Source organism: Homalodisca vitripennis, chromosome 2 (assembly GCF_021130785.1).
Source record: "Homalodisca vitripennis isolate AUS2020 chromosome 2, UT_GWSS_2.1, whole genome shotgun sequence".
NCBI classification, from domain to species: Eukaryota; Metazoa; Arthropoda; class Insecta; order Hemiptera; family Cicadellidae; genus Homalodisca; species Homalodisca vitripennis.
The window spans coordinates 224563296-224624243 of NC_060208.1; the positions used below are offsets into that span (position 1 = coordinate 224563296).

Here is a 60948-nt window from a genome sequence, read left to right on the forward strand (position 1 = left end):
TCTAACACTATGGTTTATTTTGCTTAGTTTAATGTCTGTCTGTATTTTAAACTGTACAGAACTTAACGCAGGAATGTTTTAAGTTACGTCATCGTAACATAACAAGTTTATGTCTAAATTTTTTTTTTTTTTCAGAAAAATATACTCATTCAATTTATTCTGTTTAGTTATCATTCATTCACAAACAAGGTGTTTAAAATTTGTTACTTTAATACGTGCTTTTTTATGTGTCTTCAATTGTTTCTCTTCTCATTGGTTTATATGGAATTTTGATAAAAATTTTTTACAAATAGTAGTGACAATTGATTTTTGTCTTTCAACAGAAAGTAACATCCTAATGAGACAAATATTACAATTTCTACACCTTAACTTAAAGAGTTTCTGAATTGTTGTAATTTACTCAAAAGTACAAACAAATTCACAGACGCTAAAAGAAATAAAATAGACGTCAATGATAGAGGAACATGTTTGTTTATTTTCACCAATTTAAACATATCTCAAAATTCCACAATTTGTAAATACACTACTAAATTATCAGCAGTCTATTTAGCTCATTTGTGCCTGGTGAAGTCAGCTTGGCTAGCTAGAATTCTGTGCTATCAACATATCAGGCATATACTGTATGATGTTATCTATAGCCTCTTATATGGTGTCACTATCGATATATTATCAGTTGTTAAACTGTAAGATTGGAATGTTACTGATGAGTGTGTAAATTAGGAGTAAACAAAAACCGTGTTGAATCAATTTTAAATAGACTACAATGATTTAGAAATTACAATATCTTTTGATCTTTGTAATAAAAAATGTTTACTCTTCGTGTACCCTGTTATTGAAAAGTTCAGTGTAAATTAAAAAAATAAAACACAGATAGTGAGTAGCAAAATCAAACTGTCCCTTTCCAGTAACCGACCGACAATCCCTACAATCCCCTGAGGGGCATGTCACTTTCTCCTGTGACAGTAACTTTATCCCATCGCCCGTCCTTGTTACATTGATCAAAGTAACCCTGGAAGTTCTTGGAAGTTTTATTGTTTCTTGTTCAAACAATCAATTGTTTCCACATTGTTCTTGTGCTGCTTCCAGGTAACCATTTATTACGATTGGAAGTTAGGGAGAGATATATTATTCGCCTGAAGCTCGTGGAACGTGAGTTTGTTGTTTTTATTAAAAAAATCAATCGCTTTAACCTAATTAAGGTTTTAAAATCCGTTTTTATTTGGGTTGAATTTTTTAGTTTCAATTTCATTTTTTTAAGATAACTTCCCTAAAACAAAAGAAATAGAAAATATTTTTGTATCACTCCATGGGTTAAATTTTGGACAATTTTGAAACTAGGCTAAACAAAAGTGGCTAAAGACAAAAGTAAACACTTTTTTACATGAGGTATTTTTTGTGAGTAACATGTTTATAGTGATTTATTACATAAGAAAATAACACTTTTTAGCGTAAAAAACTGTCGTGTTTTTTAAAGTAAACTTATTCGTTGTGGAATACGTAAAAGTGGTTACCCACCAACTTTCATATACATAGTGTAACATCTTTCAGACGCGTTTTTTCGTCATGATTACAAAATGCTTTTAAATGTCTACTACTCTCTACGAGGCCTATCCCAAAACCGAACATACACACAAGATCTCTCTAGTTTTCGCCACCAGACAGAACAAACTACCACACATTAACAATCTATCGTCTTTAATCTATGTTGTATCACTTTTCTGGTTAATTTGTTTCCCAATCAAAACCCTGGTTTTGCGATTCTAGCTCAAGATTTGTACCTATAAACCATGGTACATAGTGATCGCCCTTGTAATCCACCTTGTATAGAGCTTTTCTGCTAGACAGTCCATTCAGGGCTTGTTGTTTCCTCTGGTCCCAGAAAATGTTGGTAATAATCTTGCAAAAAATCTTCCATCCATAGATGTTCCCTTAGGGAGAGTATTTACATCAAACTTTTCTTCACCATATGATCGACGCTTGGCCCTCAACTTTGATAGTTTCTTGGGAAATTTCTCCGAGTTTCGCCAAAACATTGTAGACTTAGCTCAGTAGTTTTATAAATTTCCATGTGGAAAATGGAGTGGAAAATCAATCAAGCACACTCCACTTACTTCACAACTACGGTGCGTCATTGATTTATATACAAGAAAACTGGGCACATTGTACATCTCTTTACAACTATTGGTGAATCCAGAGGGGGGGGGTTGTTAGGGGTTGCAACCGCTTCCCCATTTATACAAATATTCAAGGAGCATTTTAACTTGCGTTAAACTGAAAGTGTACTTGTAGTCGATCTATGTCTCGTAGTTACAGTTTCGTTTTTATTTTATCTATAACAGCTGACAGATAGTACAACACAAAATCCGGGTTGATAATGTTTTCAGAGTGATGAGTCCACTGTTCAACTTACACGGGTTGACAAACACGATTTAGCCACCGTCGCTTTTCCACGAGTAATCGCTATGAACGCCTTCCCATTATCTCTTGGAACGGCTAATTTTAATCGTCTTAAACATCATTCTAATCGCGTTCGTTGTTGACCCTAGCCGTGTATTAGTGACAATTACAGTTAATGATGACTACCGTTGAAAAACATTTAAATACAACACCTTTAGTGTACTGTTTGTATGTACTATTTTAAAATCTTACATTTCACTCTCTGTTACACTTCCCGGCTTGTGTGTTTCTACAAAAATCGCCTAACTATTGTAAACAATTCTAACAAAACATTAAGAGCAAGATATAAATGAAAAATCAGATGTTTATCAAAACTTATTGTTATAGTTGACCTACTTTCAGAAATAAAAAAACTTGATAAATCGGAAGTTACGTAATGATGTGTTTAATTGATTTACAACATAATCAAATATTGAAAAAACTGTGTGTACACAACCAAAGCAAGGGAACGTCTTGGCATTTTAAATAATATTTGACTTGTCACGATCGCACCCAACCGTGAAACTGTGAATTAGCCGTGAATTTTGTTCACCGTGAATTTGATTTACAAACCGTGAAATTCTCCACAAATTGCGATTCAATGAATCAACATACGTCGTTGCCACGACCATGTCGTAAGACCCGGCTCATACGCGAACGAGATTTGCACAAACCTATTCACGGTGATCGGATCTGGCGCGATTTAGTAGTGTACCTGGAGCATGTGTGATGGAGCAGTTCACACGAGCGAGCGCGAGTTGGCCGATCGCAGGCAACTCCAGCGTGCAGGAAACACGGAGATCGCAGGCAACTCCAGCGTGCAGGAACACGGAGATCGCAGGCAACTCCAGCGTGCAGGACACACGGAGATCGCAGGCAACTCCAGCGAGCAGGAACACGGAGATCGCAGGCAACTCCAGCGTGCAGGAACACGGAGATCGCAGGCAACTCCAGCGAGCAGGCGGAGATCGCAGGCAACTCCAGCGTGCAGGAACACGGAGATCGCAGGCAACTCCAGCGAGCAGGCACGACGATCGCAAACAATCACCACCACTACAGATCGCAGACCCGGCCAAGAACTTAGTCAGGAAAAAACTTGGGGGTCCAGATACCTTGTATTTTTCCGTAGTGGACAGAGAGTAAGGCCCCATTCTCTTTTCAGCAGTACATGTAAGTAATACTGAATCATTTAAATAATAATAATCGTTTACTAAAAAATAATTAAAAATTTATTTAGGGGGGTCCCGGACCTCTTAGACCCCCTTGCTGGTTACGTCCTTGGACCCGGTGGCAGTAGTGTTTGGGATGCATTGGATAATTCATATACGGGTTCTCTCGCAGTCGATCGTCGAACTTCGTGGGCCAGTCTTTTCCGGGTAGAGAGGAGTCCATAAATGTATTTATGACTCATTACGTATGAACATTACTTTTTGCACTCTATGATGTTAGTATTGTTTCGTGTTTTTCTTTGCAATATTTTCATATGATATCTGTGGACTACAAAATCAAAACTTTGATTTATTTGTATTCGTTTGTTTTTGTCACTTATAGTCAGATAGATCTCCTCAGAAAAATATACCTATATTTATGAATAATTACACATAACAGTTGACTATAGTGTTTTGCTGTACAATTATAGTACTTTATAAGAAAGTACTTTATTCACCAGAGCTAGTATTTTTTACAACACGAGAGAAATGAATTAATAATGATTTGGTTATTTTACTAAGGGGAACGTGTCAACATTTTATTGTGCTTGCTGTAAAAAATACAGTGCTGAAATATAAACGTCTTGCTTTATTTATAGCTTAACATGTAAATAAGTAAATTATTTAAAATTTGTTTTAGTATTTTTTTAATTTGGCTAAAAGAGGGAATTGATTTTTCTTACATTCAATCCACTTCATAAGCGCATTTAAAATAAAATCTTCTAAAAATTTGTAAATATAAATTTTATTAATAAAAATCCAAAATATACTAATTTTCGTTGAGTTATATATACTTTCATTATTACAAAATCTATTTACCAATCGTTAACACGTGTTTGTGTCGTATTTCGTGTATGAAAGCCCGAAATTACAGAACTATTTTTAGGCCACAAAACATTTATTATTTAAGTAAATATTTTTTTTCAAGTAAAAGCCATGTATACTGGAAGCCCATGTTATAATCTATAAATTCAAGGTAAAAGGTATAGGGCGTGAATTGTAGTTCTTAAGATACGGCCATTTTACAAAGGGTATATGAATCCATTTAAATAGCGTCGTCGTTTTCTTATATTTATGTGTTATTGGGTGGTCTTCGAAAAATTCCGTTTTGACTTAAGTTATAACCGTTTTTATGGAGCATAAAATAAAAAGTAATATGCTTTCAGAAGGCTTTCAAATTTTTAATATTATCAGCATTTGATTGCCCTCGGGACTTTAGCCTGACTGGGAGGTACGGAAATTCCCAGATTCTTCGTTAGTAGTAACTTCTAGTTTGGTCTTCCTAGATACGCCTACAGTTATTGTTATTGCTACCATGTTTATTTAGTAGCAAAAAATACTAATCAAATATTTGTCTGGATTAATTCTGATAACCACACCCGACTAACCTAATTCAATATTCGTTCAGAAACCTAATAAGTTCTCTGGAGTATCCACCACAATAGCGTCTTTACCAGAACTCTTACATAACACATGTAGGATACATAATACATAAGCATGTCTGTTATGCTTAGCTCCCAGTCAGACCAGAATAGATTTTTATATAACAACATTCACGTGGACCTGAGATTGTGATCAAATGAAATCACTTCAATTTCAACACCAATCTAAATTAAAATGAGATAGTCTCAGTTGAGATAGGCAAGTAGGTAATTCTGAGTTATCCTATCTTATCGTTAATTGATAACAGTTTTCAATACCACGTCGCTTTCCCTCCTACCTTCCAGTTAGTGTTCGATTGGTCTTGGCATTAACTTCGCCAAATAAGGTAACTGTTTACTTTTTCTCTTCCGTTAGAAAAATTTTAAGCAGTTTTTTTTTTTTTTTTTTTTTTTAGAAATAAAATATGTTGTATTATTCCAGTTGTGATTTGAGAATATCGCAAGCAAAACTGTTATAGACTTATATAACATGTAATATAAACTTCTTATGTAACATGCATCCTACATCAGTATACATATAAACGTTATTTGAAATCATTAGCAAGAAAACAAAAGTATAACACGTTTAAAATCTCATTTTCTTACCGAGCTTAAAAGGTTTTCATAAATCTGGTATTTACATTTTTGAAAGGCGTGAAGTTTATTGTTTATTCTTTGGTTTTATTTTACTATATATTATTCATAATATAATATAATTATTCGACGAATTGTTTTCCTACTGTACATCAACCTGTGCGTGGTGGGAAAACAGTTCATCAGTCTGCCCTAGAATTCGCTAAAAATATTAAATAATGAAAATAAATAAATTCCTGAAACTGAACCTAATATAACAAAATAAGATACAAAAGAGCAGGGTATACGTATATCCACTTTAGGCAATACTGGAATATTTGAAGACTAGCTGTTTCCCACGGCTTCGCACGCTTTTCGCAAGATTTTCCCGTGTATGAGCACTTTTGGTTCAAGTGAATTATATTTCCGATGCCGATTTAGAGTTTGCCTTGTTGCCATGATCAAGAAAATCTGTCATAAGTGTATGTTTATAGCCATTGTACACGAACATGTACTTTATTATAAGTAAATATAAGTCTGGGTCTTCATGTAACAAAATTAAGACAGTTTTGTCTTTGTAGTTGCATTACACTTCTGATCAAGCACTGCATACTTAATTTTTGCTCAAATTTAGTTAGTAGTATATTTTTACTGAGACTTCCAGTTTTATTATCTGGATAACCTATGAGCTCAGAAGTGATACCAGAAAAGGTTTAAATAAGAAGTTTTGTTACTTCTAATGCTACTTTATGCTTTTAAGCTATAAACGTAAATAAATGATGAATTGTGTGTTGTGTTGTCACAATGTTTACAGAGAACAATTGATTACAAACGTACTGTTGCCATCTGTTGATTAAGCCAAACAGGGAGTTTTCAAAACCCGTATTAAGGCATAGCCCGGAGGGATTTTTGAAATAGGGATTGGAATATATGTTAACAAGGGACCCTAATGAAGAATATCCACGTAAAATGTCAATACAATTCTTATCCAGTATATTTACGTGATTGAGTAATTTTTACACAACACCAGTAGATTTTTTTTATATAACAGTGTAGATAATATTGTTAGGTATTTTATTTGTTATCTAATTTTGAAAGCCATGTTAGCAAGATAGTGGATGATGTTGAATTGAAAGTTGTTACGAGTCCGGAAACAATAATTCTGTTATGAAACGAAAAACGTGTAAAATAAGTGTGATTGCTGTGAATTTCGATTATTTAAAATATAGAAAATTAAAGTTCTGATATATCACTACAAGACATAAAAAAGCTTTAAATTCTTAAAAAACAAATTGGTTAGAAAAGTGCGATTCCGATCCAGAGCTATTTTTGTAATACTTCTAAAGAAGAAGGATATCTTAACGCCCACCCCATATTACCTTGCCGCATTGAAATTCACGTAAGCATAACATACAATTTTGAATATATTATCATCTGTGGTAAGTATATTATGAAGAAAACAAAAAATAAAAATTGTTGAAGTGTGTTCCTCATGTATGATATACAATTACTCTTTTTCATAAGAAAAACCGGGGATACTTTAATAAGCGGCCTAAACTCGTTTTTCGGTTGTTTTTATCGAACAATTCGATATATTATCCAACTTCTATATGTAAAACTCGTACACAATAAAAGTTGTAATAAATTACCGTAACAAGAAGAATCCCGTACATTACAATTTTAAAAACATAAATTTAACACTAACATTACATAACAGCAAAACCAATATCGCCTAGACTTAGATATCAAAGAAACCTTACAATATTTATAACTTGCCCAGCTTGATATCAATGAGTAACCGCTTTTGTGAAATGGAGGAAAGAATTCTCCACGTGGGTTACCAGCCGCCAAACCCACAGGTTGAAGCATCTTAAAAAATCTCGTCACTTGTGGGAAATATATCACATGTTTTCCTCATATTCATCGCCATTTTCAAAGTCTCAAAATATTAGTTACTTCTTGTTGTTTATTGTTTACATTAAAATTACTTAAATAACCAATAAGTTGAAATCATATGCTAAGTGAAGTAAATTGTAATATCGAACTATTCCTTCGGATAAAAACATCGAACCGTTAGATTAAAACAACCGAATAACGAGTGTAGCCAGCGTATTAAAGTCTACACGTAAAACCACACCCAAATATTTACACTGACTCATCCTATCAATACATTCACTCAAAACACATCCCGGCCTCCACATGTATGCAAAGGCCATGGCTAGATGTATGCTAGCTATGTATCACAATATAGCTTTAGCTTTATGCATATCGAATGCGACCGTTCAAATTGGAGAGCCAAAAGCCATGCCTGCTATACTAGTCATTCGTGTCTACCAGTCGATCTTTTGGAAACGTGGCAGACCAGTTTCAAGTTGGGCATACGCAAAATGGCTGAGCCGACCACGTGAAATCCCAACTTTACGTATGGCTCTTACAATTCAAGTTTTTATTGCAAGATGCATTACATAATGTACAGCAATGTGTTAGAATTATTAGTTTAAAACTGTAACAGACGCACAACATTAAAGTGCTAATCAAACATACAATCTACACCACTCATTCCTGTCAATATTCTCGATTCCAGCGCCGGTTGTCAGTCTATTGATTGTACGATCGCCCACTCGTGTACGATAAACTCACCAGAACTATAAAATGCCTGAGATGCCAAAAAGCGTTTCAAACGAGAGATTAATGCCTTGGGCGTGGGACATTGTTTATTGAATTTGGCAACTTGAAAAAGAACCCCTGCCCGTGACAATAATCCCCTTCCGTGTCTCTCATTTCGTTAGGTGTCTCTACCTCTTGTCTCATATCCGTATATGTCTCGGCCCCTGGTCAGAGCAAATTTAGGCATACCAAATAACGTACCCAAAATTTACAGATTGGGCAGAGGTAATAGTTCTAACTCCTTGAAGACTTCCTAGCAAGATTGAATGAACTTCAATTGTATAATTGTTTGCTTTCGCTTCAGCACTGTTGTATTGTGCTTAAGTTGTATTTTGTTTACAAGTGGGTTGTTCTTTGAATCTTCGAGTAGTGAAAATGGATCACCTTATTGAGGAAGTACGTTTTCGGCCAGTGATCTGGCCTTTATTAAATCTGACATTGTTAGGAATACTCACCGTTAACTGCTATAGCATTGCAACAATCGCTTGCTTTCACTTCAGCACTGTTATATTGTGCTTAAGTTGTATTGTGTTTGCAAGTGGGTTGTTCTGAGAATTTTCGAGTGGTGAAAATTGATCACTTTATTGAGGAAGTACGTTTTCGGCCAGTGATCTGGCTTTTATTAAACCTGACATTGTTACGAATACTGACCGCTAACTGCTATAGCGTTGCAACAATCGTTTGCTTTCGCTTCAGCACTGTTGTATTGTGTTTACAAGGCGGTGGTTCTGTGAATCTTCAAGTGGTGAAAATGGATCACCTTATTGAGGAAGTATGTATTTGTCCAGGCTCTACTAAACCTGATCTCGTATGAATACGTAGGTGGTTCAGATAATCTTAGTGTAGTGAAAATGGATCAACATTTTGAGATAGGGTTCATTAATAATAATTTCTATCACTTATCAATACCAAAAGTAATACTCAGTTCAAAATATGGCATTGCTCCTTAATTAATGAATGTTATGTTAGAGTATATAATGAGTTGCGTGTTATATAATAGAAGATGTAAGCACTGACTTACGTTAGTCACCTGTTTGAAGATATCTGCGGAAATGTGAGTGGCATTCGATTGCTTTGGATGAGTCAACGGATGTCTCTGATACAGCTCAAGTGCTTTTTATCAATGGAGGTGTAAATAGTGATGCAAAAAGTATCAAAGAATTCACTGATGTGTTTCCTTGGAAAGCAAGGTTACGGGTGCAAGATGCTTTTTCAAAGGTAAATGAAACTATTTCTAAAGTCGAAAAAACTCAATACAGGGGAATAACAAAACTACAACTAGAATTATGTTTTGTTCTTAAATCCGGTTTAGTAGGGTATGGAATGAAGTTCAAATGATGAAGGTGAAACTCCCACAGAATTTTATACATTATTCACCAACAAGCCGTGTGCGCTGAAAATGAGGTTTCAGTAATAGGGACAGTGTATTTATATTAGGTCTTAAGCTCTTAAATACCACAATTTCAAGCATTTTCTTGCAGAAATTTAAGAATGAATGTTGAGAAGTACCTCATTGTGATGTATGTTGCCTAAACAAAAGAAAAGTGCTTCAAAGAATTTTTAATTATGCCAACCTGATGTCATGTTCATGATTTAACAGACCAAAGCCGTAAAAGAGATGTCAGATGATTACAGACTTTGTAAGTGTGCATTTACCACTCAACTTATTTTTTTTACTTGAAATTTAAAAGCGCAAAAACCGTATGTAAACTGTTTGTTCTAATATGTGAACGCGTTTAAAACTCAACTTGCTCTCCTTGGAAATTGGGAGAGACAATTTGGGACCACAATGAAGTTTGCAAGACGTTTGCTAGTGAAACTAATATGCATTTCCTGTCATAGTATGATATATGATACCATTGTGAAATTAAGAGATATGCTAATAACATAGGCATGAAATAAACACTCTTAGTACTCGACAGGACGGCCTACTTCATTTGCTAAGAGTCCATCTAGAGAGCTTTTAGATAGTTTGGACCGGAAATATACTGCTTTGCCTCCTGCTTTGAAGACCCTTAGTTGGCGTTTGTTGAAAAATCATATCAAAAAGATGTTTATATAATTTTATTTAGTTTTATTTTTGAATTATGATTATTTATCTGTATACAATAAGAAGAGTTGCTTGTAAATTAAGTCTGTAAATTTGAAGAACGCTTGCTGAATAAAAAATTTATTTATATATATATTATTTATTTATATTATGTGACAGAATGTTTGTGTGTTATTAGTTGTTCCGTGAGGCGATTTTTAGACAGCACTAACATGCTGAAAATTGCTCTAAAGTTGTAATAAATATGAATATTGTAGTAATGATTTCATTTTACTAATTACATTAACGTATTGGGCACTTTTATGATTATTAGAATCTAAGCTATATAATATGTTTGATAATTTTCTGTTGTATGATAACCATTTCCTTATTTGCCGGCACATACACGTTCCAGGTGGTCATAGACTTTATCGTTTGATTAACATCTGTCCATAGACAAATACATATCATAGTTGGCAGTCTGTACGGTAATCAACAGTAGGGAATCGGCATCAGTTCCATAGCACAGGGGTGGTAGGTTTTGAAATCCGCCCGGTCTAAAATGTCTGCAAAAGCACAATATGTCATGGGAAAAACCATTTGGTTTCATTAAAAATGCAATAAATTTTCACATACTGAGGCATCATTGAAAATACATTTTTTTATCGTGGAAGTCAGTTAAGAACAAAGTTCCTCAACTGAAAATATTGGACCCATTGCCATTTTTAATACTTATTTACGCGAATAGCAAAATTTATGTGATTTTGTCCCTCATAGCACATCTTGATCTGCCACATTATTTACAGATGACACCGCACTGTTAAAGGATAGAACGTAACTTAGCTTGAAAGTGTCTTGGAAAGGGACCTGTCTGAAGAAAGCCATTGGTTCACCAATTACCTAACACTTAGTAAAGCTATAGTTTAATTCATACAATTCTGACCCTTTCAAACAATTCATAACAAAACATAAATTCGCCATCCCGATTCTGCTCTTCTGTCTGCTCGTCTATCTGCAGAACTTGGCATTGTCAGTAGATACTGTTAGAACTGTGTACCGGTATCTAGTTGTACGTCCTAATCACTCTTTGCTGTTTTGGCAGGAAGCACAATGGCCCAGACCCTGAACGTTCTGCTATGGAAGACATTGATCTTGAGGAAGCGACGTTGGATAATCACACTCTTAGAGATCGCCATCCCGATACTGCTCTTCTATCTGCTCGTCTATCTGCAGAACTTGGCATTGCCAGTAGATACTGTTGGAACTGTGTACCGGTATCTAGTTGTACGTCCTAATCACTCATAGCTGTTTTGGCAGGAAGCACAATGGCCCAGACCCTGAACGTTCTGCTATGGAAGACATTGATCTTGAGGAAGCGACGTTGGATAATCACACTCTTAGAGATCGCCATCCCGATACTGCTCTTCTATCTGCTCGTCTATCTGCAGAACTTGGCATTGTCAGTAGATACTGTTAAAACTGTGTACCGGTATCTAGTTGTACGTCCTAATCACTCTTTGCTGTTTTGGCAGGAAGCACAATGGCCCAGACCCTGAACGTTCTGCTATGGAAGACATTGATCTTGAGGAAGCGACGTTGGATAATCACACTCTTAGAGATCGCCATCCCGATACTGCTCTTCTATCTGCTCGTCTATCTCCAAAACCTGTCAAGCGTCGATAGCGAAGACAAGATTGTGTACGATGACCAAGCTCGTAAATACACTGACACCCCATCATCCTTAGTATACATTAAAGGCTACAAGATTGCGTATACGGCCCCCTCAGCCGTCTCCGCAAGCTGTGACGTCATCATGAAAGCAGTGCAAGCAACCTTGGGCAAAAATACTAAAGGTAAACTATTTACAGTTTTCTCCCATGATGTATTTAAATTTACGGGATGTGTAAAATATAGGCTAAGGATGTGTAAGTAAAATTGAAAAAATAGTTTAAATTTAAAATTTTCTTCTTTGCTTCGATTGAACAAATTCATGGAGTTCTTGACCCCTAAACACTTATCGTAAGTGTTCACGCTAATCTCCTACTGGATTTCGAGATCCATTTGCTGAATTAGCTGTCATCGTAATGGCAATGTTTCACTCCTTCCAAAGTATCAAATCTGAATAAATAATATTGCATATAAGATGCTCGCTAAGGCCATCAAACAACTCAAGAGTCTTGCGATTCATGAATATTGGATGCTCACTTACATCAAAGCTGATGAGATCAATGTCTTTGCACGCACAAGCTAGCTGGAATGCAGTGAATGACATGGGTACTACAGACACTATATCGTACTTTTTCGTGTTCTCTGACTTAGTAAGTTTTTGTAATTGATTTGCATCTGAAAAGTGCAAAGTAATGCGCTGAAATATCTGGAGCTTTCCTTGCACTTCCTCAGGATCTAAATTTGCTTGTGGAGGAGTGCTGGTTGTTGTTAAATATTTCATCAAAAAGTTATAAATTTCTCACGATAGTTCACACAAACATGTATAGACTTACAACCATCTTCATGAAGCCCTCCTTGCCTTACCCTCTCCAGCAAATCTTTAACAGTGCAATAAAAACAAATCAGTGAAGATTTCAACACTTTCGAAAGATATCCCATATGTAATATAATATTTATGAGCCCACGTAACAACACATACATCACATACGCGATTCTTAACATTTGCTTGAATGTGAAAGTAAAAAAAGTAGACCTAACTAGAGCGTCTCTAAGAAATGGTTTGGTCCATGTTTTAAATTTTCTACAAACCACGAATACAAACGACCGCTGTCTTAAAACTTTGTATTAGTTAAGTTGGGCTAAGCAAGATATACTAACATATTTTCCTCACATTTTCTTACTCAGCTTAGTTTAAATTTCATAGAAATTTTAGCAGTTCTTGGATTTGTTCGTATATACTGTTGCGTTATCGTTGACTTCTCAGAACTTTGAAGGGCCGTTGTCTTAAACATTAAAGGGATGTGAAAACATTTTTAAGAACAAAAATTGCTATAAAATCTACAAAAAATGGAAATTTTAAAAAGATCCCTTGATTTCAGAAATTGCTAAAATGATATCAACATCAAACCGTCTATATCAGGGACAGAGACTAATTCATAATATTTTATTATTCTTAAACATTAAAATATTTTATGAAGGCATTTGGTTATTTTATAATTTGTGAACAGAATATTAAGTAATGTGGAGTCCAAGCCATTTCCATTTGTAATGGGATAAAGTGGTTTAAAATGAAGGCTTTTTATAAGAGTTGCTCTCACAAACATGCCCAAGTAGGGACAGACGTTTTCAACAATCCATTGCTTTACTTGGCAAGGGTTTCCAAAACGTAAGACGAAAAGGTAAGAGACAAAATCTACTGAGTTTTTAAGTCTAAATGTTAGGTGTACGCCAAGGAACAGTCTTATTACTCTTTCATCGTTGGAAATCTGCTCGTTTAACTTGTGAGTAATACTTATTTCTGCCACAGTGACGATGGTCTCCCAACCCGATGAGAACAGTGTCGTGAGTTGGTTGCGGCAGCAGTACATCGACGAGAACGGCAATTCCGACAGCATCTTCGGCAACAGCGACCTCTCCGCAGGCGTGGGTGTCATCTTCGCTGATTCCTCGTCCACCAGCCTTAAGTACACCCTCCGGACCACCAAAGAGACCTTGTTTCAGACATCGGAAGACACACTCTACGGGGAACAAAGTAGAGGTGTGTTCAGATTTTTATCGGTTTTTTAATATGTATATATATATTCTAATAGAGGGACACTGTGGTAAAATGAAAAAATCAAGCAAACCCCAGTACAATGTCAAACAATAGTGTCAATACAACAATATTTTAAGACCCTAATAAGCCAATTAAAAAATGCTTTCTCTTATATTCTTTTTGTAGCCTATATTATGTACAAAATATGAATAAAGATATTCTTGATTAGATTAGTTGTGACGAATACTACATTGGTATTCTGATCTTGGTCTGTATCTGAATATCCTTATGGCAAAATAATAAGAAAAGCAAAAACAGTAAAATTAAGGACATAAGGAAAAATAATAAGAGAACGAAGGAATAGTTGGATTTGTGTTAATATCTATAACACTAGGCTTTGTTTCATTTTAAAGATTCACACATATTCGTAGATGTTCTTGGTAGACAAATCCAAGGCAGCCTCCGTAGCTCTGGTGTTTAGTGACGGTATCGGAATCCCACGAGAGTTTACCAATCTCACCTGTAAAAATCCCTGGAAGGTTCACAGTTCAAGTATTTATTGGACACCAGTTTGACTTTTTAATTTCAAAAGGCTTTGTTTTAAGGATAATAACATCTTGTGAACTTGTATTTCAGGTATAGGTCTCTCCTTGTACCAGAGTAGCGGATTTTTGAGTGTGCAGGCTGCTATTGATCAAGCTTACCTCGCTAGCCAACAAGGCATCAGTGTGAGTAACCCTTCACTGCTGTTACCATAGCTGCTAAGTTTATTGAGTCCTCCTAATGTCCAGGACAAATCATATCCAATTAATAAACATAATATGTATTTATTCCTTCCGTTATTTTACATAGTTTTGTACACGATAAAAATTTAGCTCGGAATTTCTAGCCATCGAATCAATTAGAGATGGCTAGCACAAAACGAAATTGACAAAAAACCGTCTCTTATAGTCTAAATAAACTTAAAACTTGGCGGTCCACTGGAGTGTTCACAACGAAATAAAAATAGCATATAAATGAGTACTAATACTAAAATGCACTTAGCATGAAAACATTATTACAAACCCAAGAAATGAAGTATTCTACAATACAATTAATACATGTTTGTGTTTAATAAGAATTGAAGATACAGCAGTACAAAATATAAAAGAAACAAATAATTGTATCCAGGTTTGACAAAAAAATTCAAACTTCAGTGCTGAATCTCAAAAAAAATCCGTTGTGTCTTCTTTTCCTAGTATTTATTTTTTAACTTCGTGGAGCAACTGAGTTTTCTACACATAACGTAGCTCGAGCTAACTCAACATTGATATTGAATTAATCCTCCCCACCATAGCTACGTTATGTGTCAAATTAAATCTTTCTAGTTATATCTCTCCACATGGTGCATTTACATTTTTGTGTATTAAATAAATTATTTATTTATTTATTTATTTACATACGGTATACACCATTTCACATTTGTTATAGGTATTGTGAAAATACAAGAGGCTTGATATAAACAACTTACATAAATAGTTTACATGCATACATGCTAAAGCAAACAGAAGCAAAAAAATAAGCAAAGCAAGTGCCAAATAACATCAACATCGTGAATAAAAAGAAAAATTACAACAGCAATATAGTTCATAAACAAGTGCAACATGAAGGTGGAACCGTAAAAAAAGACTTAATTAAAGTACCGGTAGCGTATAAAATATAGAGTTACTTATATACTACTGAGACATACATATGCATATGAAACAAATACAATACGAAAGAAAAAATAAAGATTAGCGTAGCCTATGTTCATTGATATATATAAAAAAATCACAAGAAACCATTTCCATTTAGCACAATATAAAACATGCTACAATACATGCAAATTTTGATGCTATTATAATAATATATGAAACAAAAGTGTTAAGAAAATAGCAAGCAATATATAACATTCACAAGAAACCATCTCTATTTAGTGAAATATACAATATGCGACAATACATGCAGGGTTTGATGCCATTAAATATAAACAAAAGTGTTAACAAAAAAAAAACAAAAACAAAAAACAGCAAGCAAAATATAACGTTCAGTGTCAGAGTTTCACGTGTGGCCAGAGAGATATTTAGTGACCTCCCTCTTGAATGATGTGTCGGACATGCTGAACAAATCAATATGCGCAGGAAGACCATTTCCCAACCTTGTGAATTCTCGGTATTGTACTGTTGTACGCATAGTTCGTAGCGAGGAATTCCCTCTCGAAAAGCTGCACAGATCTTGAAGATGGTCGAGGACAACGAAGATTGATCCTCTCTAAAAGTCTCGGGGAATCACAAGACGACGACAAAATCTTCTTCAAGAACATCAGGTCAGCAATTTGGCGTCTGGTGCTCAAGGGTGCTTGTTTAAATAATAAAAGTTCCGGTGACGTAAGGAAGGTATAACAACGCAAAAGAGTGCTGTAATAAAATTTTGTCACCAAACTTTAATTCACCATAATAATATGATGTTGGGATAGTTAGGGTACTTCTTTTAACATGTCACATATTCAAATAGTTTATAATTATACTGAGATTGTTTAAATTTATTTATTCCGCCATTTTCTCTTTGCCACCATGGTTACCCAGAAGACCAATGAAAAACATTTGCTAACGCCCAGCCAAATACCATAGGATGAAATGTAATATAATCAAACTCATATAGAAATGTCTGTTCATCATATAGAAATTTCTCCTTCATGCATAATTCCAAGTGTACATATGAGTTTTTTTTTATATCGTACAAACAGAATTCGCTTACCCTCAGCCAATAATATTTGTAGATATTATGAAACGAAACTTTTTAAAATGAAATTTGCTCAAAATATAAGACAGTTCCGAACAGAAAATGTGCAACCCTTCAAAAATTAAACGCAATCTCAACGTAACATGTTTAAGAATAAGATCTGAAAAAGGCTGACTTTGCGCAGGATCTATTACACATTAGTTAAGACTGGCAAGCCCTGGATATAGGTACTGACCTATATTAGTCACTATAGTTTGAAGATGCCTGCATGAAAACCGAGAGTATTCTACTCCTTTACATGAAACAAAGAATGTGTTCAATTCGGCTAAAATGCATTGAAGGGGTTTAAATAATGATCTAGAGACTATCGTAGAATCAGGCTATGTTTATTCCTTGGAAAGGTAAAATGAAATTAAATGAATTCCTGGGAAAGGTACATTACTTTTGATAACATTTTGATCGAATAAAAATGGAACTATTTTTATTCTCCAGTTTGATCTAAATAAACTCAAGTGGATAGCTACAGATTGAAGTGAAAGTAATTAAAAATTCTTTATTTGAAATTTGTTTTTGACTATGGAAGTTTACCTACAACGACAGTCGTAGGTGGTTGGTCGGCGAATGCAGACCTATTGTGACCTGTGTATTCTGTAGTTCAGTTTTAGTAATTAGTGTCGTGTTTTGATCGTTTTTTATTAAGTGCATGTTTTAGAGTTAGTGCAGTTGACACACAACATGATAATTGTGTTTCCTGACACGCGTGTCACAACGCTCTGGTATGATTTGTTTATTTTAACCTAGTTCGTAATTATGTGCTAGGTTAGTTATTTACCTGAAGAAGAGATCGGATTGCAGATCTCGAAACGTAGCGTTACTGATTTTTTTGTATCACTGAACGATGGTAAATGTCCGGAAAAGTCCTGTTTCCTTCATAATTTGTCAAGAGAAATTCAAGATATTTTCACGATACTGAGACAATTATGACTTTGTATAAAACTATGATAAGAAGTAAATTAGAGTATTGTTTCTGTTATCTGGAATTCAATAAATGTATTAGAGTGTAGCAATTTAAAGATAATACAAAACAAATTACTTAAATTTTTATTTTACAAACAACATAATTATGTATGTCCTTACGACATGCACACTTCTAATTTAAGGGAAATGTTTGAGATTAAAAAATTGTCCATAAGAAGGGAACTAGCCTCAATAAGTTTTTTATGTAAGTTACTTAATAATTCAGTTGATAGTTCGTATTTGTCAAGTCACATAGGTTTGCATGTATGACATCATATATTTAGAGAATTTAATTTATTTGCTTTACCTAGATGTAGAACAGTTTCTCATTATAATTTTCCTTTGTATAAGACTCTACGGTTTCTTAATTTAAACCAATTAACTTAGATATTTTTAATGATAATTTGGAAAATATTTTAAAGATATGCAGCAACCTTTTATTTTGATTTTATTTATTGTTCATTGTAGAAGTGTATGTGTACAATGTAGCAAGTTGTTATTTTTATTTAAATTGTATAGAGTTCATTTACTTATGTTGTGTAAAGAAATTTAAATATTAATTTGTGTAACTGCCAGCAGTTTAGTTTAGTTTAGTTTGTTATGTAAAGTTCATATTAAGAGTTCATTAATTTTAGTTAGGATGGCTGTTTTGGGAATAATTGAAGGTTTTGTACTTTGTTTGTGCTATATCATGTCCTGTAGCTGTCATGCAAAATTGAAAAATAAATAAATAAATAATTAAAAATTAAATTGATCGCAACAGAATTGCATTAATTTGGAGAATTATATTATAATATATCAACATCTAGAACTAACTACTAACAAATTGTACTAACTTTCTATACTTAGAGGTTAGTACACTTTTTTAGTTCTGTGTACAGGGCCGCATTTACAAATTCGGCGCCCCTAGGCCTACAGACCAAAGAGCGCCCCCCCCCCCCCAGAGGACTCTGATTACACTGACGTAGAAATTCAGTAAATTTCTTAATTACGTAATTTTGATAACATATAGTATATATATATATATATATATATATATATAGGAGTGTTTTGAATAAATAAAAGCAATGAACCAATGAATGAGTCAACGTCGCACCCGGACCTAGTTGACCTTGGCCACCCGCCCCGCCGAGCGCCAACACCACCCGCCGCCGCAACTTTTTTCTTTTGTGTACTTTAAAATTTATGCGCCCCCTAAAATTTTGCGCCCTAGGCCTGGGCCTAGTGGGCCTATAGGGAAATGCGGCACTGTCTGTGTAGTATACTTACTGGCAGAAATATTCTAATGTGTTTTCCGTTGGAGTAAAGTTTCTTTTTGCGTTTTCTTTATGTATTTAATCACGTAATACTTTTAAATTCATGAGTCATTCATTATACATTTATAAAAGAATGTATTTCTGAACGTTTTCATCTCTTTATTGAATACGGATAAATTAAATACAAACGTATATAATACTCATTATGTTTTAAAACGTACACTCTGTTTTGTTTCAGATTCCGGAAAATGTGATCATAGAAAAACTTCCGTACCTCAGTACGACTCAGTTCAACCTGGTGAAGAGTCTCCTACCTTACATTGTTACCTTGTCCTTCACATTCGTCATGCCCTCTCTCATGGGAGGACTGGTGGAGGAGAAAACTTCAGGAATAAAAGTAAATATTCCTTTCAATACTGAAGGGTAACAATCTTCCTTACACCATCTTGTAACATATTGCGTCATGGCACTAAACCTGTTCTGTGGTAGCTTTGTATAACCGAAACATTGCAACTTACTGGAGTGTGGAGAGACAACTACTGAGTAAACTGGACAAGGAGCCGTATACAGGGTGTTCAGTAAAAGTATTCCAATACTTTGGGATTGTGTTCTACAGTAAAACATTAGCAAGAAAGTTCATATGAAGGTACGTCCTAAAACCTTTAGTTATATGGCCAGCACGTCTGTATGTGTTTTTTGAAATGATATCTTTTGAACCTATTAAGATAAAGTTATGAAACCTGAGAATTGTATTAACCTTTGGTAGATCGTTTTGAAAATAAAATATTAACAAAATCCTTTAAACCTGTTTCAAAATGACGTATGTTTAATATTTTTAAGTCAAATAACAAACAAACCAGTATACTCCGTTTTAAGGTTATTTTTGACGATGGAAGGATTGTGAAGGAAACAGGATTTTTCCGGACATTTGCCATCGTTCAGTGACACAAGAAATCAGTAACACTACGTTTCTAAGATAAGATTTCTAAGGTAAGATTTGTTTATTTTAACCTAGTTTGTTATTATGTATTAGGTTAGTTCTTTACCTGAAGAAGAGACCATATTGCAGATCTCGAAACGTAGTGTTACTGATTTCTTGTTTCACTGAACGATGGCAAATGTCCGGAAAAATCCTGTTTCCTTCACAAACCAGTATAGTTATAAAAATGCGTAAGATACCAACTATTTTTTCTTTTTTATATCAATTCCAACGGTACCTTTTTCAAAGAAATAAGTCGACGCATAAGCGACCACGATCACTTTATTATGCTTGCACAAGCCGGGAGCAACTAAGATTTTATCTTTTGGTAGGTATCAACTGTTTTAAATATGTTATACTAATTTTAAAAGATACCAACTACTTTGAAATATTTATTACAATTCCAACGGTACCTTTTCCAACGAAATCCGTCAACGCAAAAGCGAAACACGGCCACTTTACAGATACGCTTGCACAAGCCGGGAGCACCAAACACGTCATAAGATGAGAGTTATCAGTTGTTTGGCGCTCCCGGCGTGTGCAAGCGTATCTGTAAAGTGGCCGTGCTCGCTTTTGCGTTGACGGATTTCGTTGGAAAAGGTACCGTTGGAATTGACATAACAACTTCAAAGTAGTTTGTATTCTTTGCATTTTTTTATTACTATACCGGTTTATTTGTTATTTGACTTTAAAAATATTGAACTAACGCCATTTTGAAACTGGTTAAAGGATTTTGTTAATATTTTACTTTCAAAACGGTCTACCAAAGTTAATACAATTCTCAGGTTTCATAGCATTAACTTAAATGGTTCAAAACATGTAATATTTCAATAAAAAACATACAAGTGGGCGGAAACTAAAGGTTTTAGGGACATACCTTTATATGAACGTTTTTGCTCTTTTTTATGTGTAGAATAAAATCATAAAGTATTGGAACTCTTTTACTGGACACCCTGTAGAACTGTGAGCCGACCATCACGAATCATTTTTAAAAGTGTAACAGAATTTTTACTCTTTTGTTACAGAAAAAATAAAATTTTGTACCAATTAGGCATAAAATATATTGAACATATAAAAGTTGGCTCAAAGGTCTGCATGTAAAAAACACATCTTAACTGAAAATAAACTACACCACATTTTTACACCAATGTTGTAACTTTATGTACCACCAGTTCTTATTTTTCTACCTGTCAAATAAAGGCTCAGGAAAATGTATAATATTTACTAACCATAGTAGAAGAGATATAGGTGTGCCATTCCTCGTGCATTGCGGGGATTGCAGCTGATTAGTTGCAGGCACATGACGGATTTTTCCGCGCTGTCACTCGTAAGCCATGGCTGATGTTTATGTTTATTGTCACAGGTGAAATTTTTGTGCAGTTGAGGTGACTTAGTTTTATGTTTATGTACATGAACAATAATTTACGATGCCAGTTTATGTATGCTCTTTACAGATATTTGATGTAAAGCAGAAAAAATATCATATAATTAGTATTAAAATTTACCAGAAAATTATTAAATACAACAACATTAGATAGTTGCCTGAAGGAGGTTATACGGCATAAAGTTGACAAATGTTACAATTTGTTCTGAACTTTTTATAGAAGACTACTTTGTAATTTCCTTAAATCACTCGCCTTGCTGGACCTCCAATTGATGCAAACTTCTCCATAGTCTAGCTCCTGTTCTACTTCTCCATAGTCTAGCTCGTGTTCTACTTCTCCATAGTCTAGCTCATGTTCTACTTCTCCATAGTCTAGCTCATGTTCTACTTCTCCATAGTCTAGCTCATGTTCTACTTCTCCATAGTCTAGCTCATGTTCTACTTCTCCATAGTCTGGCTCATGTTCTACTTCTCCATAGTCTAGCTCATGTTCTACTTCTCCATAGTCTGGCTCATGTTCTACTTCTCCATAGTCTGGCTCATGTTCTACTTCTCCATAGTCTAGCTCATGTTCTACTTCTCCATAGTCTAGCTCATGTTCTACTTCTCCATAGTCTGGCTCATGTTCTACTTCTCCATAGTCTGGCTCATGTTCTACTTCTCCATAGTCTGGCTCATGTTCTACTTCTCCATAGTCTAGCTCATGTTATACTTCTCCATAATCTGGCTCATGTTCTACTTCTCCATAGTCTAGCTCATGTTTCTACTTCTCCATAGTCTGGCTCATGTTCTACTTCTCCATAGTGTGGCTCATGTTCTTTCTGTTCACAATCGTCTTCGTGACATTCATGTTCGCACTTAGCACCTTCTTCTGTTTTCAGGAGATGATGAAGATGATGGGACTCAAGTCTTGGGTGAACTGGGTCAACTGGCTTGTCTACAGCATGGTGGTCTACATCCCTGTTACTCTGGTTGTCACAGGATTACTGACTATAGACACAGGCTCTGGGCCTCCAATCGACGCAAACTTCTCCATAGTCTGGATTATGTTCTTTCTGTTCACAATCGTCTTCGTGACATTCGTGTTTGCACTCAGCACCTTCTTCACTAACGGTAATACAGTTTATCTTATAGTTTCTGGAGGTCACTAACTTAACAACCAGGATAACCTAGATATACATCTATAGTATCTGGAAATAATCTAGAAAGAAGTGACAGAATTAAAAAGAAAACCTATTCAAGGCTAGTGTATAATGTTTACTTTTATACCATATGTACTTTACATTACAATCCTCCAAACATTCAAGATTAGATTCAAAAAATAATTATAAGTATTAAAAAGAATGTTTCATCAAAACCACTTTGATATACAGGTTCATAATATTGATTTTGATGGAACAAGATGACATAAAACTGCAGTTAAAGAGACTCTTGGATGTGAAGTACTTAGAGAGTCTCTCTGTGTTATGTCCACATTAAAGGTGTACTTAACTCATCTTACTCGACTGTACATCGTTCAGTTTGTCTTTTCCCACACCAAAAGCATACTTACCACATCTTACTTAACTCGTACAATGTTAACTCTGACATTTTACACAATCTCGTCCACACTAAAAGCATACTTACCACATCTTACTTAACTCGTACAATGTTAACTCTGACATTTTCTAACACAATCTCGTCCACACTAAAAGCATACTTACCACATCTTACTTAACTCGTACAATGTTAACTCTGACATTTTCTAACACAATCTCGTCCACACTAAAAGCATACTTACCACATCTTACTTAACTCGTACAATGTTAACTCTGACATTTTCTAACACAATCTCGTCCACACTAAAAGCATACTTACTACATCTTACTCTGTTAGTTTTGATATGCTTACAAAAATTTGTCTACTCATGAATGCTGACAACTCCACTCATTTATCCTCTGTTCACTCTCGCGTGCTCACAATATCGGGCTGCACATGCAGTACATAGTCTAAAATATTACAAATACCTTATGTACTCTAAAATTTGAAAATTCTATATGGCAACTTTATGTTCACTAATTTTAAAAAAAATCATCTCATACAGGTTGAGACTTGATATTTATTTTCCCCTACATGTACTAATATCTGAAAAATTGTAAATGGTACAAACTAAGATAACCACACTTACTATCATAGGTCCAATTTTCTTTGAGAGACTTTACATCTATTTTCACTACACGTACTATCTGCACATGGTATTCAGGTTATGTACAGTATTGCTAGGTGGAAACCTCACTCATGTTGTCCTATTCACAAGTCTTCTTTATTGACCTTTGTAGACCAATGGGAAAAGTGTCCACTTTGAAAATCCATGACACCGGGTTTTGTTGCATACAACTGACAGTGAAAGAGTTTGTTTGAGATTTTTGTGCTTGAATTTTTAGATATGTTTTTGGACAAAAATTTGTATTGAGTTTTTGACTGTCCCCAAAAGTGCACTAGAAGTTCCATATTATTATCTACTTCTGATACCGTAAATTGAGTAATAACGCACTTGGAGTCATGGCTTAATCCATCTTGGATCATGTGACGCATCTAGACTTATCAGGAGCTTGCCCTATACAATCAGTAATTTCCGTTACGTGTATACAGAGTGCCCCGTAACTCTCTGGACAAAGGTATACCACGTTATTGCTCAGGTCAAGACAAACACTCGTATTTCACCATATGAACGTGGGTCTCCGATGCTTAGTTTCCTATCTGTCTGTCTGTATGTGTTTTTTTAAATAAAAGTTAATATCATTAAAACTAATAAATTGAATTATACCAAATTTTGCTCAAATGTTTATGATAACAAGGCCAGTTACTAAAAAATATATCATGAAATTATCTTCGGTATTTTCAAAATGGCGGACATTAAAACTTTAAGACTTTGAATATCTTAAGAAACCTGCAATTTTTCTCAATAATTACAAGAATAAATAGCCGATTTATAGCAGATTTACTGTGACAAGACATGGCCCACATTGAAAGCTGTCGTTTATTCAGTGTTTGTATTGTTGGTTATTCGCTGACAACGTCATTGTGGACTATGTCTTGTCACAGTAAATCTGCTCTAAATCAGCTATTTATTATTCGATTTTAATAATTTAGGTGTCACTAGATTTGTGATAGAATCCTCTAATTCTTAATTAGATGATTCTTAACTAGAATTCTTAAGAAAAACTGCAGGCTCTTAAGATATTAAAAGTATAAAAGTTTTAATGGCTGCCATTTATAAAATACTAAATATAATTTCATGATAATTTTTTTTCAGTAGCTAGACTTGTTATCATAAAGATTTTAGCTAAATTGGGTATTATTTAATTTATCAGTTTTTAAAATATTCACTTTTATATAAACAAACACATACAGATAAACAGATAGGAAACTAAGTATCGGAGACCCATGTTCATATGGTGAAATATGTCTTTCTTGACCTGAACAATAATGTGGTGTATCTTTGTCCAGGGAGTTATGGGACACCCTGTATAACAGCTGCCAATGATATACATATGATAAAGTTATGGCTCAGGAATAGAATAGCTTGAATAGAGCTTCATGACAGTAATTAGACCGTAAAACCATAGAGAGATTTAAACTTATTCTAAACAATTGTACACAGGGACCATAGCACTGATAGTGGGGGAACTTCTGTGGTACGTAGTATCAATTGTACTGGACTCAACCTTCGTCGCTTCTCCAAGCAAGTTCAGTCAGGTGGTGAACGTAATCACCTGTCTGTGGCCTCCAGTAGCACTCCAATGGGGTCTCAACTCCATCAACAACTTTCAGAGAAACAGTAAGTATATTTGCATCAAGCATATTAAATTACTTTAAAGGTTTACGTGCTGTGAAAACATCATTTTGTTTCTTCATATTCTTCAAATACAATGGGGATGGTCTAACAGTTTTAAAAAAAATGTACATCTTGAGCTATGCTTACATTAAATTTCCCCTCCAACTCTTTGTATACCATCCTCCATTGGATGTGAAGAGTCACTAACTACCTTAAAAACTATTTCTTTAATCCAGCATTCATTTACTAAGTTTAACTGTCACAACTTGAGTCAAGACAAGAATATTAAACCACCTAGAATAGGAGCTTCATTGTTAATGTTTCAAATTTTAAACCGGTGTTATTTTTTAAAGAGTAAACCCTTTGAGGTCGGATTTGCGGCATTGTACTCTACTAATAGAGAACTTTAATTTGATGTACTACTCGATCTATCCTCTAATTTAAGATTTCCTTCTAACTCCTTGCCGATCATCTCCCTGATATGATAAGAAAATGGCAGTTACTTCAAAAAGTAGATTTATAGGTGCAACAATGATGTACAAAGTTTTATTGCCCTGTAATTGTTCGGGAGTTATCAAGCCAGCGAGGGACTTTTTTACACTCTGTATACTATATTATCTAGTGTCTGGCTTGTAAAATGGGGACATTGTCTTTCAAAGTAAAAATATTTTCATTTTGCTTTAACTTAACTTGTTATTTTACAATGACCTTAGTAAAATAAAAGTATACTTGACTGATATAAAACTTTATTCAGTGTTATAATTAAACTATCTAACTTGATCAATAAAATAACTTGACTATGAGTACTGTAGTTATCTATTAACAACCTATTTTGTATTAAATATCTATTATATGCTGTGATAAATCGGATTCTAACATTCAATGATTTGGATTTCAGGCCACCCTTGGACTTATAGTGATATGTTTGATGACGGTGCTGGAGGAGGCAGAGTGTCAGTGGGTGTAGCTATCATCATGATGATAGTGGACTGTCTTCTGTTCAGTATTATCACTTGGTATGTGGAAAACGTCAACCCAGGACCATACGGCTTAGCCAAACCTTACACTTTTGTTTTCCAGGTAAGACAGCTCTGGACGCTTTATACATTTTGACTGCTATGGTCTAGCACCTTTTATAGATAACTCCTATGTAATATGTAAAGGTTGATCTCAAAATTATCTCTCAACTATGTCAACAAATTCATTGACAAATTTCTCGGATTGATCATCGTTAAAAGTTTAAATTGGAATGACCATATAACTACTGTTTATTTAAAGTTATCTAAAGCAATATTTATGATTACAAAACTGTCTGAATTCTGCAATGTAAAAGCTCTTAAAATGGTATATTATGCATTTTTTACTCTTAATTGGTTTATGGTATTGAAATATGGGGAAATAAATACATTTAAAAAGAACATTAATTAATTAAATTGTATTAATACAACAACAAAAACAGTATATTATATTTCTGGTATTGGCTAAAGGATTCATGTAAACAAAAATTTCAAGAACTTCATATTATGACAGTCCCTTGTTTATTTGTGTATAAACTGTTGCTTTTTATGGCTACGTCAAACAACTTAACATACCAAAACATCCACCACTTTATATATATATATATATATATATATATATATATACAGAGTGAGTTTTATGTCCTGGCACACCTGGATATAATTTAAACGGTCCGAGATATCTATGTGAAACCTTGACCGTACCTATTATAACATATTTTTTTTAATTTCTCAAGTTGTTGAAAATTTTCCCCCCCTTTTCTAAAGGGGGGTAAAGGGGGGCAACTAAATATTTTCAAATACAAACCCCTATCATGTGACCCCTCATTTTAAAGGGAATAAAAAAAGAAATCAAATAATGTAAACTAGAGGTCTCTATGTTTATTTTAACAGATTTTATGACAAATTTACAATTGAGTAAAGGGGGGTAAAGGGGGGCAACTAAACATTTTCAAATACAAACCCCTATCATGTGACCCCTCATTTTAAAGGGAATGAAAAACTAAATCCAATAATCCAAACTAGAGGTCTCTACGTTTATTTTAACAGATTTTATGACAAATTTACAATAATAAAATCAGTAACTGTCTTGTCCTGTTTATCGTAACATGAGTCAACACTAACGCAAATTCTAAAAACAGTTACTTGTTTTAATGTAGCAGGTGTTCAAACTGTTCACCTTCGGCTGTTTGACAGTGTGCTAGACGTGTGAAAAAAACTTGAGACATGATAGGGGTTTGTATTTGAAAATGTTTAGTTGCCCCCCTTTACTCAATTGTAAATTTGTCATAAAATCTGTTAAAATAAACGTAGAGACCTCTAGTTTGCATTATTGGATTTATTTTTTTATTCCCTTTAAAATGAGGAGTCACATGATAGGAGTTTGTATTTGAAAATATTTAGTTGCCCCCCTTTACCCCCTTTAGAAAAGGGGGGCAAAATTTTCAACAACTTGAAAAATTGAAAAAATATGTTATAATAGGTGGGGTCAAGGTTTCACATAGATATCTCGGACCGTTTAGATTATATCCAGGTGTGCCAGGACACAAAACTCACTCTGTATATATAAAACACAAGAAGCATAAACAATATTGTAACCAAAAAATTTACTTCCAAACAATATTCATTAGCAACATTATCTCTTGGACCAAAATAATTATGGAATGCACTGCCACATAGATTAAGATCACTGCCATTTGGTATTTTCAAAAGACAAATTGGCTTTTTCCTTTTGGAACACCCATTTTATGAAGTGGACGAGTTTTTTTTTGGGATTAGTCATAAATTAAACAATTATTTTTGATCCTAGGAAATTCTTTTATGTGTGTTGTAATTAATTTTTATTTAATTATTTGATTTGTTTTAATTGATTTTTTATTTATTTAATGTATTGCTTCTTTTAAAGATCTGGACGGACTGGAGGATTGCATTGCTCTTAACATTGCAGTGTACAATGACGTGTTTTCAATGTGACAATGTATGACAAATTGCCATGTAATCTTTACCGGTAATAAATAAGTATCAATTATGATCTTACTATAAAAATCCATGTTTCATACTTTTTTGTAGTAGGTGAATTTATTATTCCAATTTCTTTTGTTTGCCAGTAAATAACTTGCAACCGGAATGATTTGGGTAGTATAACCAAAGGTTGTGAGTGGAGGATGATAAGGTGGATATAATCTGGGAGGGAGGGAGCACGATAGCTCGAGGGCAGAATATGTTGGACTTTTTTCACAGAATATTGCATATTGAAGGTTTGATATAGGCTTAGGGAAGTGTGAAATGGTGAATATAAGTAAATAGGGGAGGGCGAGAATATCCCGGTAGTCCATGAGCAAGAAATAGTAGCCTTTTATGACATCTTTCCACAGATTATTGCATATCCAAAGGTGGTCTAGGCTGAGAGGTAGATGATACGGCCGATATAAGCTAGGAGGGAGGAGGCAGCAATATCGAGTTAGCCTTTGATTATATGACGCATTTTACTTTCTGAAACTTTAAATTATAAAACTAAATACTTTTACAACATTACTAATTCTTACCTGAGCGTTTTTAAAACTTTATGATTGGAAATTATTAATCTACTAATCAAAATATGATACAAGCTTTACGCTATGAAATCGGAGATTATGAAATGTCCCTTTGTACACTAACTAATTATACCAAACTTCCATCGTTTATGTACCACATTGCACTTAGCTTATCTGTAGTGGGAGTAATGGATTCTATGTTTTGTTGATAAAGTATTAGTTTGTTCTAACCCACTTAAGTTGATTTCAGTAAGATATGTTTTTATGTTGCAGTGCTTTAAAAAGAGTACTTACGACTCAAGAACAACTCAAACAACACCGTTATCAAATAAGTATGAAGCTGCCCCAAGAGACGCAAGAGTCGGTATCCGAATAGAAAATCTTAGAAAGACTTTCAGTAGAGGGAAGGTTATTGCTGTAGAAAATGTTAATTTAGACATTTATGAGGGCAACATAACTGCTCTACTGGGGCACAATGGAGCAGGGAAAACCACTACTATGTCCATGATCTCAGGTGGGATATACTTTTTTTCTTTTTTTTTTTCTCTAACTTTAGACATTTATGATCACATTACCACTTACATAGTGGTCACAATGGAGTTGAATTTGTAACATATTTATTGTATACATTTTTTTAAATTTTGAATTAAAAGTGCTCACACAAAAAATATGTCTAACAGGGACAATAACATAACAGCAAAAACAAAACAATAAATAACATCTATTATTTACCATAATTGGTTTTATCATTATTTTAATATTGCTGTTTTAATTTGTATTTTACATTTTTTTTCTTTTTATTCAATATGTTATCATGGACGTGCTCAATCAAAAATATATTCTTAACCCTAAATAACAATTTTGTCTATGGATTATTCATTTATATTTTAATCTGTAACTCGAATAATCCAGCATTTATAATAATAATAATAATAAAATCTAGCATTTGTAATACTTACGAGTATATTGACATTTCTGACTGTAATTTTACAAACATTAGGCTGCATGCATCATAAATAAATATGATTAAAGTTGGTCAAAGGTTAAAGTATTATACTCAAAGAATTAATTATTTATTCTATCAAATGTCTTAACAAGACATATTGATTATAAAGACAATCTTTGTACCGTTACTATGTGTTGTAAGATGGTGGTATATGTGCATATTTAATTGAACATTGAGTTCATTTTTAAGAGCCTGCCAAAAATAAAGGAATGCAAATCAATACTTAGGAAGTCATTTGTGTACAAAACAAAATATTAATAAGCGTACTCTATTAAAAGTTACACCAAAATCCAAAAGTAATAACTTAATAATTATCATTTCATTAATCTTCACTTCCTAAGTTCTATTTCTACAGAAAGATTTCAATAATTTCTGTGCAAATCCACTGATTCCATATATTAGTAACTTCACCAGCAACCCATATAAACTATCAAATGACTTTTGGAAATCTAGTTCTAATACTAGTGCATATTTTCTACATTCAACTGATGTTACAATCTTGTTAATATAGTTTTACGAGTATATTGATAAGCAAGTAAAGTGCTAGGACGTATCCAGTGAGGGAGTTCAAGGGGTCCGACACCCTAACATTTTAAATGTTTTTCAATTACTTTTTTAGTAAACGATTATTATTATTTAAATAATTTAGTATTACTGACATGTACTGCTGAAAGATCGTTCTCAACAAAGAAAACGGGTCAAGAACATTTAAGGAACAAAATGGGACCTTACTTTCTGTTCACTACGGAAAATATCAGTTGTCTGGACCCCCCAAACAAATTTTCCTGGCTACGTTTTTGGTAAAATATATCCTCCATTGGGGTGGAACTCTAATTGATACATAAACAATTTTTATGCTCAAAGTATTTTATTAATTTTTTTAAGAAAACTCTGTATACCTTAGCTATGTTAAATGCTACTGATAATTGAGATAGGCCTCTATGATAAAACTTGTGTCTCACCCCCTAATTTAAAAATTGCAACAACAGCTGCCAATTTCAATTTTGTAGGAAACTTAAATTCAGATCCAGATTTGTGTAGTATAAAATATAATAAAGGACAAAAATATTAACATTTTTCTTAATTATAATAATAATTAACAATCCACTACTTAATTTATTTTTATGATTAAAATAATACATATACAAATCATCCGGACTAATAAACCTAATAATATAATAATACCTAAATAATAAATGACCTAATAATAAATAATAAACCTTCTATATTGTACATCACACTTATTTTCATCTTCGTTTTGAGTAAAATTATCACAACCTCTATTGAGGCACAATGATGCAGAACTTTCACTACTCTATTATCTCAGATTTGGTATATTATTGTTTATATCGGTTCCAGCTTTTGAGATTTATGAGGGAAATAAAACGATAGCAATGTGTTTATTTTGACTAATTAGTAGTATTACTAAGAAATCATTGCCTGAAATATATTTAAAGTTTTTTAATCATATCTAATTACAACAGTAAGAACCATTAAATTTGAGCGAAAATGTGAAATGACAATGTGAATTGATTATCCTTGACAATTTTTGTAGAAAACTAGACTTCTGTGATAACTTATCTATTGACCGATCGTGAAACTGCCACTGTTTCAGGCTTCATCACACCAACCAAAGGCAAAGTTATTGTCAAAGACAAGAACATATTTGACAACATGGAACAGTTCCGCTCCAACCTCGGCTTGTGTCCTCAACACAATGTCCTCTTCTCATTCTTCACCGTCATCGAACATCTCATATTCTTCGGGATGGTAAACTTTTATTTTTCTTATTATTTAATTCAGAATACTCATTACTCTGAATGATATCATTATAATTAGTAATTATGATCTATTTAGAGATATAACATATTATCGTAGACTTGTAAATTTCTTAAGGCTAGTGGGGACGAACATACTTGAAGGGTCACTGAGGGTAGATGAAGATAGATGACTTCAACACCACTGCCCTTACGATCAGTACCTCGCTCATATTTACAGTACATCTTGTCATATCTTACATTGTTTAATATTTACAGATGATTTAATTAATATATGATTCAAGATTAGTTCGAATGTAAAGTCCCCTTAAATGTCTACACATTTCGAATACACAGTTATTTAGGAAAAAGGTGTAAAGATTATTCCAAAATCATTTAAAATTACTTTCTTTTTTCAGTCCTCCAAACTTCCATTTGTGTATACAAGATCTAAATTTTTTGTTATCAGTGTTGAAATAGTGGAGGTCTTCTAAGCACTGTATTTTTATCTAAATTTAATTTTAAATTGCTGTTTTCATAGCTTTTTGGTAAATTAGTATATTTTTATTTAAGTTACATATCATTTCCCATGACTCACTAATGGTAACAAAAAATCTATTTGTATGTTTTGTATTTTTACACTCTAACATACATTCTAAGTTTTAATTTAATGACTGATGCCTGGTTTTGTTACCGTGAGCATTGTCAACATATGGGATTTTTTTCAAGAGGAATTTCGTTATTTTCCCTTTGAGGTTTTATACAGAATGTTAGAAAACATCGTAACACAATAAACAATTAACATAGTAAAATAGGCTGTACGTTTATTATGGACTTTGACTTGCTACCTTCAGTGAGGAAAGATTGTTATATATCACAAGGGGCAAATTTCTAGGTGCTAATTTAGCACTCCTCAGATTCAAGGGGGTGCTATGTCAAGGAGGTGCTATGCCCAGGGGGTGTTAATTCAGACACACCACTGCCACTGCGATCATCATGCGTGGCTTGTTTAAACGCCTATTTTTGTCACTAGTAACCCTGTCAAACTCAACCGGATGGCTGGAAGTTTGTAACTATGCCACATAAGGCAATAACAAAAAGCTTTTTGACATTCCTTGGCTGTGGGCCAAGTAAATCAATCAGAAATGACTTTCCATTAGCATTTTAGAAACATGTTACTGAAATAACAAAACCTTCAACTGTTAGAAACTCAATTTTCAACTATATCAGTAATAAGTGCAGACCATGTTTATGTATCAGTTTTAGTTCTTCTTTTAAATCTAGGTTACCGGTACCTATTATTAAAAAAAGTTATCTCTATTTCAGGTTTTTAAAATGGAGGTTTTTTTCGGAAGTTTGTACTTATGCAAAATGGAAAACTACAGTAATTACTACTATTCTGATGACTCAAGGGGAGAAGAAGGGAGTAGTTTTCAAATTTTGGCAAGTAAATAAAGTAAAAATGTGTCAAGTTAACATTGTTGTGATTTTTTTGGCAATTAATTGCTTTGACCAAGAATGAGGACAGAGTTGGTATCATGCAACTCCCCTGGTCAGGCAGGCTCTGGAGACCGAAAGGAATGATGTAGTTTCCAAACTGTCTGGAAGAAAGAAGTGAAGGTTTCTTGAGTTTCTTAAGGACCTAACTTTTGTGTGATTCTGTTGGAGCTGAATAGTTCACCAGATGGCAAGAATCCAGAAGGCTTGGAACTACTAAAGCTGTGTGGACTGGAAAGGGACAAAAATAAGGTTCCTCAAGTTTGCTCAGTCTTAACTTGTTGCAGCTGAAAGGATTTAGCAGGAAGGAGAGCAGAGAAGAGGGGATGCAACTGCTAAGAATCTGGGGATTGGAGGGGAAGAGGAATGATGCAGTGTCAAAGCTGTCTGGTGGAATGAAGAGAAAGCTTTGCTTGTCCATTGCACTCATTGGGAACCCTTCGGTGAGCTTTCTGTACTGTACGTGTCATATTATTCAACGGATAAGTATCTGTACTGTACGTGTCATATTATTCAACGGATAAGTAATCTAAACATTTGACAGGACCTTTTAGAAATGTTTTTTTTTATGAGTTTAGTAATGGGTAAAATAGATTAAGGAAAGGAATGCTTAAGATATGTTCAATAACTTCAAGTTTTGGGCATTTTTATACTGAACATATTTTAATATATTAAAACCTAAAAGGCAAGAACATATCCAGGAGAATTTTTGGGAGGGTCAAGACAACTGAAATTTTTCCCAAAATGGACAGAAAGTAAGGCCCCATTTAGTTCCAAGTTCTTGATCCGTATCTGTGTTGAGAATGATCTTTCAGCAGTACATGTCAGTAATACTGAATTATTGAATAAAATTACTGAATAATAATAATCATTTATTAAAAAATTAATTGTTTCAATTGACCCCTTGAACCCCCTCGCTGGCTACATCCTTGCTAAAACAAAACTATTAAAAATTATTAACCTCTACAGAATTATTTTTACTTAAATGGTTCTGTCGAAAATTGATTACATTTTAAGGCAATAAATAAAAATTGTAGGATCTATGCTTTTTTGTCACTGTGACTATATATCAGTTCTTGAATTTAAGAACAAAAACAAGTGTTGTGGATGTAAAGAATAAGTATTTATTAATTGGTTTATCTGCTTCTATTTCATTATTTGACTATTGCTCTTCTCCCATAGTCGCTCAATAAAGCTAAGATTTGCTTGTGATTTTATATTGGCCTATTTTCGTCATAAATTACAAGTTACAGGAATTTTTGTTGGTCATACCATTTAAAAATTAAATTTTTTTAAAAAAAAAAATTAAAATTAAATAAACTGAATCTACTGATGTTCGCCTCCGTAGCTACTTTGTGAAACAGCAATACGTTGATCCTCCATCATTAAAATACGAACATGATCGACATAGCTTCATCAATTCACCTTTTTTCTGGTCTTCCAGAATGAGAGAGATTCACTGTCCATTGAAGTGCTGGCATCTTTAAGCCTGATGTACATCTCCTTTATCTGTGGAACACTAAAAGTGTCTTCTATGAAGACCTGTTGAATTTTTCAAATATTTTTAACTTGGGAACCACCAAATTTTTAACAAACCTGATGCAATATCGCTGTTCTACACACTCCATCAGACTGCAAAAAAAAAGGGGGTAAACAACCCACCATTACACTGTACATTTTTATGTTTCGTGTACTTTGTTTAAAATTCTCTGTTAAATGTATCTATTTTAAGTCTACAAAAATGCTATAACAATAGATACTCTTAAAGTCAGCATCCTGACATAGCTTTGTTCTGTATATTGTTTTGTAATATCAGCTTGTAAATATGAACTGGTTCCACCAGAAGATTTTTTTCTTATCATGCCTAAATATAGTTGCATAATTCAAATCACCATTATCTAGTTTTATATACATATAATAACTGTAGAAACTCAATGTAACTTCTTTGCTCTGCCAGGTCCTTATGCTTGATGAACCGACGTCAGGGTTAGATCCTGAATCTCGACGCCAAGTCTGGGATGTGTTATTGGTACGTATGTATAAAAACATTTCAATTATGTAGACTAGTTAAAAATTTTAAAATTAGCAAGTAATTAACAATTAATATAGGATAAAAAGAACACATCTTCAAATTAGGCGCTTTTAAAATTAGGTAAAAAATGCATTTTGAATTAATTTCTAAATTAGAACTTTTATTTTGATAAAATTTATTATTGACAATGGATAATGTTAAAAAATATTTAGGATTTTTTCCACTACAACATGTTACTACATAAAACACTATGTTTTGACAAAAAATAATGTATTACTAATCTTTTCTATTCATTAGCATAAAGAAATGAACCTTTGTCAGATAATTACAAATATGAACTTTACATGATATTTTCTTCTTCAGTTAACCTAGCGCAAATCAATATATAATAATGAACTCACCAAAATCAATATGTACAATAAAACAAGTTGTATATAAAAATTCAAGCTTATAACTTACAGCCCAGAGCTGTAGAAACACAAACTATATAAAAGCACAATACCGATGCACAATACAATACAGGCACACTGCACAATACAATTTCGAGGATTGAAATATACCCTCTTCTTCAGGAGTACAAAAAAAACCTTAAGAATCAAGAATCAAGAAGCTTTATTGTCGTTAAAATACACACAGGTACAATAGACATTGTCAGACAATATAAATATATATATATATATATATAATCTATTAAAGTTCTATGGTGGTTATAACACAGTAATAAGTAATGTTTTTCTGTAGTAAGTTTATACATAAGTGGTTTACTTTCTAAAACTATATAAAAAAATTGCATAATATATATTCACCAGTGCTAAAATTCAAATACTAACAAATAGGAAACACAAATGAATAATTTATCACAAAATTTACATTGAAAAATGAATATAACAAATTAAAATAGTTTGACTAGAATGCTGAGCTTAAATTAAAAGATTTCAAACTGGTACAATTAAAACTAACATATAAACAGTACAAATTAAAAACAACATTTATAGTTAAAAAGCTGTATCAGACCATTTAAAACAGACTATCAGAAAATTATGGTACTTGTATCACAGACTAAGAATTCATCCACAGAGTAAAAAGGTGCAACCTTAAACCAATTCTTAAGAACTGTTTTTAAATTTATTTAGACTCGTTGTCCATGCACTATCAGGTAATTTATTAAACAACTGCACCTCCATAAAGCAGTGACTTTTTTTAAATTTTTCAAATCTTACTGGTATTAAATTTTAACATATATTTAGCTCTTGTATTATAATTATGGATGTCTTGACGCACCTCATATTTGTCTAGATTTTCTTTAACTCTCATTAAGCAACAATATATATACATAGATGATACTGTCATTATGGAGAACTCTTTGAAAATCGGGGGCGACAAGATTCCTACCCCTTCACATTCTTAATCAATCTTAGAGCTTGCTTTTGCCACAAAAAAACTCTTTGGGCTCCACTACTATTACCCCAAAGAAGTATTCATATAACAAGAGTGAGTGAAAAAAGGCAAAATATGATGTTATTAACATTTCTCTACTTACACATAAACTTAATTTACGTAATAAGTATGTTACCCTAGATAGCTTTGTACATAGACTACTTGTATGAGTATCCCAACTAAGCCTGTCATCCAAATGTACCCCTAACAGTTTAACTGATTTACTTCCACTCGTTACAGCAGTTCTTAAACTGAAATAAATATTCTCTGTTTTACTATTGTTTACATTTAAGAAAATTTGCTCTAAACCAATCACAAGCTACCCTCATTTGCATTACCTTGCACCAAGTCTAAGCTAATCAGGTCTTTACCAGAATTGAGTAAAGTTGTATCATCCGCATATAAAACGGACATACAGGGTACACTAAAAAGCAAAATCATTTATAGCTACAATAAACAAAAAAGGCCCCAGGACCGAGCCCTGAGGGACACCCATTTGAACTAATTTGAGCTTTGATACGTCAGAATCTTGAGCTACCATTTGCTTTCCTATTACTTAGATAAGAGGTCATTCAATTCAATTCTTTACCCTGTATACCTAACAATGAAGTTTTTTTAAAAGCAGATCATGAGATATACTATCGAAAAGCTTTCGACAAGTCAATTAAAGTGGCTGATAATATATCTTTACATTCAAAACTTCTTAAGATTTTTTTCAACAACTGATTCAACTGCTTTGATAGTGTTTTTTACCAGGTAAAAAAACCAAACTGCTCCTTACTTAGTAGTTCTCCCTCAGCAAAAGTAATTGTACAGTTGGTCTTTTATACAGCACTCAAAGACCTTACTAAATATAGGAACTAATGATATCGGGCGATAGTTAGAGGGGCACAATTTATCTCCTTTCTTAAAAATAGGTACAACTTTGACAACTTTAAGAGTATCTGGAAAAACACTCTGCTCAAGCATCATGTTAAAAAGAAGTGTTAAGGGCTGTAGAATAATATCTATTATTTTCCTTGACTACTTTGTTGGAGAAACCATAAACATCTTCACTTTGTGATGAACTCAATTTTAGAAACATACTTGAGCACATCTTTTGAAGGAATCTGCTTCCAGTGGAAAACGTTATTCTCAATATTCATGTTAGATATATACCTATTTAAAAACTGGATGGCAGCTATATTACAGTTACTCGCTACATTATTTACATTTGATATTGTTACAGAGTTAATAAAATAGTCATTAAAAATTTCTGAATCAATTTTTGTTTCCTGATTTGCAGGTCTTAAATTAGCTTCTAATCTAATAACATTCCAAGCAGCTTTACACTTATTTTTTTAGAACTAAGAATATAATTTTCATGAGATTCTAACTTGGGCTTGTTTTATTTTTACTTTATAACATCTTTTAGCATTTAAATATGCATCTTTATATAATTTTCTTCAGCAAGACCTTTATTATTCTTATAGTAATCATACAAATACATAACATAATCTCTATATGACCTCAGCTCAGGTGTAAACCACTTATTCTTACATATATTTTTATTTTAAATCTACTTTTATTTTCTTTATCATGCAGCATTCTTCAAAAAAAGTTGTCAAAAAGTTAATAAAATCATTAAAAGCTAAATCAACTCTATAGTATGTTTTTAAGAAATTCCAGTCAATCTCACTTAGCACCATTCTAAAGTTTCTTATTGCTTTGGGAGTTAAGTCCCTCATTCGCTTGAATATAGTTTGTTTGTTTGGATCATTACCCATAAAGTCGTGGAAGACTGCTAAAATACCAGAGTGATCAGAGATCAGAGATATGAGGCTCGATGATCTGACATTCTATATCATTTTTTAAACATATTGGTAACAATGTTATCAAGACAAGCTAACATTTCTTGTAGGTTCATGATTTAAACAGTATAAAATTTAAAGAACGTAATGTATTGAGAAAGTTTGTAGTATTTAAATCATCTTTTAAAATATCAATGTTAAAATCTCCTGAAATAATAATATGTCTGGAAGGGTACTTTTTGTACAGGAAACCAACACAACTATCTAAGCCTCAAAAACACGCACAGCACATATAGGCAGTGACCTTGAGTAGCTATGGAGCACTGCACAGAGAGCTGTTATCAGCATGGCTGACTGAGCTGTTATCAGCTTGGCTGACTGAGCTGGACTGATGAGAGGACTGGACTGAGAGTCTGGTTAAAATCAATAGAGAAACAATAATAGTGTAGTACTTATATCAGTGTTCTATTACTTTAATAACATTACTTCTGTTGTAATTTACAAAAGAAAAAAAACTGATGCACATAAGAATAAAACTATCTTTTTTAATTCTGTCATTTATTGTTCTACACAAATAGATTTTAAATAAATAAAAAATACTAAACGCACTTTGCTAAAGTTGTTAACTGTTTTTTCCAACACAGGGTTTCCGAGGTCAACGAATCACCCTAATCACGACACACTTCATGGAGGAGGCAGATGTACTGGGAGATAGAATAGCCATCATGGACCATGGTGAAGTCAGTTGCTACGGTACTTCTATGTTCCTCAAGAAACTTTACTGTAAGTCAGTGCTCTCTCAATATCTTGCCTGTTACTAAATTAGAGCCGATTATTCTATTACTGTTTCTGGAACGTTTAAACACCAGGAATATTTTCACCGTACTTACAATACCAAGATACCAATATTCCTTGATAAAATATTCCTGGATTGGCTTTTTAATCATGGAGGTTGATAAGAGATCCAAGAGAAGTGGCCTCAAATCAAGCCAGGCTTGTGCCGGAGATGTTTGGTTCCTCTCATTTATATCTTTGACGATGCACCTTTACTGTGTACCTTTTACCCATATAATACGTAATGTGCAAAAAAAGAATGACTGATGACTCTCTCTATACTCTGGTTGGAGTGCTGGGAGACATCTTGTGGAGGCAACTCACATGTGAACCCTGGACCTAACCTTGTGACAGATGCCGAAGAGGTTTCACTAGGGAGTCACCAGAGTTTTTGACTGAACATTTTTCTACATCAGGGACTTTAAAAGATTAATATATTAAATTAGCTGTTTCCCACGGCTTCGCACGCTTTACGTAAGCCTTGGCCATGTATTTGCACTTCTGGTTCAAGTGCATTGTATTTCTAACACCGATGTAGAGTTTGCCTTGTTGTCACGATCAAGAAAATCTGTGCATGCTTATTATATAGCCATTATACACGTACATGTATTTTATTATAAAGCAGTCTAACAGTCAAGCTTTAAGTTTAACCATATATTTATCATAAAGACAAACATATATTCTAACATAGTGCCTTCAAATAGTCTTTGGCAAATTAATATACGTAAATGTCTCGTAATTGCAGTTTATAATGTGCAGGCGCTTTGAAAACTTTTATATTTTGCAGTGCCACCTCGTGGTGAGTTTTATAAATGAGTATAGCATATAAACCTTCTCCGTCGAAAAGTACTTATACATTCAAATTTTCATAATGATCGGTCAAATAGTGTACGATTCCATAAAGGACAAACACACAAACATTCATTTATATATATATATAGATTGAATTGTCTTAAGGTTGAAAGTGAGTAAACCATTATTATAGATTTCCTTCCAAAGCATCTCCGGTTCTGGCCTGAAGGCGGTTTCACCAAGTACAAAGAATTGATTATGACCCTTACATTTCAGCAACCGGCTACCAGTTAAACGTGTCCAAGACCGATCACACACCAGTGTCTCCCATCACACACGAACCGTTGAGCAGTTTGTCTCCAGTTCTGGCGTGAAGGTGGCGTCTCCTAGTACAAAGAATTGATTATGATCCTCACATTTCAGCGACCGGCTACCAGTTAAACGTGTCCAAGGCCGATCACACACCAGTGCCTCCCATCACACGAGCTGTTGAGCAGTTTGTCTCCAGTTCTGGCCTGAAGGTGGCGTCTCCTAGTACATACAAAGAATTGATTATGATCCTCACATTTCAGCGACCGGCTACCAGTTTAAACGTGTCCAAGGCTGATCACACACCAGTGCCTCCCATCACACGAGCCGTTGAGCAGTTTGTCTCCAGTTCTGGCCTGAAGGTGGCGTCTCCTAGTACAAAGAATTGATTATGATCCTCACATTTCAGCGACCGGCTACCAGTTTAAACGTGTCCAAGGCCGATCACACACCAGTGCCTCCCATCACACGAGCCGTTGAGCAGTTTGTCTCCAGTTCTGGCCTGAAGGTGGCGTCTCCTAGTACAAAGAATTGATTATGATCCTCACATTTCAGCGACCGGCTACCAGTTAAACGTGTCCAAGGCCGATCACACACCAGTGCCTCCCATCACACACGAGCTGTTGAGCAGTTTGTCTCCAGTTCTGGCCTGAAGGTGGCGTCTCCTAGTACAAAGAATTGATTATGATCCTCACATTTCAGCGACCGGCTACCAGTTAAACGTGTCCAAGGCCGATCACACACCAGTGCCTCCCATCACACGAGCTGTTGAGCAGTTTGTCTCCAGTTCTGGCCTGAAGGTGGCGTCTCCTAGTACAAAGAATTGATTATGATCCTCACATTTCAGCGACCGGCTACCAGTTAAACGTGTCCAAGGCCGATCACACACCAGTGCCTCCCATCACACGAGCTGTTGAGCAGTTTGTCTCCAGTTCTGGCCTGAAGGTGGCGTCTCCTAGTACAAAGAATTGATTATGATCCTCACATTTCAGCGACCGGCTACCAGTTAAACGTGTCCAAGGCCGATCACACACCAGTGCCTCCCATCACACGAGCCGTTGAGCAGTTTGTCTCCAGTTCTGGCCTGAAGGTGGCGTCTCCTAGTACAAAGAATTGATTATGATCCTCACATTTCAGCGACCGGCTACCAGTTAAACGTGTCCAAGGCCGATCACACACCAGTGCCTCCCATCACACGAGCTGTTGAGCAGTTTGTCTCCAGTTCTGGCCTGAAGGTGGCGTCTCCTAGTACAAAGAATTGATTATGATCCTCACATTTCAGCGACCGGCTACCAGTTAAACGTGTCCAAGGCCGATCACACACCAGTGCCTCCCATCACACGAGCTGTTGAGCAGTTTGTCTCCAGTTCTGGCCTGAAGGTGGCATCACCTACGCTGGTCACGTACTACATCAACTCCGACCAGGCGACACGATTTCCTGATCTGTTTGCTGCTTTAGAGAGCCGCCGAAACTACCTGGGTCTGACTGGTATCAACGTGTCATGTTCTACATTGGAGGATGTCTTTCTGAAGTCAGTCTTAAGAATTTGTATATTTCTTAGAGTTCTGTTTAGTTCATTGGTTCTATTTGCATTACACTATAAATCATCCGTTCAATGTGATTGGCAATACAGAGAATTACGAATAACATCATGGTTTAGCTTCTCCTTACACATAAGTATAATAAGAGGCCCATAAAAAACCCAAATAACACATAAAAACTCATAATTTGATATTGTGAGTTGGTTCAAAATCAAAATTTCGATTGCCAATAAAATTTCCATTCATGAGTCCCATGAAGTCAAGAGAGACTTTTACCAAAATATATGCCTGCATACGCATATGAAATCAGCAAATTTAGCTTTTGAGTCTGGTGGGTAAAAACCCAAAATTGTCAATGCATTTTTATCATTTATAATCCTTTATATATTTTACCCTAAATCCTCCATATATCCAAATAATTTAATAAAAATTACATTTGCATGGAAAGGAATATTTACATGTTTTTATTATTTAGAGTTGCTGAAAGAACTGGAGACATGAGTGACAAGAATGAAGAAATCATTATTTCAGATTTTGGTAAGATCTTTTACAATTAATTTGTCAAAAATTCCATAATTCTTTAATATTTTTATTTTATTTACAGTTTTGAATCTTTTGCTTTCTGCTGTGTATACATTAGCGATATCATTACATCTCATCCTAAAAAATATTGTAAACATTAAGTTTAATAATATAATAAAAATATTAATTTTTAAATATTTCATCAAACATTTTTTTAATTGAAAATTAGCACTGTAATTATATCATGTTTCAGTTGGAAAACACGAAAAAGTAAGCGGCTTTAGGCTCTTCTTCCAACAATTAAAAGCATTGGTCTACAAGAGGGTGCTAAGCAGAATACGGACATGGTTCAGCTCATTGTTGTTCGTAAGTTCACTTTGTAATCTCGGATTGTCCTACTTGTCTATTGCTTTAATTGGTTGACTAATATTATTTTTATTGTTGATGCATCAAAAGGGAGGATTGTTGTTTCGGAGAGCATGAATTTTACTCGTAATAGGACCAAAGAATGAGTAAAATCAGCGTATTGCTATATTATGAGGAGAACGAAAGTAATGAGTGGGGCTAGTAAGTATTTTTTTGTCCTTCCTGAGGGAAAAGGACAGTTTGTTCCCGCGCTTAGTCCTAAAACGACCTTTGCGCCTCCCTTACTTTAATTTTGTGCCTTCAAAGTCCGAGGCTTTTGCAAAAACCAATCAGATTTGAGGGCTCCTGTTCTCTGATATCCTTGGGGCTGAGGAGATATCCTCCCAGGTATCTTTTCCGAGTTTCTACGATGGCAGGACAATCTAATGTGCTCTGCTGACTCCTCCTCCTTCTCCACAGAGTCTAGATTCGTTACTCTGGCTAAGGCCTACCTTCATAAGGTGCTTCCTTAGAGGGCCATGTCCTGTCAAAATTCCTAATATCAGTCTTATATCCTCCTTATTCTGGTCTAAGAGAGCTGTCCACCCTTTAACGTAAGGAGAGATAAACAATTTGGATAGTCTTAATCCTGAGGCTCTACTCCAATTATTGTGTCTTATCCTCTTTTCCCAGTCTTTGACCAGAGCTAGTAAGTGGTTAGGTCTAATTCTCTAGTTGTAAATAAAGAAAAAGCCAATTATATATGTATATACGCCCAGAAAATAAATTCAGCTGGATCCTGTCATGTTCCACCACCACGCCATCCGTCGACATGGTCCCATATACAACATATATATACAAACCCATACTCAGACCAGTTTTTCAGACAATTTTATTGGGGCCGCGGACCATGCCCCGCCACATGTCTATATGAAGAGGCTGTGTCGACAGACAGCATGGTGGCGGGACATGATGGGGTCCAACCAAATATATTTTCTGGATATAATGCAGGTTTAGGTTTAGTATATTTTAATACTGTTGTTAATTTTTGATTATTTAGGTATTGAGTTCTTTTTATCAGCAGTAACAGGTCAAGGACAGAGTTGTCTATTTCATGTATTTTCAAGATATGACTTCGTGTAAATAAACGTATATAATATAATGTTAAGGATTTTGACGATATCAATTGCATTTATAAAAAATGTCTAAAGACAAATAGAAAACTTGAATCTAGAATCTTGTCTTTATATTTGCATATGTTTTTGTATATAAATTGGAGCTATTATGTAAATACTCATTACAGCAACACCAAGAAAGCCTATCAAAATATAAAAACAATGCATTGTATTTAATATTTACTGTACTCATTGATATATTTTTGCACTTCACCTGGTTTTATACAACATAATAGTTTTATGTTATTAACTCCACATTGCAGGTTTATCTTTATATTAGAATAATTAATGGTCAACTAAAACCCTTTTTGAAAATTATTTTATTTCAGACACGTGTTTTGGTATTAAACCATCATTAGTGTGAACATTAACTATACTGATAATGGTTTAATATGGAAACACGTGTCTGAAATAAAATAATTTTCAAAAAGGGTTTTAGTTGGCTATTCATTATTTTAACATGATAGTTTTGTATTAGGAATTAATCAAGAAACATTATTAAAATATGAATAATAATAATATTATTGTTTCCAGTAGCGACCAGAAATTCAGAACAAGAATTAGAGCTATTGTCTAATAATTAGAATTAAATAACAAAATAATCTTGCAGGTTCTGTTGCCGATTCTGATGATGATTTACACTGTGACAAGGTTCATGGAAGCAGATATCACCCCTCTTCAGCCAGAGCTGCAGATCAGTGTCAAAAGTTTCCCTGGAGTCCATGTGGCTGTATCATCTGACGTTCAGGCTGCAACTTCTGTACTACTGAACGTGTTGGGCTCCACCTACGAGGGTATCCCTACAGGCACCGATTTCAACTCCTGTAATTATACCTATATTTTCATCTCTAACAGCAGTTTTAGATAAGTAATTTATGACAGTTAGTTACTCCTTAGCTATGCACCAAATTGTGCTCAGGAATATATTTCTTGAGATCCGATATTGCCGTAGTTAGGTATTGATTACGGCATACTATTGGTCGATTCTCCCACCTTTCTAATTGGGTGGTCGTTACCTAAGGGTGTTCAATTGTAAAAAAAAGGCGATTCAAATTATTGTCAGGTTGAACTTCAGAGAGTCGTGCAGGACAGCATTCAAACATTTGCAACTGTTGACTTCAGCCAGTCTCTACATTTTGGAAACACTTTATTCTGTACTAGCTGTTACCCGCAGCTTTGCACGCAATCTTTAGAACCGAAGTCCTTATATTACTTAGTAAAAGCACTTATGATGTAAAATTATGGTAGTTAGGGATACATCAAGTAGATGTTATTTAAGTTCATGGTGAATATTATCAGAGTTTAACTTAATAATTAATGTATCATGTTTTGCACGTGGAAGAGCATTTCTGGTTCAAATTAATTAATTATATTTGCAATGTCACAGCTGAGCCTGCATTATTAATTTGATCAATAAAATACAAATACACAGGTCGCGGAAAACTACTTCGGTCAAAAAGCGTCAAATTTCTAGCCTTTGTCACATATTTCAGGTCTAAGATATTTCCAGTACCATAGTACAGTTTGCCTTGTCCTGACATAGAAAAAATATATACTTACGTAGGAACGAGAAGCTTACTTCGGTTAAAAAGTGCCTACTTCAGATCGTTTAAATTCACTTACTATGTCACATTTCAGCTTGCAATATTTCCTCGATCAAATTCTAGATAGTTCGATTATTTTGTTCTCCGAAATCTACTTTTTTCAAAATCATCTACTATTGGCTTCTGTAATCTATTTTCAGTTTAAAATATTTCCAGGGACATGGTTTTTTGTGTTGTCCTGATGAAGAAAATATACACATACGTAGGACCTATTACGGCCTAGGGAGAAGTCCTACCCATTTCCTATGTACTTTCGGTATAAGGGAGAAATCCTTATTAGGGTTACGCAACATTGAAAAATAAAAGTTTTTTGTTACGCTGAGGCATGTTAGTATTAATTTCTCTGTTTTCCCATACGCCATTGTTAAAATTCCATATCACAATGTCGAGGATGTCTAAAGGTGCCCTAGTCAGTAGTCGGGACGACCATGGGTATTAGACAAGAAGGAGAGATAACTATTGTACTGGAAGACACAGAACCATAGTTTATGAGCACTTGCCCTCACAGGCAGGTGTTAATCAACAGATTGCCTGATTTTATTAATCATGCTCCTACACCTAAGGTGGCAAAAACTCATCTGAAACGCTTTCTAGCATCAAATGCATTTTACACTGTTGACGAGTTTTTGGCATTCAACCACCCAATTTGATGACTAAATACAGCTCGGGAAGTGGGTTAAAATTGGCGATGGATAAATATTTGAATTGAGTGTATGAAATTTTTGTAAGTTTGAATGTGGCGAGATTGTTGTATGAATTTTCCAAATTTTAGAATTAAAAATTATTTTTGTAATATCGATTGTAATGAGCAAAAAACAATTTCATTTGATTTAACATGAGGTTGAATTGAAATCACATTGAGGCATTAGGCTAAGGAAAAGGGAGTGAAAACTATTCTTTAAGGAAATAAAGTACTGCAGTAAACTAGCCACATGTTGATTTTGTGTTACAGTAGTTCTAGTGGCCCGTAGTTTTAGCCATTCTACATTGCGGATAGCCAGGGTCTTATGTCATTTTAATGTAATTCAAGTCTGGATTTAAAGTATCAATACCGAATTTCATAATGTCTAATATTAGAACGTAAATGGTTTCAAAACAAACGAATTAATAGAAGGAGAACCTCTTCCTTCATGGATAATTAGTGTGTAAAATACCTAAAAATACTTTTAATAGGTTCATTATTCGGAAGATTTACTTTAATAGAACTGTATAATTTATTTGTTTTAGACATGAAAAACAAAATAGACGACAATTTGATTCAGTACGAGAGACAGATGATTGCAGGAATCAAGTACAACAGCAGTTTATTTCTTGGCGAGTACAGTCAGTCATTCTACCACTCATCTGCATTGGTGCTAAACATAGTGGCAAATACTCTTCTCCAACAAAAAAGTGCACAATCCAGCATCGTCATCTCAAACCATCCCATTGCCATCCAGAAAAGTGTAAGTGTTTCAGCAGTTCCTTTGTAACAAAGATCGGTCAATATTCCTACCATTCATCTGCATTGGTGCTAAACATAGTGGCAAATAATCTTCTTCAACAGAAAAGTGGAAAGTCCAGCATCGTCATCTCAAACCATCCCATCGCCATTCAGAAAAGTGTAAGTGCTCTCAGCAGTTCCTTTGTAACAAAGATCGGTCAATATTCCTACCATTCATCTGCATTGGTGCTAAACATAGTGGCAAATACTCTTCTCCAACAGAAAAGTGCACAATCAAGCATCGTCATCTCAAACCATCCCATTGCCATCCAGAAAAGTGTAAGTGCTCTCAGCAGTTCCTTTGTAACAGAGATCAGTCACTATTCCTACCAATCATCTGCATTGGTGCTGAACATAGTGGCGAATACTCTTCTACAACAGAAAAGAGCACAATCCAGCATCGTCATCTCAAACCATCCCATCGCAATTCAGAAAAGTGTAAGTGCTCTCAGCAGTTCCTTTGTAACAAAGATCAGTCACTATTCCTACCACTCATCTGCATTGGTGCTAAACATAGTGGCAAATAATCTTCTTCAACAGAAAAGTGGAAAATCCAGCATCGTCATCTCAAACCATCCCATCACCATTCAGAAAAGTGTAAGTGTTTCAGCAGTTCCTTTGTAACAAAGATCAGTCACTATTCCTACCACTCATCTGCATTGGTGCTAAACATAGTGGCAAATACTCTTCTCCAATAGAAAAGTGCACAATCCAGCATCGTCATCTCAAACCATCCCATCGCTATCCAGAAAAGTGTAAGTGTTTCAGCAGTTCCTTTGTAACAAAGATCAGTCACTATTCCTACCACTCCTGTGTATTGGTGCTAATCATAGTGGCAAATATTCTTCTCCAATAGAAAAGTGCACAATCCAGCATCGTCATCTCAAACCATCCCATCGCTATCCAGAAAAGTGTAAGTGTTTCAGCAGTTCCTTTGTAACAAAGATCAGTCACTATTCCTACCACTCCTGTGTATTGGTGCTAATCATAGTGGCAAATATTCTTCTCCAACAGAAAAGTGCACAATCCAGCATCGTCATCTCAAACCATCCCATCACCATTCAGAAAAGTGTAAGTGTTTCAGCAGTTCCTTTGTAACAAAGATCAGTCACTATTCCTACCACTCCTGTGTATTGGTGCTAATCATAGTGGCAAATACTCTTCTCCAACAGAAAAGTGCACAATCCAGCATCGTCATCTCAAACCATCCCATCGCCATTCAGAAAAGTGTAAGTGTTTCAGCAGTTCCTTTGTAACAAAGATCAGTCACTATTCCTACCACTCCTGTGTATTGGTGCTAATCATAGTGGCAAATACTCTTCTCCAACAGAAAAGTGCACAATCCAGCATCGTCATCTCAAACCATCCCATCGCTATCCAGAAAAGTGTAAGTGTTTCAGCAGTTCCTTTGTAACAGAGATCAGTCACTTGTTCTAGCATTTATCTGCATTGGGTTATAGCAGAGATCAAAGAAAGAAATAGACTGGGCCATAGATGTCATACACTGACGGCAAGTCAAGCGGTGTCACCAGTGTAGAATGGGGAGGAAACACACACTACTTTTACTGCTTTAAACTATTATGGTATACTACTTGTATGTAAACTTCAACCATTGGAGTTTATCAAAAAATAATAACACAATTTTTAAGTATTTTGAATATTTTATGAAAACCATAACTAACAATGTGTTAGCTCAAATCATCTATCATGAATAACAATTTTAAACAAAGGAATCCTAGGTTGATACCCTCTTCTATGGCTTTGTGTTTTTCCTTCAAGAAGAGCTTGTCTCCCTTGTTTTAGATGACAGAACAAGGGTAATGAGGCTGCCTAATTCCGCTTATATGGGAACACAGTCTCTGGAGGAGTCTGCATTATCCATGCTTGTGTGGCAAAAATGCTTGGATACCCCTCTCTAAGAGTAGTGTTAAGAAAAAGTTCTAATCTTCCCCCACATTTTTACAAAAAATCTGCATTCCTTCAACTCCCCTGTAGAATTCTTGGAGTAGCCTTTTGAAGAGGATCAAGAACCATTGGAATTTCACCTGGGGTATAATTCCGGATTTTTGGGTCTGCATGGCGATTATTTCTGTGTTTGCTTCCTTACAGTTTTCAGGCAAATTTCTTGAAAGAATCCCCTGTTATTCATCCCATCAATACAGGACATATTTACTTAGGGTTGGACTGAATTTAGTGAAAAAACCCAGAAAGGAAGAGTACACAGCCTGCCATAAAGAACATAAAGGAAGGAACGACAGCAGGTTAGGACACCATGTGGTAGCCACTCACGTACGTTCAAAAGTGTCAAGGAGCCCCTTTGGAAAGTGGAAATACATCTGGAAGTTGTAGTGTCAGAATTAATGATGTTAGCCAATAATGAATGGTTAATGAAGTAAGAAGTTGTAGGGTCTTAATTAGTGATAAATAAAATATGTTCCTATGGAAGGATCATGTCACAAGTGGGGAGAAGTGCCTGCATAGTTCTACTCAACCACAACTAAGGTTAATTAATTTGTAGTTGATTAATCTTTCAATTTTGTACACTTCTTTACAATGATGGCTTTTGCAAAGATTTGATCATTCGCCCATGTTGTTGCAGCAAAACATCTGTGATCTGTCCATGCTAGCACCATCCCACACCTTCCTGTTTCCCATGGTAATGACGTTCATGTCACTGGGAATGGTGGTTCAGATGATGGCGTTTATCTCATTTCCACTCAAGGAAAGGGTGAGCAATGCTAAGCAGCTGCAGCTCATGACAGGGGTCTCTCCTCTCATGTACTGGTTCACAACATTCCTTTGTGACTTCCTTGTGTTCCTCATCACCGCTGCCATCATGATCGGCATGGTTTACGTCTTCCAGGATAACAGCATCTTCTCATCATCCAACTATATGGGTGAGTAAAGGCTAATTGCTGAACAGCAACATTTTTATGTGACTTACTTAATTGAGCCATTACAGCTGCAGCTGCCATCTTATTCTAAAGATAGCCAAGTTCTGTGCAATACACACTTGGAACTAAAAGTCCTTAATACCCTCTTTTAATGTAATAAAAAAACTGATACAACAGAATATTGAAAGACCCAACAGAATGTAACGGCATTGCGTTAATTTCAAGCGTTTTATAGTTATATGAAACCAACCAATCCAACAAAGTAAATTCATTACATGTGTCCATATGAAAAATGTCGTAAACTTTAAGTATGTCTACTCTGTTTGTTTTATTAATATTTGTTTATTCTCCGTTTTATCATTGCGATCATTTTTACCCATAAGACCAATGTAAACGTTCAATTATAGCTTTGCTGCCATCTGACCATTGATCCCAAAATCAACAGATTTCTTACTTAGGCCAAGAGAACCTAGGTTTCAAGCCTCTAGGACCTTCCTATAAAGAATTATCGCACAGAATGACAAAAATAACATCACGATTCAAAGAAAGACTTGTCAGGTTCTTAATACTTTGTAAACCTCTAATAAAAACTTATGTTACCTTATCAATTTTTGTGAATATCATGCTTGGTAACATTTATATCTCCAGGTAAATATTATATTCTCATCACCCAACTGCAAGCATACAATTGTTGTATATCAAACACACATCACATCAACATGCTCGGTTTAGACTCTGTGAAAATATCATGGCACCCCCACCGTGTTTTGTTCCCGCCCAACCATGTTGTCAACCTCCAGGAAAAGCACCAACATGTATTTTCGTCATCCATATGGTCTATATGACAGTAATCAACAATTAAATTTTCTCATACTTTCATGCATGCCCAACCTCTCGTAGATGCTTGACTAAAGGACCAAATGGTACAAAGCAGCGTCATAGTGACTATAAAGTATAAACTACTTAACATTGCCATGGTTGAGCACATATAATGAAGTCTTTTGGCTCATTACATTGCCTACATAGCCAGAACACCTTGTTTTAGCTCAAAGGAAATCTATTCGAGTTACAGAGTTAATTACTGTTTTCCTTTAATTTAAACGAACAAAATGTCACTCTAAATTCATTTTATTATATCCTAGATCTTTTTAAGGTAACAGACTTTTTTGATATTTGCCATTGTTCAGTTTTACAAATTTATTTTTATTTTTTGCGGAAGGAATATAAAATGCTTAGAGTTATGAGTTGTAATGTGAACACACATTACATCACTCTATTATTGTGTTTAAAATCTGAAAATCATTTAGAATTAAATCAATGTAGAAACCGTCCAGTAAGCCAATGGGGAAACAAGACCTGGAGGGTAAAATTTTGAATAATTTAGGCGAAAGCCTTCACTACACTGACTGTTGTGTTTCAGGCACTTTGGTCTTAGTTTTTCTACTGTACGGTGTCAGTGGAATTGCTTTCGCATACTTTTACAGTTTTCTATCTCAATCCTCCATCAAGGCTTCAGCCATCTTCATCATCATCAACATGCTTGTAGGTAAGTTAGTTTTATTGTAACGGAATGTTGGCTATTTTGTTTTGTATTTATAAATTTACTGTTGTTAAATAAGGTTTAAGATTAGTTTTAATTGATAATCAACTGAAAATTTTATTATCTTCATTATAGAATAAGCTCTAAAATTTGGCCATCGTGGTCAAATAGAAATTTTATAATTTAATTTACTTTCATATATACTGGTCGTTCAAAATTGTACTGATATTATCCAACCCATATATTTAAACATTAAAAATCCTCAACTAAGTATCTCATATTTCAATAAATATTTTAGTATATAACAATACTTACTGTCCAGAACTTGTTAATATAACCACCTAAAAATGCAAAATCATCAGGAAAGCATGTTCAATCAGGGCACTTAATTTATCAAGTATATATTATATACTTATAATATACACTTCTTACAGATACATATTCTTACACCAGCTTTCAAATAGTTTTCTTTAATTTATTCCTTCTAAGTAAGATAGGTTAGGTTTATTATTTGTAATTTATCAGAATATTACACCATTGTGATTTGGTTTCTGTCATTTTAACTAATAGTAGTGAAATCATAAGAATCAAGTCATTTCCTTCTAAATTTTGATTTGACAAAACAATTTTGTTTTTGCTAAACTATGTTTTTAGATCAAATTCAATGCATTTTTTGTCAAGAATTGATTTGATAATCTGTGTTTTCCCTCATGTTTCAGGAACTGTGCTGGCAGTGTTTTTGGCCCTTCTAGGACGTGTAGATAACAAGTACGATATTTACACCTTTATTTTAAACTTCGACCCAATTTTTGCTGCCACAAGTGCTTTCATACACTTATTCACAGCGATGTACATCGACGGCACTTGTTTACAATGTGGGAAGGCGTGTTTCAGTAAGTAGTAAAACTTTATTACAGAGGAGTATTAAAGCAATTTATGTTTGATGTAATTCTATCAACAGGACAATAATATTTCACAATACTTAGCTCTTGGTTCAAACCGCTCTAACAACATTTACAACTGGTGCCTCAGTCTGCAATACAAAGAATACAAAAATCATGATTAAATAATGTCACGAAGGGTTAAAAAGAAATCATCGATGGCTGGGTATCTAACTAATTCTTAAAGTCCAGTAGAAATCATGAAAGGTAAAGATATAGAATTTGGTACATAAGTTTCTCTCGTGCCCTAGAGGTGCACTAAGGAAGAAATTTCCTTTCTGACCTCAAGACTCTGCCTCACTAGCTAAAACTAATATAGTACTTACATATTGCTTGGATGAGATTGTTAGCTAGTTCCAGCAAATAAAAGGTTTCAAGTTAGCGCCCATTCGCATTTGTGCATGATTTTAAGTTCTGGTAATCCTCCACTTGAATCAAAATTCAATCATTATTTTTTAATTGTCAAAAGATTATAACAAATTTTCTTACTTACCGTATTTTTTTAGTAACTCTTATGGTTTCACGTGATTAGCTTTAAAAAACTTCCGAATGTGGAAAAGTAATCCATAAGTTGTTATGCATCATAGACCAATAATATAAACAGCATTTTAGAATGCTCACGTTACCGTACTGTCAATATTGTTTGTATTTACATGATATATCTATATTTCAATAGATTTAAATATAACAGGCATACAAAAGTTGTGGAAATGTACAATAATATTAAATTATTATATAAGTGAACATGTTTACAAACATAATTTCTGGTAGATTATAACTAAATTAACTCCACATTTTTAGATACAAATTTTTATGCTTACAAAAATAAAACTCATAAAGTTTCAAGGTGACGGGACAACTAAATATCTGTGATGATGTTCATAAAAGACGTTTCTAGAGTCATCATTGTTGCACAAATTAACTGTTGAAATGTTATTTAGTTTGACATTTTGAGTTGATATTCAAAAGTGACATCTACCTTTCTTTTGAATTAGCTGGAAGAAATTAGCCTTAGTTATTGTCTCATTGAAGTTGTTGAATTAAGAATGTAGATAATGATATGATGAACTCAGTTATCTATTCTATTATATTTTATGGGTACACAATAAAAGTGTATAAAAGTATTAAAACGTTTTGGTGATAAGGAAGTCTCATGTTAAATAAACACAATTAACACTGATACTAAAGGGGTCTCAGAGAGATAAGCCAAGAGAAAGTTGTCTGTAAAATATATATTTACGTTAGTAATGTTGGCAATAATGTCAACGTTTGTACGTTGGTTTTCTCTCAATTTACCTTTTTGTACCAGAGTATTCTGTAACTTATTACAATGTTGTATTATTGCGAGTTCTAAATAAATTCACAATTAATTTACTTTTAACCCAATGAGAATTTGTTTTCAGTCATGAATGTGTTGCAGCTCAAGATCCTTTACAGTTTTTGGAAACAGGGAGAGACTCCAAAAATCCTAATGGAATTCTTAATTTCCTAATTTTCCTTGTTGTTGACTTCGTGATTTACTTCGGTTTGGTCTTGATGATCGAGTACGGAGTTGCCAAGAAGCTGTGGTTCCTTATATCAAAGATGTGGATCAAAGCAGACTTTTATGACAAGGAAGAAGATCCTAATGTGCTGATTGAGAAGGAAAAAGTCAATTCTTCCCAGAACTTACAAGGTTTTCAGTTATACATGTTTTCTTAGATATAATTTTTTTCATAATTGAAATTTAAGAATAATTTTAAGAAGTATGCTAAAGTTTTGATTGTTACTGTACAGAACATGAAATTGATTCACATGCTACCACTCCACCATACAATTGAAATATCATACCGATAACTTCTACACAATCGGAATCACACTGTCAGTTCACGGATGATCTCAAACTTATTGTGTCTTACCTGTTGATGGGAAACTCAGATTGCTGGATGGGTAGTCTGTAGAACAAAGTGGACCGGGAACACAAGGGGTGACTGTTACTCACCATAGCCGTAGTGATATCCATGTTTACATGTCCAAGACAGACAAGATTAGTATCTCAAGACATCCTTTAAGAGATTTGGAACATGCCAGTGCATTTAAAGTGCATAGGAGACAATTTATTTCGTTTGATATCACAGAGGAGTTTTCCGTAAGGAAAAAATAAAATTGTTCACAGGTTATACGTTATCTCATTTCCATCTTAAATGAGGGCACCAACGTCAGCTATGACATGTTGTGTGGGTTTCTTACAAAACTTTAAAAGCACAAAAGATAAAGTAATTTCTATTGATAAAGATAACAATATTCCCACATACCAGTATCTGACTCTAAGCATGCATTACAATTTATAACAAATCTTCTAAAATATTCTCCAACAGATGTAACCTTGATAATAACAGACTAATGGTTTAGGTCTGGATCCTGATTGAGAACACACTACAGGCCAAACACTGATACGCCAGCCAATACAGCGATTGCAAAATCAAATTATGTTGTACTATGCGTAAACTAAACTTTATTGAACGAATTCCATTGGGCATTTGCCATTTTGTTGAGCTAAGTACATTCTTAATTTTAATAATAGCATCTTTTTGGTCGATGAGGATTTTCTTGGGAAGGTAAATATTTTAACATGTCCCTCTTGCCTGCGTTTCAATTCTTTTTAAACCTTCATGCAATTTTCAAATAATTGCACCTCTAAGACGATCTAAGTGAAAATTGGTAGGAGTAAAAGTATCGACTGAACTATTTCATGGTCATGCTATAAACATATAATATGTATTAAATGTTTAAAACTAGTTTTTTTTACAAAAACATATACATTTACTGTACGTATTTCTGTCAGTCACAATCAATGTGCAATGTTTAATTTGTATTAGCAATTCTTTTTGTACGTTTCATTACAGCACTTTCACTGTTACTTTTAATCTTAGATTGCTTATGTCAAATATCTGTCACAGAACTATTAAAGTGTTAATCAATTTGACTACAATATATTGTTTTTTCTATGATTAATTGATATTTTACTTTATTAAAATGAATAAATTAATGGAATCCATACTTGACTGTGTGCCACTGATCCTTTTCAGGTTACTCCAGTGCGTCAGTTCTCCGAGTAAGAGACCTCGGGAAGAAATACAACAACAAGACAGTGGCTGTGCGTGGAATCACCTTCCAGGTAGGAAAGGGAGAATGTTTCGGTCTGCTGGGAGTGAACGGAGCCGGCAAGACCACCACCTTCAAGATGCTAACTGGCGAGGAGATCCCCAACAAGGGAGACGCATCAGTTGTAAAATACAGCCTGAGGAAGAATAAACATAAGGTTTGGCTAACACAGTATTCATCACTAATGTTCCATACTCATTACAAATGTATTTTGATTTACATTTACAAATGTACATTGTTTTTGTTGACAGTTCCTATCGCAGATTGGCTACTGCCCCCAATTTGATGCCATCAACAAACTGCTGACAGGCAGAGAGATGCTTAGAGTGTACGCTCTACTCAGAGGAGTACCTTCTGCGCTCTGTGAGTCCGAGGTCACCAAATGGGTAAACATAATGGGTATGTAGCTTTATAATTCAATTGATGTAAATATCCATTAAAGATTTTGCTATAAAACTTGGCCTTCAACAAAGTTTTTCGTTTATTATTTTAATGTTTTATTTGTGGGAACATTTCACATCGTCTAACATTCTCATAAGACCTGTATAATTTGAGTGAAACACTTGCTCAGAGTTACAATTCTCTTTGTTTTTTCTGAGCCAGTAAATCAGAATAGAGATAAATTTTTATTTATGTCAATCCGTAAGTGACAGGATTTTCTGAGAAAATGAGAAATTATAGGTGAGACCATCAAAGACCATCAAACGTTAGGATAAAATGAGAATATTGAAAAGTTTTATGGAAATTAAAAAGGTCTGGAAATAAGCCGTCATTGTGAACGTGTTAAAGATGTATTTGCAAAACATATCATTGTAAACTTCAAGATCCAACTGTTAATTTTCAAGTTGTTGGTACCTACAATTCCGAACTTCAGTATACATCAATAAGGAAAAGGAGATCTCCTAGTTCTAAACTCTTTCTTCCTTCACTGTACTATGTCCAAGGACGTAGCCAAATGAGAATTTTGGAGGGGTTCAAGACAAATAATGAATTTTGTACAAGTCTTTACGTCTTTGAATATGTTGAATTGACGATTGAGACTCATAATTGTGGAGGCACTGCTTTAGTAGGCTGTGCTGGATTAATGATTGAAATTTATTAGATTTATGTAATATTGTAATTACAAAAGATGCTTTTATTATCCGCAAAACACAGTACATGGAGTACAAATCCACATTGAGAAATGATAATATGTAAAAGTTTTTAAAAGTAAAATTCTTCTTGACTTGTGAGCCATCTTATCTAGTACTTGCTTTGGAGAAACTGATATTTTCCCATAGTGACAGAAAAGTAAGACAAGTGCAGTCAACGGCTCATTTCCCAATTTTTCAGCAGTACATGTCAGTAATACTGAACTATTTAAATAATAATAATCGTTTGCTATAAAAGTAATTGAAAATTTGGGGGTAGGGTCCGGACCCCTTGGACCTCCCGCTAGCTACGTACTTACATGTTTAAAATTAAGCTCAATAACATGTAGGGAGAGATCTGTGTATTGATTTCTTATTCGATGTGCAGGTCTGAAGGAGTACGCTGACCGACCTTGTGGCACGTACAGTGGTGGTAACAAGCGCAAGCTAAGCGCTGCCATGGCGTTCATAGGGGAGCCTCCAGTCGTGTTCCTGGACGAGCCCACTTCTGGAGTCGATCCTGTCTCTAGACGTAAACTGTGGGATGTGGTCTCCAAGTGTCAACAAGCGGGACAAGCCATAGTCCTCACTTCTCACAGGCAAGCTCTTTAACATTCATCTATATATAAATGAGTGTTTGCATGTCCTTTATAGAATCGTAAACTATTTGACCAATCATTATGAAAATGTGTATGTAAATGTATTTTTCCACGGAGAAGGTTTAAACTCTATGTCCATTGATGTAACTCACCACCAGGCGGTGCTGCAAAAGATAAAAGTTTTCAAAGCGTCTGCACATTATAAAATGCAATTATAAGACAGTTACGTAAATTAAATAGCCAAACACTATTAAAAAAAAAAAAAAAAAAAAAAAAAAAGCACGAAGTTATGATGTATATTTGTCTTCATTTCTGTTTGAACTTAAAGCTTGAGTGTTAGACCACTTTAGAATAAAGTACATATATGTGTACAATGGCTATAAACATACACTTTTGACAGATATTCTTGATCGAGACAACAAGGCAAACTCTACATTGGCATTGGAAATATAATTCACATGTACGGGCAAAGCTTACGAAAACCATGCAAAGCCACGGGAAACAGCTAGTTAATCAAATAAATTGCAAAATCCATTGAGAGTGTTGAATCTGACACAGGCTGATGAGCTACTTAAACTAATCTGAGAATAAAAGAGATTCTCAGTACACTCCAGCTTCACGAAGTACTGACGTGTGTTTTACCATATAACATATATACGTAGTTTGAAAGAAAAGTACAATTATTTGTTAAATATTTTGTCATATTAACAACTTTTCAAGTACGCAAACTGAACACTGTATAAAAATAAACACACAAAAGAAGAAAAACCCAGTAACATAAATTCTAAAAGGTAAACAAAAGTTTTGACATTTAAACAAATTGTTATAAGTAGCACAAATTAGTGTTAGGTGAAAAAGTCAATCATGTATCTATACATTTAGGTAACATAGGAAGAGAAGAGTTTCAAGATTTGACCCTTGAGGCACTCCTATTTCAACAATTGGTAATTTAAATTTAAAGACCTATTTTAATTGTTTATTTGCGATATTTCCATATATTTTTGCTGGTTTGACAAGTACGACTTAAATCAATTCAATGAATTTCTTTTGATTCTCAACTGACTTAAAATTGATATTAATATCTGATAATTTACATTGTTAAATGCATCCAAGTCCATGAATATTCCAATGACTGTTTCATTATTGTTAACTGAATTAATAATAGATCCAATAAAGTTTACTAAAATGGTAATTTACTTTTCCTAAATCCGTGTTGTACAGAGTCTAAAATATTATTACCTTCTAAATACGAGGATAATCTGTTGTAAACAACCTTCTCATATTTTGCTCCTGGAATCTTGCAGCATGGAGGAGTGCGAGACATTGTGCTCTCGGCTGACTATTATGGTGGCAGGGCAGATGAAATGTATAGGCAGTGCACAATTCCTAAAGCAGAGGTTCGGCCAAGGGTACACCGTTAAAGTGAAGCTACAGTCCACACAGACTGACAACGCTCTGAAGACGCTAAAACAGGAAATGATGTCACTCTTCTCTAACAGCTCCATTAAAGATGAGCACCTGGTATGTAATTAAGTATCTTATTAGCTTATAATGATATTTGGGCGTTATACAAACGCAATTTTTAATACCAGGCAGATTGTGTATGTATGTACCTATTATTTTGAAACTATCAGATTGAAGATATACAATCAATTTTTAAGATTTAATTGTTGGTATGAGAACATTTTATTTGGTGGCATGTAGAAATACGCTTTCTAAAATTTTGGAAACTCATTTATTTATCTAATAAATTTATCTTTATAACCTTCTCTAAACCTCACAAGAAATATGAAAATATATTAGCACAGTTGCTTCAAAAAACTACTTTTACAAAGTGTTTAAAACATTGTTTTATCTATTTGTGCATAAAAATCATTTTAGGTTAAAATTCATACATATTAATTTAAATTATCTAATTTGTTAATTTGCAATGTGAAATAACTGAGAGGAAATGTTTGCTAATGCAAATTTTATTTATATTTATATTGAACTTAAATAGTGGTTAGGTGAATTCATTCAATTGAATGTGGATGCTTTTTTAATCTCTTTGTAGAATTTTAAATTAGCATTGTCACCCCAGGTCTGGCTGGTAGCAGGTAGGCTATGATTGTATTACCATTTATACATCTGTTATATCAAAAATTCAAAAATGTCTGTACTTAATACCCAAGACTGTCTCTGTGATAGCAATACAGAGAAATATTTTCTCCTCTAAACCAAAGATGTGAAGTTAATAGACACGAGATTTGCTAAATAGACTTTTTTAATCTTTGTTTTCAAGAATCAATAATTTTATTGTTGATGGCAATAAACTATGTCAAAAACAGTTTTATAAGGGTACATGAGTCTAAGTTAAGTATTTTAAAAAGTAAAACAAAGAGTGATTACGACCTAAAATTAAATTGATTCTATTGAAAACAAAGTAATATACGGTAACTAAATATATATGTATACAGTATACTTAAACATAAATGAATAAACATATGCACACGTGGATTAAAATAAGTGTAAAACAATATAATCAAAATCTTAATGTACTAATATCACAGACAAATGTAATAGTGCCAAAAAGTCGCTGACAGAATAAAATGCATTTACTTTTAATCAATTTTGAAAGAATGATTTTGAATCTACTGAGGTTTACAGACCAGGCCACTTTTGGTGGCTTATTAAAAAGTGTTATCTTCATAAACAGGTGGCTATTTGGGATTGTTCTAGCTTTATTGAAATACAATCAATCATATATAGCTTCTTCTTCTAATATTATATGTGCTCTCTTGATTTCTTGTTAGATATTAAATTACTAATAAGGACTTAAACTTTAAGTAACAGAAGAATTCTAAAACATCTTATGATGTCTTAAAAAACTTTGTTTGTATTGCAGAATTGCTTTTTCCACTAAGTGACAATTTTGATAATGTATTTTCTTAATTTTAGGGACTTCTTGACTATCACATACCCAATCCATCTCTTTCACTATCAGAACTGTTTTCAAAAATGGAACAGTTAAAGAAGCGACACAACATCATAGAAGATTATAACGTCAGCGACACAACTCTGGAGCAAGTCTTCATGTTCTTTGCACGAACGAGTTTACCACCCGAGAAGATTCTGTGATATTGTTAATTATGCTCTTGAATTAAACAAACTTTGTTTTAATGAGTGTTTTTTTATTCAGGACCTAAAAATAGAGGTGTTGCAAACCTTCAAATATTGTATAAACTTCTGAAAGAATAGTAACGTCAAGAGCCTTGTTTGTGGGTAGTCCAAAGGAATACGATCTCAACTTGTTAGCAGATTCTCTTAAAAATTTAACCTTAGAATCTAAGTATAACAAAGTAGAAGTAGGCTTGTTTGCATTGAATTAATCTATTTTCGTAGTAATAGTACACAAAAACTAAAATACTCGTATTTAATAATTTAATTTACATATAAAATTGAATGAAGAAAGCTTAAGATTTCAATCCAATAACTTAGGGCTCCAATAAATGTCCTCATGGTGGCCTCAGGAACCTATCTATGAGCAACATAGCTAGATGGATTGCTGAGGTGAATTTTGCCTCTAAATGGCAGAAATTAAATTTATGGCTTGGTACAAAGCACATCAAAGTTTAAAAACCTGATTTTCCAGTATATGCAGACAGTGGTGTACCCAGTAATCTCCTCTGGGGGGGGGGGGGTGTCTGAAACACTGGAGAGTCCCTCCCCATACAAGCAGCGGCGACCGAGGGTCCACCCCGTGAAAATTTTGAAGTACTAGGTCCTAAGATCCAAT

General features: G+C 34.2%; 1 protein-coding gene across 1 annotated transcript; it reads left to right on the top strand.

The window, feature by feature from the left end:
- The first annotated feature begins 11849 nt into the window (after positions 1-11849).
- LOC124356013 (phospholipid-transporting ATPase ABCA1-like) lies at positions 11850-60332 on the top strand. Its single transcript, XM_046807159.1, is given in 30 exon segments — positions 11850-12187; positions 13810-14040; positions 14674-14765; positions 19309-19467; positions 22315-22546; positions 25077-25253; positions 26149-26330; positions 29074-29314; positions 31422-31576; positions 33348-33503; positions 35018-35089; positions 38964-39102; positions 40369-40629; positions 40957-41067; positions 41247-41357; positions 41537-41786; positions 42272-42333; positions 42572-42684; positions 44449-44662; positions 46670-46887; positions 46890-47204; positions 49525-49822; positions 51240-51365; positions 52079-52252; positions 53721-53975; positions 55369-55601; positions 55696-55843; positions 56963-57173; positions 58478-58694; positions 60111-60332. Coding segments are annotated over 30 exon segments (5646 nt in total). The 5' UTR covers positions 11850-11874; the 3' UTR covers positions 60291-60332.
- The last annotated feature ends 616 nt before the right edge of the window (positions 60333-60948 follow it).